The sequence below is a fragment of the Eschrichtius robustus genome, chromosome X (assembly GCF_028021215.1).
Source record: "Eschrichtius robustus isolate mEscRob2 chromosome X, mEscRob2.pri, whole genome shotgun sequence".
In the NCBI taxonomy this organism is placed as follows: domain Eukaryota; kingdom Metazoa; phylum Chordata; class Mammalia; order Artiodactyla; family Eschrichtiidae; genus Eschrichtius; species Eschrichtius robustus.
The window spans coordinates 22,768,771-22,840,859 of NC_090845.1; positions in this window are offsets into that span (position 1 = coordinate 22,768,771).

The following is a 72,089-nucleotide window of genomic DNA, read 5'->3' on the forward strand; positions in this document are numbered from 1 at the left end:
TTTTCATAACCCAAGGGGGAAATGCAGACTTCTTCACCACCTACCTAAGGGCACAGTCTTGGAAGTTAAGGAATAGTATGATAGATGATACTGCTTGATGTTATGTAGATTAGTGTTTCTCAAGCTCTAATGTACGTACAAATCAGGACCTTGTTAAAAATGCAGACTCTGAATCAGTAGTTCTGGGTGGAGAGCAGGCCTGGAGTTGGTCTTGAAATTCTGTATTTCTAATAAGTTTCTGGGTGATGCCGCTGTTGCCTGTCTGAGGTAGGCTACACTTTGAGCAGCAAGAATATAAGCATTTTTCCCCTACTGCAACTTTGGAGCTGTGTATTACTAGAGATATTATAATATATTATAACACAATTATTAATAAATAATAGTTTTAATTACTAATAATTATGCAATCAAGTGGTATAACATGAGCAAAGTGCCAGCACATAGAAGCTACAAATGACTCATTTCTAAATCCTTAATCAACCCAGATATTCTCCTCGCGTGACACACCAGCAAGGTCAATCCTGTATTCGTGGCAGCCACACACAGTCTGGGCTGTACACTGCACACCTGTAGTGGCTGCCATTTGCATAGACGAGGATGTGAGCGTTGACTTGTGGAGTTGTGAAATATGGTGGCCTTGAATGTTCTCAAAAAACAAAGAAAAGAGAAGCAGTATTATTTAGAAAAGTCATCACAATTTTCTCTACTGTTATTCCTTCCATATGTTTTGTTTTGAATTATCAATCCTGATTTGGGTCCTAGTCTTGTTAATTCATTGACTTCTGACATCTAGAATTGGGTAATACTATCTGAAACCCAGTTTCCCCCCTTCATTCCCAGTTCTTACCCTTTTATCAAAGTTCTTGGTCAAGGACAGTAGGTACTTAGATACTGTTTGTATAAGCAATAGTAAACATATAGAGGGCTTTTTTTCAACTCCTACTCTAGATCACACAGTGGCTGAGGATGAGGATGTCTGGAGCCTTGTTGATGGGGTTGGAGGCTGCAAGACCTTTGCTGTAGTCCTGTTAATTTCACATTTTCCTCGCAGAAGCTATCCACTATATACAGAAGGAGTACTCTCAAGTTTTAAAATTAAATAATGTGCTATGGAAACAACAGTAACAGATTTCTTGAAATAATTACATTTTGATTCAGAAACTTTGAGGTATATCAGGTGCTCTGGTCCCTGAAGGGCATGGCTGAGTAATGACAACATTGATTTCTCTGGAGCAGCTGCCTCATTAGTATAACTGAAATTATTTTAGCGGAAGGGTAACTGGTTTATAATTTACGGTCGCATCTCACACGCGTGTGTGTGACTTTCTTTCTTTTGTACAGAACCTCAGTTCACAAACCCCCATTTCTACCAATTTTCCCAATCAAAAGTAACTTAATTACTTCCAGATTTAAATGTGGTTAACTCAGAATTTAAACTCAGTTAATTTAATATTTTCCATTTTCCTGTTCTCACCTCTACCCAGGGATATTCTAAGGCCTTGGAGAATTTACATTCATAAATGTACATTCACCCATTTTTCTGGTTGTATCAGTTAGCTATTGCTGTGAAATAAGCCACCCCACAACTCGGTGGCTGATACAATAAACATGTATTACTGCTCATGAGCCATCAGCTAGATCTTGTTCATGGTCTTGGGGGATTCATTTAGGTATCTGCAGCCCTGCTGGGCTAGGGCTCACTCACACATCTGGGGTTCATCTGTCAGTCGTCAGGTCTAGGATGACTTTCGCTGGGTTAACTGCGCTCTCCTGGACGTGATCTCACATCCTCCAGCTGGGTAGCCTGGACTTATTCAGGCGGTAGTGGCAGGGTTTCTAAAGAATATGTAGAAGAGCGAATAGTCCCTTGAGGTTCAGGCTCAGAATCACACACTCGTGGCTGCCCTTCGTTCTATTAGCCAAAGTCAATCACAAAGCCAGACCAGTTTCAGGAGTTGGGGAGATAAATTCCACTTCTGGATGGGAGTTGCTACAAAATCACGTTGCAAAGACTGTAGATACAGGGAGAGGTGAAGTATTGTAACCATTCTTGCAATCAATTGACTGCACTGGCACTGGGGGAGAAGCCTCAGGTTTTTTCTGAAAACTCCCATCCTTGCCCACCTCTCTCTAATGTACTTTGGCCCCCCAAGGTTGTTGAACCTCAAGCCCTTTGCTTAGATCTACAACTGGGGGTCTAAATTTCCTATGATGCCCTTTGACCATGATGGCGGCACACTCTGTGTTCTCCTTATCCTGGCGTGAGATTCCTTTTGGGTGTCCACTCTTATTTCTTGACCAGTTTTAAGCTACTCGTGCACTACATTTAACTTCATTCACAATTATTGCCACACAACTTACTAAACATTTTACTGAGTTATCTCATTTTGGGGGGGGTCTGTCTCTACCACTTCGAGTGTAATCTCATTGAGAGAGGGATTTTTGCCCTTTTTAATTATTGCTATATCTCCAGCACCCAAGGCCAGTTCCTGGAACATGATAAGCCCCCAGAGAAGTTAGCTGAATGAGTAAACGATCACATGGGAGGATTCAGAGAGTTCTCCCCTTCATGTCCATCTGCCTACACATCTTCCTCATTTTTTTGATTCTCTACTACTTAACTCTCAGCCCTTTAAACAATTGCTTGATAAGTCTTTATAATAAAAAAACAAAATTTGTCTCTCAAGTTTGTGGCTCTTGAAATTGAGAACTAAGACTTTTGGAAATATTGTTTCTGCTATTTTTCTGTTTCATTTTTACTTCTTGTAAAAATGTAATTGATCTTGAAAGAAGATCAATTAACTTCTCGACTGTATTCATACTCCCCTTGTGGATGCTGAATGGTGGAGAGAAAAGTAATGGACTCGAGGAAACTTACCCAGAAAAAAACCCGTTCATTAACATCTCAAAATATTATCCTGCTTTGCAAGTTAAAACTTTGCCATTTCTAGCCGATTCCAATTGTGATGATTACTTAGAAGACTGAAAGTTTAGCTGAGCCAAGCAATTTCACTGAATTAATTTCATTTTTCAGAATTTAAGGCAAAAATATCATGTCTCAACTAATTTGTAATGGATGAAATGGCACTAAGTTGAGTGTCAGAAATCACACACTTGTGTTTTTGCTGTTCTTATACTACCTTTGTAAAATTTCATTAACACTAATGGAAGGAAACCCCAGTCTGAAATACTGGGTAAATGTCAATAACTATATTAAGACAACCTACAAGTGCACATGAAGGATAGATTAAATTTCCTATATACCCTGTTTCCAAAATCTAGTCCCACAATTACTGTCATCATCTCGGGTGCTCTGCCTTCTTTGGTTTGCCTTTCTGATCTGTTTTGAAGGATGTCAGATTAACTTTCCTCAACTTTTCAGATTAACTTTCCTCAACATTATATCAGGCCACTGGCTAAAAACTAGAAGTATATCAGTTATTACCCATTAGATATAATCCAGATTTCTTCAATCTGTGTTCAAGATTTGCTACAGAATGGTCCAAATACCTTTTCTTACTTTATATTCTGTTTTTGACCACCTCCATGTGACAAATTTACTACACGCTGTCATGAAACTCAGTCTATGATGTGGATGTGAAGTGGCCCAGAGGTAGATAATATTGTATTGAACTTAGTAGAAGATGTCACAGCAGCACACAGTGGACTCTAGAACGCACTCTATATCAAAGCCTGTCCTAACTGATCCAACAGAGGAGGTATGCATATTACGGCGGTCATAGAATAATCCAGACAAATGCATTTGGATGGGTTTTCTTCAGTGCCTCGGGCTCACAACTACTCACCCGTTCCCAGGATGCCACCAGTCATGTGATTCATGCCAGTTTGTTCACATGGGCCTGGTCAGCCAACCGATTCTTCTTGTTGTCAGAAGCATTCTTACTTATTCAAACAGGAAAGGAAACTGACATTTATTGAGAACTTTCTGTATGACAGTTTCAATCCCACAGATTTGACAGAATCTATGCCCATTGTGCTTCATGTTAGTGGTAGGTATTGGGTCCTTCTTTTCTTACTTATTTTTCCTCTTTTGCATGCCATCAGCACAGATAAGCTATTGACTGTAGATAAATGTTACTTAAGATTTAGATTGTGAAATACCAATTTACATTCTGAATTATGACAAGCTTCCAAATCTTAGAAGATTTATGTAAATTATTGTTCTTGGGAGTGTTTAGGTCTGTATGCATAGACCTGGTCAAGTAAACTTTGGCTTTTCATTTTTTGAGAGTGAGGAAGAAGGTTTTAGTTAGCTATGCCACTCTACAATTTTTTCTTTTTGCCAATCTTTATGCATGTTGTATTTATGGATGGATAGCAAACAGTTAATTTCTAGATTTTTTCCAGGAGATGAGTGTCTTGGTTGCTGTTTTTGTTTTTGGCAAGATGCAGTGGAAATGACAGAAAAATGTAAGAATGATAGGGGGAAATAATTCTAGTTGTTAGGCACATACAAACAATAGGAAGGACAATACTTACTGAAGTTGCTACAGTCAAAGATGATGTAGAGCAGTAAAAGCTAAGAGAAGCCAGTATTTGAGGGAATTATGGGCAAAGACATATCTCCTTGTATATTATTTGAAGCAAGGGGGACTTGCACAGAGAATATAATGTTGTTAGAGCTATAATATGTACTCTCTTTCGGAAAAAGACAACTGATTTGTATCATAGCTTCTGAAACTAAAATTTTACTTTAAAAGAATTTCACATTTTGGGAACTGGGCATCTATAAGACTATTTGCCACTTAGGAACAGAAATTGCCTCTTTCTACTAATTAATCATCAGCCATCTACCAAGTACTTCCTACACATAAGGGCCTTTGGTGGACGCTGGCGCCATCCAAGGACAGTGGAAAGCACGCCTCTTCTTGAGGGGTGTATAGTCATCTGGAGAGGATCACTTGAACAAATTTTCCCTTCTTTTCCAGAATACTATTATTTTTTACTTTTCTTTCTAGCTCTCTAGATACTTTTTGCCATTCTCCTCTTTTGGGGCCCTCTTCCTCCACCTTTCTCTTGTTGTTGGTATTTCTCAGGTTCGATGAAAATCTCCATTTGTGTGATCCTGCCCTTTACCTCTGCTTTATCTACTACCCATGTGCTGATGACACCAAAAGTCTTATCTCTAAATTGAACACAAGTGGCCTAAAATCCTGTGCCATATGACTAGGGTGACCATATAATTTATTGACAAAACTGGAACATTTGGGGGGATTGAAAATAGTGCTATTAATTTTTTTTTTCTGGGGCAATAACCATAAACAGAAACCACCCTGGGCAAATCTGTAGCTATGGTCACCCCACATGTACCCAGGAGCCCATTGGATAGCTCTACTTGGGTGTCTTTCAGGCACTAAAATATGATGGGCTGAGAGAACTCCACTTCCTGCCCTTCTGTTTCTGCTCCTCCTGCATTTTCCACCTCAACACAATCATCCCCCCAGTTGCCCAAGCCAGAAATAGGGTCAGTAGCCATGACTTTTCCTGATCCCTCACCTTCTCTTTTATGGGTCACCAGATTCCATCATGTGTTTTCCTTAATAATGACTTCTAAATCTGTCCCCTGGGTCCATGTCTCCATGCCTCCATGCCTGTTGCTATTGATTTAGTTGAGGCGCTCATTTTCTCACCTGGATTAGGAAATAACCAATTAGAAGGTTTGCTGCAGACCTTCTGACATGAATTCCTTGAATCCTTTCTTCAGATTGCTTGTAGATTGTCTGTGTATCTATATACATCACTCCTCAGTTTTAAATCTTCCAGACTTCCTCCAAATTTCTTTCAGGATGACCTCTAAATTCCTTAGTAGGACATTAAAACCCCTTATGACTTGGCTCTTGTGGGCCTTTCAGCCTCCTTTCTCATCGTTCCTCACTTAAACCACACCTTTGTGTTTGCTCCTCCCTCAGCACCCAGACTGGCCTTCTCTCCTCCATTCTCTCATTCAGGATCATTCTTCACATCTCTTACTGGCTGCTACTTCTCCAGGAAACTGTTCCTGAACCTTTGTTGAACATCTGAATTTATTTTTCCTTAAACAGTAATTCTGATTACAATTTTCCCTCACATATTCAATTATCCATTTATTATGGTTTTTTCAATTGTATAATGTATATACAGTGAAATACACAAGTCTTCATTGAACTATTGGATGAGTTTTGACAAATGTATGCACTCATTTATCCAACACCCCATCAAGATACAAACATTTATTATCACCCCTGAAAGTTCCCTTATGCCCCCTTCTAGTCCACCCCCATCAACCACTGTTCTGATTTTTATTGCCACTCATTAATTTTGCCTGTCTCTGATTTCTTATAAATTACTTATTTTCACCAAGCAATAAGCCAATATTCATGTTTATAAATGGTATTGCTTTATTAGATTTTTAGTGGACACAGTTGATTTAAATGTCTAATGTTGATAAAGAAAACTTTCTAAGTATTGATATTTCATAATGTGCTTGCTATAACCAACAGAAATTATGGTCATTGTATAGGCTGGTTTTACATTTTCATAGACTGCTTAAGGCCTATGTTTTGGGAATTCAATAGTATCTTCTTTTTCTCTTATAAAAATGAGGAAGAGATTGGGTGTCTGCCTCATTCAGCAAGATTCTGCTTAATAAGGCATACTCGTAATGTTAGAAAATATGCTAGCTATGAACCAGCATGCATGTAACTTGAGCAAGACTCCTAATGAGCTCTGTAGGGGCAATTGCGCATTAGAATTCCAAACAAGGAGAAGCTAATTGTCAGCCAAATTTACAGTCAAAGGAGAAGGATTAGTGATTATATTAACGTCAAGATGGGAAGTATATTGCATATTAGGATGAAAACCTAGTGTGTTCTCACACATCACTTCTCGATTGAGGCTACTTTTGTAACAGAGACTTCTACCCGGAAGTGGAGCGGGGGAAGACTTTGTCAAATTGCAAAGCAAATGGATTCAAATGAGGCCAAGAACTTTATCCAGTTCACCACAATTAATTGTTCCACAGCACTAAGAACAGAGTCTGACATAGACACTTAATAAATAGTTAATAAATAAATGAACAAATCATTTTGGTTATTCCTAATGCATGGGAGTAGCTATTGAATTTTTGAGTATGCTATCACATTTAATAATCTTCTGAGGAAAAGAAGTACTTTCATTTCTTAAAATAATATCTGTTCAGCTCTCCAGTGAAATATCGTGTGTAGACAATGGAATAGTTGAGATGTTTGGAGGGGCTAATGAGCCTTGCTGGTATCATTGAAGAAAAAGTCTTGATAGTTTTAAGTGATCTGCATTTGGAGCCAGACTCCTTCCACCTGACACTGAGGTTAAAACAGCCAGCAGTTTTTTCAACTTTTGGCCAAAGCACTGAATTTCCACCCAACTATATAGTTCAGTCCCCATTCAGCAGCCATCTCCACGCACACAGTGCCTTTCAATTGATAGCCTCTGAAGGGCTATACTTTTGGAAGAAAATAATAATTTTCATTTTCCTCAATGTAACCCATAAACCATACGAATACCCCATATTTTTATGAAACTGCTATAGAACTGAGAAAATAGGTATTGACTAAGGCAAAGGACCAATTCTAACACTTCCTCTTAAGAACAGGGTAGTAGTTTGTCAGACTATCTGGAGTTGTAGGTTAGCTGGTGAATGTTGCAGATTGCAAAGTCACTCTGCCTCTAAGGACTTTTTTGAAAGTAAATTCTACATTAATGGGTGTCATTGCACAGTTGTTTATCCCAAAGAGAATGTGTTGTCTATTTAGGTGAGTAGGTATTTTGTGTATGCTTCCTTGGGAAGTTTAAAGCCCATTAAACTAATAATTATACATGTTTATTAAATATGTTAAATGTGTCATTTTGGAGTCTGATATGGGATAGTGGATAGTGGAATTAAGAAAATAAGATTAATCAGTTGAGTGGACCACAGAAGAAAAGTAAGAGGTGTGGCTCGCTGATAAAGTCATTTGACTTCCTCAGATTTCAAGTCCCTTGTTTGTAAAACGAGAGGGTTATGTTATTCAGTCTTTGAAATCCCTATATCTCTAACTAGCTGAGATGTTGTAAGCATCCTTGCAATGAGAATAAGAAAGATGGAAGTTGGCTTTTTAGAAAGAATTATGGATCCACTTAAAAAACCAAAGAGACTAAACACTGGTGAATAGGACCAAAACAAACAAACAAACAAAATCTTGGAGGAAATTTGAAAGTCTATAAAATAGTTAAGGAGGTTAATTCCTTGGTTCCTGTTAAGTTGTACTGTAAGATGATCTGTTTGGGTCTGAGCAATGATGAAATTACCCTAACATTTCTTTGAAATGAGTATGGGGTAATTAAATATGGGACTGTTCTATTTCTCTAGCAGGAAAGTCATCAGAAGGGGAGAGACCATGGGGAAGAAGGTGGGAGAGTGAATAGAATCTGGGTGATTAAAACCAAACAAGTTCACATCAAGACTGAAAGGGCTTGTTTTTAGGGCAACACAAGTTCTTAAAGCACTTGAAATACAACACAAGTCAACTTAGTTACTTTATAAGTATCAATTTGTTTTGGCCAGGGAAATGAAGTGTTCTTATGGAGATCTTTTCTGCTCAGCAAGTAGAGTTGAAATGTAGGAAAACAGAGCAATGAAAGAAGCTCATGCTGTGTGTAGGACTGAAGCATTGCCATTACCGAGCACCATGGGCCCCACGGGCTGGGGTAGGTGACTCTTAAGCATTAGTTCATATTTTTCCAATTAAGCATAAGTTGTGTTTCTTTATGTGTTACAAACGAGTTAGTTATTTAGTCCCCATAAGGAGTATTTTATCAAAAGCAACGATTATAGCCAGAAACAAAGGAGTCTGTAACTAGATATTATAGGCCCTCCCCCCATTCTAACTGGATTCAATTCCATATATAGCTAATTGTGATGTAATGGTGATAGCTTTTGGAACGAAAATAGTTGTCAGTAGAAGAGGAAGCTGGCAAGATAATATTATGAATGAAATGATGAAATGAGCAGATTTATAATATAAGCATTTAATATTTAGCTTGAATTTTTTCTTAGCCTGTTATTTGTTCAGTTTGTATGAGTTCGTCTTTCTGGGTCTTAGTTTATACTTATAGCCCTGAGACTTACTTGGAAGAGATACATCAAATAGGTTAGATATCTTCAAATTTCAACTTCAGATGTAAGTTAAAGATTATTTATTATGTCACAATGTTGTTTTAATCCGAAATCTATGTTTTATGCCTACTAACATCTACATTATCTATTGCCCTCAAAAGGAAAAGGAGTCTCCCACATACATCATTCCAAGATAGATCGGGGTCTCCAGGTTATACAAGTGGTAGATCAGGTGATGATCCCTCTGTAAGCATATAAGGTGTGCTTCTCTGGTTGATTCATACAGGCTTTGCTCTTACACGGGCACCAAATCAGATCCAATAGCCCATTAAATGGGAGTACAGTCTGGTTGTGGTGTCCGTCATTCCCTTATTTGCAATAGAACATGACGGTTGTGAATTTAATTTTGGGTTTCGGTTCAAGACCCACCACTTCTACCAACTAGTTATGTTTCTCCTCTGAAAAAGCAGAGGTAAGAATAATGCAATCAGAGGATTATTGTGGATAAAACAAGGAGATAGAAGATAAAGGACTCAATAGACCAGCCGACATATACTAAAGTCTCAACGGATCTTGGCTATGATTATTGCCAAGGGTAATCTGACCAGCCAGACAGGGAATTAACCCTTCCCTTCATGTTCCCTACACTGTTTCATGTGCATGTGCTTCTCAAATTTGGGTCAAATTAGAAGTTCTTCCTTGTGACAATCCTACTTGAGGGCATCAAGAGAGGGATGTTTTGTCTGTTTATTTTTCAGAAGGCAAAATTAAATCCTGAGTGGCATGGTATAGTTAGTTTGGAGTTGTGGATGCTGTGTTCTCATTGGATCTGATCATGCAGTTTCTCTGTCCCATGTCATGTCACTGCTGCTTCTTTCACTGTGGCCAGTTATGGGATGGGGAGGATGTCCAGTGCCACAATATTTCAAAAATAATTGTGTAGCAGAGTAATATTTTTGAAATATCAGCCTATGCTTCTTTCTCTTGAATTTCCTCCTCTCCTTATACTCCCCAGTGTTTGGATGGTTGGGTTAACTCTGTGTTCACGGCAGATGGCAGAAGTCAGTTTTTGGTGTTTGGATTTCAAAAGCTTAAATTTTAGAGGGGACGAAAAAACCCAGGGCATAAACAAACATTTTGGAAAAATTGTGAGTCATGGAGTAGGTCTTTCCTCCTCTCAAGATTAGCTAGATGCCCAAAATGAGGCAGGGGGAATCAGAAGCGTGGCAAAGAAGCTTGGTTTGGGGGTTCCCAGATAAAGGGCCCTGCGACCTATTGATCCCCACTTTCCACTCGAATCTTGCCTAGGTTTGTGGAATTCAAGGACAGAGGACGCTTGTAGTTCACGCCTATCTCCTCCCCTTCCTGGAGGGAGCACAGGAAAGTGGGAGACATGATTGTGTGTTAAAGATAGTGGATTTGAGACCCTGTCACAGAATTTCCTGGTGCCCCATGCAGGGCATGAGCAGCAGAATATGTTCCATGCCCCTGACAGTGGCACGAACCTGGCACAGATAGCTGGTGCCTCTGAAGAGGCCTTGCAGTTGAGACAAGGGGTTCAAACAGTGACCTGTGTGGACAGACCACACACATACACCCAAATGATGGCAATTTGGACCTCACGGTAGAAACCAGCATGAGAGAATATTGCATGTCACCCAACACCTTGTCACTATGCAGGCCACCTACCTTTGGGAAATTTCCTGGCATTTCAATTTCTATCTAATGGTAGACTGGGAACTCAAACTGTAGTGTACGTTCAGATATAGAAAGACCTAAGTTTGTGGAATGAGATTATTATCTGCTCAGGTACAAACATAGTTTGGGGACCTGAACACCGAAGGGTATGCCAGGAATAAAGCTGAACATGCAGTCGGATTTAGATTTTATTCCAAGGTAGAACAGAAGCAATGACAAAGGAAATGGGAGAGAGCTGTCATTAGCATGAGCACATCCATTCCCAGTGTGTGTGCAAGAAAAGACACACAATTGGCTTAGGTCTGTCATGGTGGCTTCAGTTCATTTAAAAGGCAGATGAAGCTAGTTTCGTCCTGGCCTGTGTTACCGAGGAGAACAGGAGAGGTAATGAAGCTCTGCAGCAGAAGCCAAATGAGAGCCGGGCTCTGCGCTCGGTGGGCCGGCTTCTTAGAACGTGTGTGTGGCGATGGCCTTGACATTAATGAGACGACCGATGTGCTCTCAGCTTGCAGCCACAGCTAATTCTGAAGAGGGAGCCCTAATTTGGAACAGTATTTCTCCAACCTGAATGATCACAGAAATCCCCTGGGCACTTCTTAGAAATAGGAATTCCTAGGCCTGAGTCCAGATGTCTGAGGTAGAGGCTTTAGATTGACATTTTCAATATGCGTGTCAGGTGACCCTGAAGATAATGCAAATACAGGCCAAGCATAACTTGGACTTAGATACCAAATGTTTCCTAAGTATATCAGAATGAGTGACAGTTTGGGGTAGGGCCAAAGACAGTGGCTCTGGAGAAGATTGCCTGGGTTTGAATCTGTGCCTCCGTTCTCTCTCCTGTATGATGGGGACAGGAAATGCTAACTCTTGGGCTTGTTGTGTAAAACACTAGAAGAGCACCCGGCGCATGGTAAGCACTTATCACTGTTAGAGATCATTATGATGCTTTTTGAACACTCCACCAGGAATGAAACCATAAGGGCACGTTCATTGAAAAGTAGCAAGAGCTAACATGTCTATAGGTCCTTCATGGTTTTAAGAAGTGTGATCTTATTTAATATTCGTAAGTTTGAGACCTGGGCTGTGGAAATTCCCATTCCTCCGGGAATTTCAGCTTCAGGAGAGCTGGGTAACATATGTGAAGTGTCCAGCTGGAAATCCTTGAGTGCATCTCGGTGCTTGGGGTGATGACACAATGGCAATAAGTACTGAGCGGAGCTTTTCAAACTTTAATGTTCATAGGAATCCTTTGGGAGCTTGATAAAATATAGATTCTGATTCAGTAGGTCTGAGGAAGGCCTGAGAACTAGCATCTCCAATGACCTCAACGTGATGCTGACACGGTTGCCCTGCAGACCACAACTTGAGGAGCAAAGCATTCCTTCAAGCATCTTAACGTCCCTGATGTATATCTGGCATATGAGCTGCACTTAGGCTTATGAGGATTCCCCAAAGGGCAGTAGACCTTTGCTTCCTAGGAGCAAATATAAATGATTTCTTGAGACAAACAATGTAGCCTCAGTAAACTCTGTTATCCATGTGGTGGAAGAGAGACCAGCTTGTTCTAATTAAGCAAATTGAATGCTGTTGTATGCACCATGCATGATCTTCAGTGTTTGGAGCACTAAAGTTCAGTAATATATGTGTAGCACAAAAACCACACTGGATATAATTTACTATTACTGGTGAGGAGGTATTTTAGGGTCTTGTAGATATGTTGTGATCATTACCCTGGCAAAGAGTAGAAGACCTGGTTAATAAGAGACGTCCAATTGACAGAATGCTGCATAAACCGGCTTTCAGGATACTTTTGGTGACGATATCCAGATGAACTCGGAGAGATGACACACCAGAAATACATGGACCAATATCCCATTATCAGTCTTTGAACGATCCAGTTAGATTCGCAGTTTATCTATTCTGTGTCATAAAAGCCAAATGAACAAGTACAAGGTATTACTTCAATCTGTAGTTGAAAGGCTGTGTGGCGCAGAGCTTTACTGGGTATCTGCTTCAGTCTCAATCATATTAAAAGTAAATGCTCAACTACACACACTCTTAAAAAGTGTACTGGAGAAGAAATTTAACTGTGGGGATGTTTGTGTATGTTAAAGCCTTCAGATATGTAGGAAAATATATCTGAGTGTGAGAGAATTGAACTACAGTTCATTGGCCTTTAATAAAGTTATTTAGCTCTAATCCTTAGGTGGATAGAACAAAATCAGAAGTGCTTGATTCAGCTAGACGCCAAGTAAAATGAAAAGGACAAAAAAAGCCTAGAATTCAAGGAAAATAATGCTATACAAGCTTTATCAAATCCTCCCTACCAACACTGTAATTCTCAATAAAGCTCAGCATGACAGTTCAAAATAAAACAGGGATGTGACAAGACAATAATTCTCGGAGCATTAGAGTAAGGTTCAGTAAGTTTCACTTCTCAGCGTTTTCCCTGGGATTCTCCGAGGCACCTGAGAGAGCCAAGGAAGGGTAATGTAATTTATTCTTACCTGTCCAGGGACTGATTTCTTTTCTTCCTTTTGTGGCCTCTTAAGGCAGCCAGCATTGTGATTATTGAACTTCTCTTTTAACACCTTAACCATGAAGTGGGAAGGGAAGTATGAGTTACTGTAATAACAACAGTGCCGTGTAACAAGCAACCGAGAAATCTCCCCACCAGTATGCATTGATTTTGCTCATGAGTCTGGTGATTGGCTGCGAGTCAACTGGTCTAGCCTGGGCTCAGCGAGGGTAGCTGCATCCTCCTTCTGGGAGTCATATAGTGATGCTGAGGTGCAAGTGGACAGGAGAAGCACCCACGAGGTTTCTCAGTGCTCAAGCTGGGAAATGGCACACTGTCATGTCTGTCCTGTTCTCTCGGTCAAAGCAAGTAACGTGGCTGAAGTCAAGGTCAAGGGGTGGGGAAATAGACTCTTTAAAGAGGATGATCTGCAAAGTTAGAGTGCCCAGGTACATGGATGGTGAAGACTTGGGTTGTTACTGTAATATACCTTGGAAGAGAGAAGGACCTGAAACTTAGATCTGTTTTAAGTAAAAAATGACCTGTGTGGGGAGGAAGAGAAGACCAAGATGATAGAGTTGCCCAACAAATTACAGGCTGCTCAGTTCAGTGTGAGTTTCAGCTAAACAATAATTGTTCCTGTCTAAATGTGCCTCATGTGCTATTTGGTGATTGGCTGGAGGTAAACTGGTGTCTATGGGATCCATGCCATGTTTCGGACATACCTATACTACATAATTCTCCATTGTTTATCTGAAATTCAAGGTGAACTCAATGCCACGTTACTCTGCTGATCTATATCTGGCAATCTTAAGGCTGAAGTTGCCGAGAGTGAGAACTGTGCCTCCAAGAAGCCGAGGAGGGGTGACTCTTAGAAAAGCTTTGCAAAACTCTCTTCTTTCCTGCCTCCCAAGATATTCTACCACATTCCTACCTTTCTTCTTACCTGTTTCCCTCCAGGGGCAGAGTTTTTGGCAGAGAGATATTCGGCCGGTGCCAGGACGGTAACCGGCTTGCAGCCTTTCTGATAGATTGGGCAGCCGAGTGGTTGGTCCACACCCATGCAGTATCCGCTGTTCAATGTTTTGATTTTCACTCCTGGTTATTGGCAGCCATGAAGGCATCAGAGTGTGAGTTCATGATGTAGGCCCACTGAGAACGCTGATAATTTGGTGCTTGACAAAGCATTCAACTTTTTTTTTTTTTTTTTTTTTTTTTTTTGCCTTGCCCCCTGGCATGCAGGATCTTAGTGCAGGATCTTAGACCAGGGATCGAACCCGTGCCACCTACTGTGGAAGCGTGGAGTCTTAACCACTGGACCGCCAGGGAAGTCCCAAGGCATTCATCTTTTAATACGTCCTAAAATATTTATTTAAAGGTGAGACTAAGCATTGTAGGAGGAAAGAGCAAATTGGATGACCCCCTCAGCAAATGCAAAGCTGGATGGTTACAGGAACTACGCTTCTAGAAAGCAATTTAAAATGTATCTGTTCTTATCTGACTGTTACTTTTCTATTGCTAAATAATAAATTGCCACAGACTTAGTGGTTTGAAATAGCCCTCATTTATTGCCTTACAATGGTCTGGGTCCAGCATGGCATGGCTGGGTTCTCAGCTTAGGGTATCATGGGCTGAAATCTGGGTATCACGGGCTGAAATCTGGGTATCCACCAGGCTGTGTTATTTGGAGACTGAGGGAAAATCTACTTCCGAGTGCGTTCCTGTTACTGGCAGAGGATTCAATTCCACTCAGTTGTAGAACTGAGGTCCCCATCCTCGTGCTGGCTGTCAGCAGAGGCCACTCTGCTCTCGAGGCCACCTTCATTCCTTGACACGTGACCCCCTTCATCTTCAAGCCAGCAACAGCACCTCAGATCTCTGACTTCCTCCTCTGCACCCAGCCAAAGAAAACTCTCTGCTTTTAAAGGGCTCGTGTGATTAAGTCAGATCCACTTCGATGCTCTCTGTATCTTCTTTTTTGGCCGCCCCGCGCGCAGCTTGCAGGATCTTAGTTCCCCAACCAGGGATTGAACCTAGGCCCTCAGCAGTGAAAGCGTGGAATCTTAACCACTGGATCACCGGGGAATACCTTGCTCTCTGTATCTTAAGATCAACTCATTACAAAATTCCTTTCCAGCAGTGCCTAGATTAGTGTTTGCTGGAGTAACTGGGTGAAGGTGAGCGTACGTCAGCGGCCGGGAATCTTGGACTAGCATCTCAGAATTCTCGCCTACCCACAGTGACCATGTCCTATAAGGGGGCTTCACAACCTTTGTCCCACCCCAGAGATTCCTCTCCCATCTCCAAATCCAAGTATTCCATTTAGCTATGTGTAACACTGTCTCAGAAATGATTGCTTCTTTCTTCATAACGTTAATTTCCCAGGGATGGTTTCAGCGCCCCTGACTAACATATCCCAGATGGAACTCTGCCCTACCGTTTAGTGACTCTCTGTATGGTCTGCTGCGGTAATATTCTTTTGTCAGCTACTTCATTCCATTTTATATTATATGTACCTGGTAGGCAGGAAGAATATTAAAAAAACTTTTGTCCATCTCTCCCACTTTCCCATAGCAAAGTGGTTTGAATCTACTGGGATCTTATGATTCACTTTCCTTCAGTAAATTCGTGGCACATATTTTTTCCTCTAGTTCTGTCTCATTTTTGTATGTATCTTATACATTAAAAAATTCCACAATGGCATGAGCTACCCACGTAATCTTGCTGCTGGAAAAGAGGTTTGCTGCCCTTATGCAGTTGTTCACTGATGTCAGAAATTGACTCCATGTTAATTTCTTCTTTGACGATTAACAACTAAGATCTATTTGCAGACTTTTCATTTTGCTGCTTGCACGTAGATGATCTGTTTTTCCTCAGGACTCTGACTTTTACAAACACCAAAATTACGTCCTGTTCCATTTATTCCAGAAGATGGCGCTGCTGCTGCTTCTCCAGCAAAAGAGCATAGTAAAATAGAATGCAGAAAGCCTCGGTGGATATTTTAGCATTTCAAAATAATACACCAAGCATCCATATTGACAAAAATATATTTAAAAGATGACATTTGAGAATACCTACTACATTACTTTTCCTCCTTATGTTGAGTTTAGTTTTATAGAAGAAATCACAGCTCACTCATTAAAAGAATTGGGTTGAGGCAAAAGGGGTAGAGACCCTCTGTGGTGCTCTGTTGTCACAGTCAGGACTCACTTGGTGACTGACTTGAACAGTTATTGTTTTTAAGAGGACAGCAGCGGTGTCTGATACTAGACACACAGATGCCCCACAGAGGCTGTCTTAAGTGATTCTACTTTTTTTTTTTTTTTAAATTGTAGTTAATTTACAGTGTTGTGTTAGTTTCAGGTATACAACAAAGTGATTCAGTTACATACATACATACATATATATATATATATATATATATATATATTCTTTTTCAGATTCTTTTCCCTTATAGGTGATTCTGCTTTGAATGATGATGTCACCAATGGTTTCACTTAATGAATAAACTGTACACACTGTCATTCATAGAAATTTGAGCTCTTGCCTTAAATTATTTACCTTTTAAAGAGTTCTTTTTAAAAACTACATTAATACTGTGAAGTAGTCAATAAATGTCAGAGATTGAACATTCTTTTATTCCTGGAAACCTCATGTTGAAATGTAAAATTTGGTATTCAGCTGTTTAGGTGCTGGATGTTTTACCAGTGGATCAAATCCTATTAACTAGTACTGTAATATTCTTCCCCTCTTCTCCTTTCATTTGAGGCCATAAAGAAGTAGAATGGAGGGAAATAGGGACTAAATGTTTACTAGTGACATGAAATCAAGACAAAAAGTGATTTCTACCTAAAATAAGAGGCTTGGAAACAAATGAGTGACACTGAATGCTTCAGGAAGGTAGGCTTTTAAAATATCTTGATTCCATGAATTACTCAATATACTGGATATTTTTATGGATATTGATGTTCACATCATGGCACATCTTTTTTTTTTTTTCTAAAAATGTGATACATTTTAATCTACATCCAATGAATTTGATGGTATCTCACTAGACATCCTGGTCTCATTAGTGCCTAGTCATTCACTTGTTCTTTAAACAAATACTTATTTAGTGTCTAGTTCATGGCCAGTACTGCTCTAGGTTCTACATAGTCAAGAATCCCTGCTTTGATGGAACTTACAAGATAGTGGAGGGAGGCATGTTGTAGTCCTAACCTCCAGTATCTGTGAATGTGACCTTATTTGGAAATAGGTTCTTAGTAGATGTAATCAAGTTAAAATAAGGTAGTACTGGATTAAGGTGGTCCCCAGGCCAATGACTAACGTCCTTATAAGAAGAGGGAAATTTGGACACAGATACCAACACAGAGGGGAGACTAAATTTCTATTGTTATAAGCTGCCCAGGTTGTGGTAATTTGTTATGGCAGCCCTGGGAAGCTAATACAACAGGTAATAAAAATTCAAGTAGCAAATTATATAATATATTAAGAGGTAGTTTTGAAAAAATAATGCTAGGAAGGGGGATAGAGAGTATCAGCCAAGTTGCAATTTTAAATAGAGTAATCAGAGAAGACCTTGCTGAGAAGGTGATATTTGAGCCAAGAGTTAAAGGAAGTGATGGAGACAGTCAGGCAAATATCTGAAGAGATTGATTGATTAAGGCAGAGGAAAGAGCAAGTGCAAAGGCCCTGAGACAGGAGAGTTTCTGGGTTGTATTGGTTTCCTAGGGCTGCTGTAACAAATTACCACAAACAGGGTGGGATAAAGCAAGAGAAACTTACTCTCTCACAGTTCTGGAGGCCAGAAGTCTGAAATCAAGATGTTAGCAAGGCCACATGCTCTCTGAAGGCTCCATAAGAGAATCCTTCCTGGCCTCTTCCAGCTTCTGGTGGTTCAAGGTATTTCCTGCTTGTGGTTACATCAGTCTAATCTTTGCCTTTGTCTTCACATGACCTTCTCCTCTATGTCTCTGGCTTGGCCTTCCCCTCTGTATATCTGTGTCTCCTCCTCTTCTGTTATTTATAAGGACATATCATTGGATTTAGGGTCCACCTGTATTATCCAGAATGATCTCACCTCAAGATCCTTACCTTCATTATATCCGCAAAGGACCTTTTTTTTTTTTCCCCACTAAGGTTGTATTTACAGATCACAGGGGACACATCTTTTCTTTTTTTAAAATTAAGTAATTAATTAATTTATTTATTTTTGGCTGTGTTGGGTCTTCACTGCTGCACGTGGGCTTTCTCTAGTCGTGGCGAGTGGGGGCTACTCGTTGCGGTGTGCGGGCTTCTCATTGCCGTGGCTTCTCTTGTTGTGGAGCACGGGCTCTAGGCACGTGGGCTTCAGTAGTTGTAGCACGCGGGCTCAGTAGTTGAGGCTCACGGGTTTAGTTGCTCTGCGGCATGTGGGATCTTCCTGGACCAGGGATCGAACCCGTGTCCCCTGCATTGGCAGGCGGATTCTTAGCCACTGTGCCACCAGGGAAGTCCGGGACACATCTTTTTGAGGCCAACCATTCAACCTACTTACACGTGTGTTTGGGCAACAGGAAGGAGGCCAACAGGGCTGGAGCCGAGGGATGGAGAGGAAGAGAAGTAGGAGATGCTGTTGGAAAAGAACCCGGGTAGAAAGTGGAAGGATCACGTAGGGCCTCAGAGATCGCTATATAGACTCTGGTGGTCACTCTGAGTTAGAAGGAATACATAGGTTATTCATTAGTAGTTGATTGCCTGACAAGTTTGAGTTTTAAAAAATTGGGAAAATACAGCTAGAGTGTTTAGTTGTGTGCCTTTGTAATTTATTCATCAAGACTGAAAAACTGTAATGCTTTTCGTTTGTAGCTCAAGAAAAACTGAGAAGGTAAACAATTTTCCTAAGGCACATACTAGACTAGATTACCACCATTCACCAGTGCATCTTTGAACCTGTCGTATCTCAGTTGGAAGAGGGAAAATAAGCTCGCCCAGAAGGTGCAGATCAGCTCCCACTGCCTGTTTTCTGCCTTTGAAGGTAGAAGTCTCTTAGTTCAGAACGCCAGGTCAGTGCTTTCATGCAGCCTGTATTTATTGTGTATAATTTCCATTTCTGCCTGGAGGAGAAGCACTCAGAATCCACCCCCATGTGACAGGGTAAGAGAGTGTCATGGACATATATACACTACCAAATGTAAAATAGATAACTAGTGGGAAGCAGCCGCATAGCACAGGGAGATCAGCTCGGTGCTTTGTGACCACCTAGAGGGGTGGGATGGGGAGGGTGGGAGGGAGGGAGATGCAAGAGGGAAGAGAAATGGGAACATATTGTATATGTATAACTGATTCACTTTGTTATAAAGCAGAAGCTAACACACCATTGTAAGGCAATTATACTTCAATAAAGATGTTTAAAAAAAAAAAAAGAATCCACCCCCAGTGCAAAGAATGTCCTTACAGCACTGGCCGGTTTTTCTGTCCACGTTGACTCTGCATTTACTACCTGCGATCTTCTGTGCAAGCTGGAACTTTCAACATGGTGTTATTGGGCATTTCAGGCCTGTTGCACGGTAATGCTAAGACGTAATAATAATAGGGCAAAATATAGTATTGAGGGCAGCTACTGTTATTTTCTTTTTTTTTTAAATCAAGTCCCTGCCACTACCAGTGGCTCCTGAGATCTATTCTCAACCCAGCAGCCAGAATGATTTTTTTTTTTTTTAACATATGTCAGTTTATGTTACTCCTCTGCTCAAAAACCCCCTATAGCTCTGCGTCTCACTCAGCATCAGAATCATAGTCCTTACAACGAACTTCGAGATCCTAAGGGATCTGCCCCTGTTACTCCTTAAAGTTCCTCTCCTGCTGCTCTTCCCCCCACTCACTGCTGCTGTCACATGGCCCCCCTTCCTGTTCCTGGATCTTGCCAAGCCTGCTTCAGCCTCAGGCCCTTTGCACAGCTGCAAGGAATATGTATGCTTCATTCCCTCTCTTTATTCGGGACTCTGCATAAATGTCACCTTACAGAGAGGCCTGCCTGCTTCGGCCAACCCGCTTAAAGCTGCCACACTCTGCTGCCACCAGCTGCTCCTTCCTTGCATTTCGTTTCCCCAAAGCATTTATCAGTGTCGGCTTTACTAATATATTCTTTATTCCTTTCTTAAGCTCTGTGACATAACGGAAGCTGCTTCATGCTCAGCACTGGAACAGTGCCTGGCACATATTGGGTGTTTAAGAAATATTTGTTTAATTAATGACTATAATGTGCCTGACACACTGTGATATGCTACTAATACATTATCTCACTTTATCCTCACAAAGAAAATATCACGTTATTACCCACATTTTACACATTAGAAAACTGAAGCTTAGAGAAGCTAAGTAAATTTCACAAAATTACAAAAAGTAAGTGGCGGAGATGGAACTGAAATCTGGGCAATCTGTCTTGCGAGTCTGGGCTGTTATATGCCTCCATTTTATAGATAGTATCATAGCACAGAAAGTTTGGGTCATGTTTTCAAGGTCACAATACTAGACTGCAGTAGAGCCCCGGTTCAGGTCCAGTTTTGATCAATCACAAAGTCCTTATTTTTAATCACGATAGTAACTGTGGCGAACCAAATCCATGGCTGATCTTTTAAAAAAAATAGAGTAAAACCCCCCACGTAACATACAATATACCATCTTAACCATTTTGAAGGGTACAGTTCAGTAGTGTTAAGTATATTCACATTGTGTACCAGATCTCTGGAAGTTTCTCATCTTGCAAAACCGAAACTCTATCCCCATGAGGCACCAACTCCTCATTTCCCCCTCCCCCAGCCCCTGGTAACCACCCTTCTACTTTTTGTTTCTGTGAGTTTGACTACTTTAGGTACCTCATAGGAGTGGAATCACACAGTTTTTGTCTTTTTGAGACTGACTTATTTCTTTATTTCACTTAGCATGATGCCTTCAAAGTTCATCCATGTTGTAGCATGAGATGGGATTTCCTTCTTTCTTAAGGTTGAATAACATTCCCTTGATGTATGTACCACATTTTTTTTATTCATCCTGTGATGGACATTGGGTTGCTTCCATCTCTTGGCTATTGTGAACAATGCTGCATTGGACACAGGCGTGTAAAGATCTCTTTGAGATCCTGCTTTGAATTCTTTTGAACATAAACCCAGACATTGCTGATCATTTCGAAAGTCCTGTAACTGTTCCAAAAAATATTAGTGGGATTTCATAACTCCTTTTTTGGCCCTAGTTTTATAATTTATTTTATGTAAATTTTTTCATCTCTTTGATGCTATGACTATATTCTTTCAGTATTAGCAGCCAAGTAATCTAACATCCAGCTATTCTAAAACGTCAGACAAGTCTAATTGTTCATCATTTATTTTCAAGGAAAAAGGACTCACCCACGATTTATTTTACATTTTATTGATTTGTCTGCTCAGCTCCTTAGTGATAAATCCAATGGGAAATTCTGGTGATAACTGCCATTTGTTCTTACCCCAAACTCTAGATTTGCTATTCCTGTGCTGTTAGAATAGCCTCAGAAGTCTGAACTTTCATGGAATTCCCTAGTATTTTCCCCTCTCTTTCCTGCCCTTGGAAATTTATTTAAAATTAAAAAAATTTTTGATTTGATACATTTATATGCCGTAATATGATTGCCATTGTAATGATAGTTAAAACCTCTATCATGTCACATAATTATCATTTCTTTTTTGTGGTGAGAATAATTAGGATCTAGTCTCTTAGCAAGTTTGATGATTATAATACAGTATTGTTGTCTGAATTCACCATACTGTGCATCAGATCTCCAGGACTTGTTTGTCTACTAGTTGTAAGTTTGTACCCTTAAACAACATCCATCCTATCCCCCCTACCCCAACCCCTGGTAACCACCATTGTACTCTCTCTGTTTATGACTTCAGCTTGTTTAGACCCACATGTAAGTGAGATCATATAGTATTTGTCTTTCTCTGTGTGACTTATCTCACTGTCCTCAAGGTCCGTCCATGTTGTTGTAAATGGCAGGATTTTCTTCCTTTTCATGGCTGAATAATGTTCCATTGTAGATATTAACCACATCTTCTTAATTCACTTATCTGTTGACAGGCATTAAGGTTGATTCCATATCTTGGCTATTGTGAATAATGTTGCATTAAACAAGGGAGTGCATATATATTTTTGATATCCTGTTTTCATTTCCTTTGGATATATACCCAGAAGTGGGATTGCTGGATCATATTGTAGTTCTATTTTTAATTTTTTGAGGAATCTGCATACTGTTTTCCATAATATCTGTACCAGTTTACATTCCCAGTGACAGTGCGCAAGGGTTCTCTTTTTCCACTCACTTGCCATCCCTAACTCTACTTGTTACCGTTTGTCTTTTCGATAATAGCCATCCTATCAGGTTTGTGGTGACAACTCATTGTGGTTTTGACTTGCATTTCCCTGATGGTTAGTGATGTTGAGCATCTTTTCATGTACCTGTGGGCCATTTGAGAAATGTCTATTCAAGTCCTTTGTCCATTTTTTTATTGAGTTACTAGTTTTTTCACTATTGAGTTGTATGAGTTCCTTATATAGTTTGGATATTAACCCCTTATCAGATACATAGTTTGCAAGTATTTTCGCCCATTCTGTAGGTTGCCTTTATACTCTGTTATTTGTTTCCTTTGCTGTGTAGAAGTTTCTAACACCTCAAATAAAGTGTAAATAGTAGAGGGAATGTGGGCATCTTTGCCTTATTCCTTATAGCATTCATGCTCATAGTATTTCTTTATTAAATAAAATGCTGGCTTTGGGCCCTTCATGTATGTAATCATATTTAGAAAAATAATCACTGAGCTTTTCTTTTCATCGTAAATGGATGCTGAATATTGTATTGTTGAGTACCTTTTTAGCATCTATGAAGTTCATCACATGATCTTTCTCCTGAGCCCTATTTATACAGTGAGCTGTTTTAATAAGTTACACGTTTTGAAAAAACCTTACTTGTCTATGATACACTATTTTTTAGTGTCTTAATTCTGTTTGCTAATATTTTATTTTGAAATTTTGCTTTGATAAGCCATAAGTGACACTGGTCTATATGTTTCATTATTGTCCACTTTCTCTTAAGTTTTGGTATCAATGTTATATTCCCTTCATAAAAATACTTCGTTAAGTGTCCCTTCTTTTTCTATGCTTTGAAACGTTAAGTGGCATTGTGTCTCTTTGTTCTTTGCCGAGTTGGCTGTGTTCCCTTGTATCTGGGCTTGGTCTTTTTGGTGGGGGGAGTTATTTGATAACTTTCTCTATTTCTTCTACATTTGTTGGTCTATTTAAACTTTCTCTGTTAGGATTAATTTTAGTAAATTATATTTTTTAAAAATTAAACATTTAACCTACATTTTTCAGATATATTTGCAAAGAATATGGGATTTTTCGATCAGTTAGAATCCTGGCAAGAAACAGATGGTATAGTTAACCTGGGCATTTTGAGGAAAGTTAAATTAAAGGGCAGTGTACAAATGTGTGGGCAAAGTTTAAGGAAATCAAAGAGGAATAGTACAGAACTCTGGGCTTGTAACAATGGGGAGCTCTCACCAATCCAGGGATGGGGTAAAGAGAAGGCATGATTACTGGAACCCAGAGTGGGTGGTTTTATAGTGAGGGCCACCTGGCAGGAGCTGTAGCTTTTGGAGAGGAATGCAGCCAGTCCAAAGTAGCCTAGTTGGAGGGTTCTTAGAGGGAATAAATATCCCAATTGCATTTCCTTACCATTCTCTGATTTTCCATTTAGCCAAACCCAGATGGGAACCAGGGGACAAGAAAGCTTGCAACGTTTATGAGTCAGCCCTCCCTCTGCACAGGGCAGGGAAAAGAAAGTAGGGAGGGATAAATGGGAGAATCCAGCACAATTTTTAAAATTTAATCTTTTAGTGGTTATTTTACCCATGCCATTTCTTATTTTGTGTATTTTATGCTTTATTTTCTTGATTAGTTTAACTAGTGGTTAATCTGTAGCTTTTTTTTAAAAAGCTTATTTCTTCCACTATCTTTCTGTTTTCAACCTAATTGAATTTTGCTTTTATCTTTATTATTTTCTTTCTACTTTCTTTCCATTTCCTTTTTTTTCCTTTTTTCTCACCTTTCCAGTTGGGTGATTGATTAATTTATATTAATCCTTTCACTTGTATTTTTAAAAAAATTATTTTATTTATTTATTTTTGGCTGCATTGGGTCTTTGTTGCTGCACGCGGGCTTTCTCTAGTTGTGGTGAGCGGGGGCTACTCGTTGTTGCGGAGCGCGGGCTTCTCATTGCGGTGGCTTCTCTTGTGGCAGAGCACAGGCTCTAGGTGCACAGGCTTCAGTAGTTGTGGCACACGGGCTCAGAAGTTGTGGCTCGTGGGCTCTAGAGCGCGGGCTCAGTAGTTGTGGTGCATGGGCTCAGTTGCTCCGCGGCATGTGGGATCTTCCCGGACCAGGGCTCGAACCCATGTCCCCTGCATTGGCAGGCGGATTCTTAACCATTGCGCCACCAGGGAAGCCCTCACTTGTATTTTTATCAGTATATAATAAGGCTAAGAAGTTTTCTGTGCGCTAAGTGTATCCCAAGACTACCACTTCTGTTGTTGTGTCTATTTCATGCCTCTTCCTTTGGACTTCCTGTGTTCAAAATTTGGTAACTGCAGATATTCAAAATTGTAAATAAGACTTTCAAGGAACACTAAAAATCAGCGATCCTTTGCTGCATATCAACAAATACCCATTTACAGGATGAATACAAAGAAAACAGCAGACCTGCAGTTATGAGAATTGGTGCTTCTGGGTTGCAATACAATTATCAGTGACAGCATTATAGATGGAGTGAAAAGTGGTTAATGCGCAAATAATCTTGGTGAATGTAACAACAGAGTGTTCTGGAAGCTGTATTTGATGCCTGAAACCTGGCTCCAGGGAAGAGAAGATACTAATACCAAAGTGTCGCAGTAGAAATTGCTTCCCAAAATGTGATAATAAAAAGAAATGCTATATTTCTTAATTAATATGTTGTTTTACGTTAGGGGATTTTACATATACTTATGCATTATCATATTAATAAATTAAATATTCAAATGGGGCATTTGAATATATCAATTCCATTCCCCAGACATTTTTAATATATTCAAGTTGGAAGAATTACTTTTTTTTTTTTTTTGGGGTATGTGTATGGGGTGGGGAGGTGGGTATCTTCAAGTTGGGAAAAGAAGATAATCACCTTAATTTGGGATTTCCTTAAGAGCATGCATTTAAATATGAGTTCTGTCTCTTACAAACTCTTTTCTTGGGAAAAGTTATTTAGCTTCCAAAACCATGGTTACCTCACTAATAAGTTGGGAATGTTGATTGAGTCTGACCTAGACAGATGTTGTTAGAATTAGCAGTTTTACATGTAAGTACTTATCACAGTGTTTGACACATAGATATTAATTCATATATTAATCAGAGGTTAGTTAGGATATGATTATTACTGTGTGTTTGTTTCTCCTTTTACCCTTTTCCCTACTGGGGTTCCATGAATCATGTCTTACTCTACCCTAATGTCCCAACGCAGTGTTGAGGACAGAGTAGTTACTCTAGGAATATGTTTTGGAAGGATCATTTTTTTAGCCCATGAAGGCATAGTGTAAGGCAGGAGTTTAGGGAGGGGGAAGGGAGGAAGCAAGTACAATAGTGGTAGTGCAAAAATTAAATTGGAAATAGAAACTAAGCAATTTGAGGGCAACCCATTAGACTACGCCTAGTTAGGGAGCTTATGGAGGCAGCGTGATATAATAGAAGGAACAAATGCTTTGGAATTAGAGCTGCATTTGTATTCGGTTTTCTTCACTTCCGAGCTGTGTATCTTTGGGGAAGTTATTTGACAACTCTGAGCTTCAATTGTCACATCTATTCTAAGATGTAAAAATAAAATAAAAGGATATGAAAATGGCTGGAGATTACAATTGAATAATATTTTTCTGAGGAGGAATTGAGATATTGTGTGCATGTCTGTGTCTGTGTACTTTGCAGCAGAGAGTAAGCATCCAATAAGTGTTCCTTTAAAGAACGTCCTTTTGAACGTGAATAAAATTTAGATCCCAGTTTTAGTGAAACTAAGTTGACAAAGAAGTGCTTCTATGACAATGAGCTAAGATAAGGCCTATAGTCATTTTTCATGAAGTTCATTGTGTGATTTTTCTTCTATTTTCTATCCTTTTCCTGTGATCTACAAGGTGACATACAATTTTGATAAGGAAGAGTTTAATTTTTCATAATTCGAGTGCTCTAAAGAAGAGAGAATATAAAATATAGTGGACTTTTTATGACTTGCTTTGGAAAGAGAAGAAAGCTAATATTTTTGCTGTTAAATCTAATAAAGGGAAAATTGTGATCCTTAAGACCAAAACATGATGCTGCTATGCCACAGTCAGTGATATATGCACTTAGAGTACCTTGGAACTAGCTGTGTGCATTTGCTCAGCTCTCCTTGTGACCAAACATATTTTTCTGATTCATTTCATTTAAAACATTTGGTTTATAATTTTGACCTATATTTGGTATATAAATAGTGTCAATATAGGCTTGCTAAATAAATGTTTTCCCCAAACTCTGATACTACTCTTTGGGAAAAAATAGCTTTATTACTCTTTTAATGTGGTAGAAGCTCCCCCATCAAAGGATGATAATAAACCATGATGTTAATAGTCTGAGCAATTCTTTGTCATCTGTGCAGCCATTATGCTGAGAAATAGCTGACAGAATGAACCACTTTCTTGTAATGGCATCAATGTTTTGTTATAAAGCAAGCAAACCCTCCACAACTAAGCCCAACTAAGGGGTATGTGTCGGGAAAAAAAAAAAAAAGGATGTTTCAGGAGCAGAATCTCAGGTGCTTTAGATATTCTTTTTTCCTCCTCTAGATGTTTTTTTTTACATTGATGAACGAGCCATTGTGCTGATTATTATCTGGAAGTTATTTACTGACAGTTAAATACACTTCCTAATATTGATTATCTTGAAGGGGTACAGTGAGTTCATAAAACTGTTTTCGACTTTATTAAGCTTTAGAAGTTTAAGAGATGGTGAAGCAAATTTCAGACTTAGTCAAGAAAAGAACATAGAGAAGGCTAAGATGTCTGATGTATAAAGGTTCCCAGAAACTTATATAACTATTAAGGAATCAATATATGCATCTTCATAGTTTGAAGTACCGATGGAGGAAAAGAATAAAAGAGTGAACAAGGGCAAAGTGCAAAATTAAGTGATAACTCATGCTGAATTTCAGTGTGTAATATCAAGAAAACAAATACAATATATTTGTGAAGTTCATGGGAATATAATTTAGGGTTGTAATATTAAAAGTTAATAAGAAAAACTTAGTAATGTTACTCATTTGTGAACAACTCAGGGAAATGAGGGCTAGAAAATATGTTTCTAGTCATAGCTCTATATAGTGTTATTAAAAATTTTTGTTTCTCAACTCAAGTCCAATGGGAAATATGTATTGGAAAGCCTAGTTAAAATAAGGCATTTATATATATATACATAAATTATATATACATAAATGTATGTGTATATATATAGGAGTGAGATCAAACTATGACGTTTAAACTTAAGTATGGAAATTTCGTATAATTAGATATCGGGTGGCCTCTGAGATCATGGTAGTCAAATCTCTAGCACCACTCCAGGATTGTAGTAGTTTGTTCTATTTTTTTCAAAGTTTCACTTAAGTTTTCTCTCCATGGTTTTGGCACTGCTAGATTTCATCAATAAACGCTGTCACTAAAAATTATTGTCAAGCTGACTTTTTGCACCAATGGTATAATTTGAAATCTAGTCATTTCCTTTTTTCTAACCTTACAAATGGGCTTTTTAATATCACCTATTTACCCACAGCTATCTATTTGAAGCTAACTCGAAGGATTAGATATAGGATTCATTTTGGTTTACCTCCTTTTTAACAAGTAATTTGGAACATCAGAATGGAAACTCCTAAGATATGGCACATACTTCATAGCCTCAGACAGTGATGTATGGATAAAAGGGGTTGGCACGTACAACTTGGTGACTTAAGAGAGCTCACCCAAACCCCAAGACAGTTGAATTTTAAATCAGGTCTGACTCATCTAAAGCACTTGGAAGAAGATACTCAATTATTAGCTCTTCTGAAAATTTGTTCAGAATCTTACAATGGATGCACCCCAAGGGGGACTGAGAGGTAGGCTAAGATAGCAGGACAGGGAGCGTGAGGTGGCGATTCCTGGAAACACTTGGCCCATAACTTCAGTGGGAATATCTGAGTTCTCTTCATACCTTGTCTAGGCACGACCCTCTTCAAAAGGCTTTGGTGCAGTGATCACGGTAAGAAATAATTTGGCGTGATCACAAGAGGAGTGCATGAAAGTGGCTCGTCCTGTGATCTGGATAAGCACCATTACATCCTGTGAAACCAGAGGGCCAAGGACTGTGTGGAGCGTCCAGCACTCCCTTTCATGATAGATTTTCTACACAGTGGAGCCCAGGACAACTTAAATCACAGATGAAAGCTACCATTGAAGATTAGTATCTGAAGAACTTCGGTATAAATCAGCCCAATGCCTTCTTGTCAGAAATGACGAAAGCCAGGCTCGGGGTAATTAAATTAAAGGGTCACACAGCCATATAGTGGAAAATTCAAGCTCTAATTCTTATCCCCTGACTCCTCTTCTTGGATCCTTCTTGTATACATCATTCTCTCGATTCTCTGGGACGAATATTAATCAGTTCTAAGCCCCAGTTCATCCACAGCTTCTTCAATGCTGTTATTACTACTACTAACTCTACTACTAATTCTAGCTAACATTGATAAAGCGCTCACTGTATGTCAGGCCCTGTTCTCAATTGCTTACATACGTTAGCTAATGTCAACCTCACAAAAATTCCAAGATAGATGTCATCATAATCCCCATTTTATAGGTGAAGACATTGAAATTTAAAGAGATCAAGCGTGTCAAGGTCATAGTGCTAGTGATTATTTTAATAAAATAAATCCCTTAAGCATTCAGATATTACACTCCGATTAAATTCTTGAGAAATGGAATTGTATGATAGAATTTGTGAGCTTCATCTGTCTTGACCTCTCCCCTGCTCCCATCCCCCTCTCTCCCTCTCTCCCTCTCTCCCTCTCTCCCTCTCTCCCTCTCTCCCTCTCTCCCTCTCTCCCTCTCTCCCTCTCTCCCTCTCCCTCTCTCCCTCCCTCTCTCCCTCCCTCTCTCTCTCACACACACACACACACACACACACACACACACACACACACAGAGAGAGTCAATGATGTATGTTTAGAATGTGACTGAGTATTTTTAATTAAGACTCTTCTCATAGGACCTGTGCCGGAAATTTGTCTGGCGAGCAAGACTGTGTGATTTGCTCAGCGGTTCCGAGAATACGCTTTTCAACCCTGCATTATTGTTTCTCCTTTCACCTCTCTCTCTTCCTCCTTTTCAGTCTCCTCTTCCCTCCCTCTGTTACACTCTGCCTTTTCCATTTTTCTCCTTCTCTTTTGCCATTTCTTCTCCTTTCTTCCAAGTGTTTTCATCAGAGTTCCTGTGACCCTCCTTCCTAAATATTCCCTTTATAATCATCTGAGTCATTTGTTCCTTTTCCGCAAGAGTTAATTACTTAATTTCCTTTCTTTCCCCCCCCCCCCCTTCTTACTGGAGACATAACAACTAAAATGCTGAATCAGTCTCTCAAATAACTTGCTGCTTTTTTTCTTTTGGATGTTGACATTAATTACAGTAGTCAGGGCCCTGTCTTTACTTGTAACAAATGCAACCCAAACCCTTTAATCCTTATCTGCTCAAAACCATGCTTCTGAAGGTCAGTGAATTTGTTCAGGATGCTGAGAAGCAGATGTGTTTTTTTGCCTTTCCTCTGCTGTTTTTTGGCTTACTCTGTTTTCAGCATTTTAGAGTGCTGTAGCTTTCAGACATAACTGTGCTTAAGGAAACCAAAACATGCACCATGAAAAGGATAGAAATGAAAAACTCTTAAAATAATGTTTCCAAAGGAATGATGATAAGAAAAAATCATTCAGAGGAAGATAACTCTTATTATATTAATAATGACTTATAAATATTTTGATAGATTTGAAGTTTGGCTGGGGGAAATATTAACTCAAGACTGTTCTAGTAAGGATATGAAACAGAGAAAATGAGAGTGATTTTGAATTAATTATCATGTGATAGAATTTCTCTAAGAAAAATAATGCATAAATGTTTGTAAAGAGGTAACAGAAGTGGGAAGTTAATCAGCTCGTGTCATCTTTTACATTTGCTTTCCTAAAACTGACGTATTAAGAAATATCTAAAAGAGGAGATGAGATTCCTCTTCAAATGAATACTATCAATCACGTTAAAAGATTCAAAAATTGGATGAAAATTACTCAAAGGATTATGATAAAGAGAGCAGAGGAAGGGATAATTTGTCTTGAAATGATGCCGACAGGGAGAGAGAATGTGGCAATTAGTGGAAGCGGAAATGGGCTGACCTTTTGGAATAGGGGTGACTAAGGTTGGACACCCAGAGCTATTTTGGGGGAAATCAGTCAACAGATGTTTCTAGCATCATTTGGCAAATGTAAAGTTCAAATTGTTACTTAGAGCTGAGGTGGGCAGCATGATAACAGAGAACAGAAGCATTAGAAGTAGCTATTGGCCGCCCTCATCTGGAATAAATTTGCATAGACTTCTGCAAGTATTTGAGAATTAACAGCCATTATACTAGTGTTTACAAACAGAGATACTCAAGAGAACTAGCAACTGCTGGGGCCGCTGGTTGTGAGAGGAGAAGGAAAGGAAGGTTCAATGTTTCCTGTTGGTCCAGAAGAGTTTTAGGACAGTGAATCTGTTAATAGCATAATATTTAAAACTCTGCTTTGAAAGTTTATCCATAGCTCAGGGACATCTTGTTAGTCAAATTAGAATTTTAAAAGCTTCTTTTGAGAGATGTAGACTTTTATTAAAGAAAACATCAAGTAACATAATGTACAAAAATTAATTTATGTGTTTATTTTTACTGGGATTTGTTTTAGGGGGATGGAAGAGTCATAAAACATCTTTGCTAATTGTTCAGAATGTCTGCATTCATAAGCTGAAAATAATGAGATTTTATACCAGTAAATGTCTCATGCTGTTTTACCATAAGTATCAGTCATTGAATCTGAAACTTTTTCTAGATATGGAGGTGGCAGTTATAGTATTAATTTTACCCAGGAAGAAAGTCATTGGCTGAAAATCACCCCTTAAATCAGTGGAACAGTTGGGGTTATTGTAGCCCAGAGCTCTGTGTCAGCTCTCATATTCCCTTCCCGTGCTGTTTCTCAGGAATGTGTTGTATCTGTCCAGTTTTAGAGGCCTTTGCCAAATTCAAAGGTTCACGGAGGCATGACACAACTGCACTGAATCATTTATTATTGTTTAAAATCAGGTGTTTTCACCGTTTCCATAGAGGGGTCATAATAAGGAAAATGTGAAATTATGAAAACTTGAGATAAGTTGATTGAACTAAATCATAAACCTAGTAGATGATGCTTTCTAAGGCTTGGGAGTCATGCTTCAGAGAAGACAAGAGTATGTTGATATGCGAAATTAATATGTGATTACAATGAGACTGGAAATCAGTGGAGCAAGTATGGATTGATGGATTGGCTGGTGGATGGCATTAAAACTAGCTTATTTTAAACTTACTTTATGTAAAACATTATAAATATATATAGTCAAGATGGATTAATCACTAAATATGAGAGGTGAAACTATAAAATTAATAGACGAAAAATAGAAGAGTATTTTGGGAACTTAGGGGTGGAAAGAGCTTCTTAAATAAAATTCCTAAAGTTTGTGCCATTCTGAAGAAAAATCTGATAACATTTAGTGAAATTAAGTGTTTATATACCGTATGTCCTTGCATCTCTATCCAGGATATGTAGCTCAGAGAATTCTCATGCAAGTCCATAAAGAAAATATTTAAACAGAAATTTGTCACAGGATTGTTTTTGGTAACAGGAAGTTGGAGATAACTGCTTATCCTGATAATCATTTTGCAATAGATATGTGTATCCGATCATCGCATTGTACACCTTAAACTTACATAATGTTATATGTCAACTGTATTTCTATCAAGCTGGAAAAAAAAGTTGGAGGCAACTAGATGCAGACCTCAGAGGGAAGTGATAAGTACAATGTGGTCGATGCATTCTATGCAATGGTACATGTAGCAGTTAGACCCAACTAGACCCATGGCTACAAAATGATCAATAGCTCTTAAAAACGATAGTGCTGAGTTAAAACAAAAAGAGAAAACAAATGAACATGCATGCATATAATACAATACACAAAAAAGAATGAATATCTTACATATTAGGAAATGAGTCAATGGCAGGCGATGGAAATAGCATACTGGGGATAAAAGAGGATCAATACACAGAACAAGCGATTGGTCTTCCAGGGATGAATGATGATCATGTTCAATGAATTACAGAGTATGATTAATTCAAACTCTTGCACACAAAAAGCAAACAACCTAATAATTAATGACTTATAAATGCAGATGAAGTAGGTATTATTTGGATAGGGAGAGGTTTGTTTATTCTAATGACCTCAAGTAAAGCAGATGGCACGATGGCGAGGGGCATCCTGGTAGGATGGAGAAAATTTGAAAGATGCAGCATAAAAAAACTGGGGTTCAGTCTTGAGTTCTGGCAGCACAGTGTCAGCTGTGCAAATTATTTAAACTGAGTCTCATGTTCCTGATTTGTATGTAACAATGATACTAATGTACCACACACACATGACAGTGGTGCTTTATGCATTTTTGAGGGTCAGAAAAATATTATTATAAATATTTACAGTTCATAAATGGGTTTTTTAAATGATGGCTTCAATTATTTTGTGTATGCTGCTAGTTCCCACATCTGTCCAGCAATGACTTTCATTTCTATTCAGAATCATATATTTAACTTCTGGCTTGATATCTCTACTTGGATATTCAACACACATCTAAAACTCAGAACGCCCCAAACTGAATCATTATTCTCAGTTCTTTGTGCCTGTTCTTAATTTTCCCGTCTGTGAATCGTATTACTAGCCACATATTTCCTAAGACACACTCCTCAGAATTGAACCACTGTCTTTCCTCTCTCATTTATCCCCTCTTCCAAACAATAACGATGTATGTTAATTACAACTTCTTAATTGTTCTTCTTCATTCTCAAAACAACTATCATGATTTTGTTACCATTAGCAATTGCTTAAATTACCTCAAGAAACTCCTAACATTTAAAAAAGTTTTTTATTGCAGTATAGTTGATTTACAATATCGTGTAAGTTTCAGGTGTATGGCACAGCGATTCAGTTATATATATTGAATATATATATATATATATATATGTACTCAGTTATATACATATGTGTGTGTGTGTGTGTGTGTGTGTGTGTGTGTATATATATATATTCTTTTTCAGATTCTTTTCCCTTATAGGTTATTACAAAATAGTGAGAGTAGTTTCCTGTGCTATACAGTAGGTCCTTGTTGGTTATCTGTTTTATACATAGTAGTGTAAGAAACTCCTAACATTGACCTTCTTTCCCATAACCTTTCCAATCCTTTTTGGAACAGTTTAGAATGATCTTTCTAAATCCAAATAATACTTCATTTCCCTGCTCAAAAGCCTTCCATGACTCCCCATTCCCCAATCCATAATGTCTAGCCTAAACAGCTTATTATGATCTGACCTTTGCTTATCACCCTTCAACCTTTACATGAGTGTCTTTCAAACCGTAAATCATGACACCGTGGTGTCTCATGACCTTTATGTTTTGGGTGTTGACCGACACTTTTAAATGAAAAGCAATAGGAATAGAAAACAGAGTGCATTGCTTATAGTCTGGCTAAGTATTATGTCGTGACCTTTTGATTCACACATCCATACATAGACATACCCATGCATACACATACATACTGTAGATGGAAATTTTATTTTTTATCCTGATGCCCAGAATCCTCCATCTTACCGTTGTTTCTGTGTGCTGACAACCCAAGTAGACTGCTTGTATCTCCCAAAACATATGTGGTTTTTCTTTCCTTTGGGGATTTCTATCCCCGCTTCCAGAAATGCTCTGCTCCACGTGACCTACACAACTCTTTCTTGATTTAGCTTCAGAGTCACCTTTTCAGGGAAGTTATTTTTGATCCTCACATAGTCCCCAAAGCAAGACATAATGTCATTTCTATGTAATCCTCTAATATTCCATGCTTATACCTATTTGCCCTCCATTACACTATATTATAATTTCCTGTTTAGGGATTCTTTTCTCATGACACTGATAGCTCCCTGAGAACAGGGGATGTGTGTTACTATCATCATTTTGATTTCATCTTCCACAAAACTGATGGATCAGATTTAATCTCCAAAATCCCTCCCAGCTCTTAATTTCTAGATAAATCTAATTCTTGGACTTGACATTTTAGGCGATATTTATGATAAATTGCATAGGTATTGACTGATCTAATTTGGTCCTCATTGTGGCTGAGCTATTACTTATGATTTGGCAGTTTAGACAGGTTTGTGTCAGTTACTGATTTAATCTCATACAGTTGTGACATGGGACATTTCCCCCAATCATCCCCAGTTTTTACCAAAATATAAGATGGAAGAAAAAATGTTAAGCTTCTAGGATTGGATGGGAGCACCTACACTCTTTCTGTAGGTTGGCAAACATGCTGATAAAATATGAAAAACTTACTCAGACATGTGTCCCCAAATATCTAGTTGTCTTGTATAATGAAGATAGCAAATCTCATTGCCATTTATTTCTGTTTTAATCCAGATGCTCTGTTTTATATGCACACACTTAACAGTGCCCTTGCACCAGAGATACTTTAAATGATAAATGATATGTTTCTCAACATCCAATCATCCGAATACCTAATAAACTTTCCTTCCCTTAGTATTTTCAATAAAATAAAGTTACTGTGTTTCCCTAAGGGAATTTTGCAACTACAGAATTAATGACAGTGCCAGAACCACCAATCTTGTTAAGGCCAAGAGCAAAAGGGGAGAAAAAAGCTTTAGAAAACTAACTACTTACCTAATGAAAACAAATCAATGGTTACAGAAAGGACATTGTTATAAATGCCCTAGCTCTGCTGATTAAACATCCCATTTTTCTTTTTGGAAGGAAAAAAAAAATTCCAAGAGAATCCTTCGGGCCAGACAGTTTCTTCTCTGGATTTTGCTAATACATGTATGTTTTTGTTAATAAACTTATACTGCCAGACACTGTTTGAAATCCATTGACTTTCATCACTAGTTTTAAAATGCCTTTGTAGTTCAGTTATCACTTTAAGTCCTAGGTTTATTCAAAGAACTGTTGGAGCTTTGAATGAAAGCGTGTCCCGTCTTGTTGTCTCGCCCTCTGCAGCTGCCATACTCTTATAGACAGAGTAGTCCTCTATCTAAGCGCCGTTTCCTCTTTCCTATCTACAAGTAGTCCTCTCTGCTGACCATACCCTTTCCTCCTGCCTTCTGCAAGAGCGGTTTCTTATCTCCTTAAGTCAAGACCATTCTCTCCTTCTCTTGAGGAAGCCAGGAGAGAACCTAAAAATATTTGTTTCATTTTGCCTCAACCTCCATCCATTCATTCATTTAGTGAATATTTATTTAGCACCGACTATGTGAAAGACTGTGTTCTAGGCACTAGAGATCAGGGAACAGGCAAAAATGCCTGCCCTTGTCAATCTTACATGCAGTGGACTCCTGGGTCTGGCTTTGCATAATCTAAATGATCTGTTAGTAGACTTTCTTAAATGTAAGTGCCTTGTACTTGTGAGATAAATCCAGAAGATATTTCACTCAGGAAGACCGGATTTAATGAAATCTCGAAAAGCTGTATCAGTTAAGGTTGAGTTATGTAATATTAAGATACAGGGAGGTATAGTAATAATTCCTCTTTGTATTCCTATGACTATGATGTTAAATGTTTTAATATATTACTAACACACAATTTGGTTCAGTTAAACACACATACACACACACACACAGATAAGTGGCACATATTTGCAGTTATATGATCTGGATTCCAGTTTCACAATCCCTGTTCATAATTGGACACTTTCCTGAAAGCTGACTCTTTATTATGCTTTTGAAAACTGGAGTTCTCTTTCCCTCTTAAAAGAGTGGTAAAATTCCTAGATTTACAAAATAATTGGGGTGCCATGCCTGTTCACTTGAGGCATCCTTCATGCTACATTTCTGAGAGCTTAGCAGGCCATTTCAGCTTCCTTTCAAAGCATCCCAATGATGGGAATTTCATTTCTTTATATGCAACTTCATTCTCATATTAGTCTTAATAGTTTTTTCTCTACTAATTTGAAGTCTGCTTTCGAAAATATTCACATATTGGTTCTAATTCTTCCTATGAAGTACCCCATGTGCCAGCTTCCCATGGTTTTCCCTTGGCTCTTCTTACTTGGGGGGTCATTCCATATCCCTCATCTTTCCTTTCCTGGCATGGTTTCTAGATCTCCCTCGTTTTGGTCACCTTCCAGAATGATGTGAATAGACTTTCTATAGTTCAACATTCCTGGTAAACTGTAGAATGCAGAGCTGGACATATCATCCTGGATGTGGTCTGTCTAATATAACTCTTACCACCAAATTCTCGACAGTCTACATGCATGTATGTCCTCTATGTGTGCTGTATGTTCATAACTTCTTTCCCCAACAAGCCCCACAGCACAGTGAGCTTGTGGTGAGTTACACATACAACATGTAGAAACCTTAGGGTCACCATGAAAAGCCAACAATAAGGTTAAATCCACAAGGTCTATAGTGATTTTGTTAGTTATTACCACAGGGATTCGCTGAGCCAGTTACCTTGTTGTTCAGCATTCACCAACCATCACAAGTGCTGACAAGGAAATTTGCACCTCTGGGTCCAGTAAAATGTGAATTATGAAAAAAAAAGGGTTTCAGTTGTACTTAAGGGGTAATATATTTTTTTAAAATGTATTCTCTAAGGACACTCTTCAAACGAAGAGACCAGCTCTACTCTTGAATATATTAAATGTTTCTGACCATGTTACTATTATGTTCCAAAGATAAAGCCAGGTTTTGAAGACTAAAACAGGAGAATCCACAGAGAACAATAAACAGTTGAGGAGTTAATTATAAAAAGAAATGGTTCTCCTTAAAGAAGATGTGTGGAGTGTCTTAGTCACTTCAGGCTGATATAAAAAGTTCCATAGACTGGGTGGCTTATAAACAACAGAATTTATTTCTCACAGTTCTGGAGGCTGGGAAGTGCAAGATCAAGGCATCAGCAGATTCGGTGTCTGGTGAAGGCTCCCTTCCTGGTTCATAGATGACCTTCTTCTTGCTGCATCCTCAGATGGTGGAGAGAGTGAGAGAACTCTCTGGATCTCTTTTATAAGGGCACTAATCCCATTCATGAAGACTCCATCTCATGACCTAATCATCTCCGCAATATTCCACCCCTTAATACCATTACATTGGGGGTTAGGTTTTTTTAAAAAAATTATTTATTCATTTATTTATTTATTTATTTTTATGGCTGTGTTGGGTCTTCGTTTCTGTGTGAGGGCTTTCTCTGGTTGTGGCAGGTGGGGACCACTCTTCGTCGCGGTGCGCGGGCCTCTCACTATCGCGGCCTCTCTTGTTGCGGAGCACAGGCTCCAGACGCGCAGGCTCAGTAATTGTGGCTCACGGGCCTAGTTGCTCCGCGGCATGTGGGATCTTCCCAGACCAGGGCTCGAACCCGTGTCCCCTGCATTGGCAGGCAGATTCTCAACCACTGCGCCACCAGGGAAGCCCTGGGGGTTATGTTTTAACATACAAATTTGGGGGGAGGGCACAGACATTCAGTCCTTAACACATAGTGTAGTAAACGCCACTAAAGTGTGTTTCTAATGATCCTCAAAATGACAAGGCCAAGAAGAAAAATGAAGCTTAAAAAGTATAAACCGTCATCATTAAAAAGCATCCGTGCTATTGTTTGCAGACAACAGGGTGTAAAAGCTATGTAACTTTGGGGAATAATTAGCTGGTCATTTTTGCATACACTATATTAACCTGCAATCAAACAAACCAACACACTGAATTATATCAGAACTGATATAACCAGGTGTGGGTAAATGGCAAATGTCAGCTTTTAACCTTTTTATCCTTGCATTATACAATTCAAAATATCAAACATGTTCTATGAAGACAGATCTAAACAGATCTGTCCTGTGGGCGTGAAATTTTTGTAACGTCATGGCTAGTCCTGAACTAGATCTCTTTGGGTATCTATTAGATGGCGTTTATATGGAGGAGAGATTTTTTTTTTCTAAAGGAGAAGAGAGGCTTTTCTTTTTGACACCCAAGAGTAGCAGTTGGCATGGAAGTGGAGGGTGAAGACAATGGCAAATACAGGATGGTGACATTTCTCTCATTTGCTCTGAGAGATTTGATTTTTTTTTTTTTTGAGATCTGACTTTGTTATCAAATGAAATATGTACATTAACAATTTAAGCAATATAGGAAATAATAATCTATAAATTTGAATCAACTAAAATTGTCACCAGAATTCATCAGTGTTAATATTTTGGGAATCATTACAGACATCTCTTATATAAGGTTAGCCCTCCATGTCCATGGCTTCCACATCTGCAGATTCAACCAACTGCAGATGGAAAATTTTTTTAAATTCCAGAAAGTTCCAAAAAAACAATACTTGAATTTGCCACACACCGGCAACTATTTACGTAGCATTTACATTGTATTGGGTATTATAAGTAATCTAGAGAGATTTACATTATATGGGAGGATGTGTGTATATTTGCATACATATGCAAATGCTGCAACATTTTATACGAGGGACTTGAGCATCCACAGGTTTTGGTATCTGGAGGGGTCCTGGAACTCATCCCCTGTGGATACTGAGGGACAACTGTATACATACAGATAGAAAAATGGATAGAGAAATAATTTTATAAAAACTGGATCATATTATATATGCTAATTTAAATAAAACTATTAAATTTGATGTGATTCATTTAATTGAAGACAAGGAAAATGAAGTGAAACTGAAGTTATTATTTGTATACTTCAAGACAAGATGCACCAGTTCCTAAAATATCCATTTAAGACTTAGACAAAAGGTTATGTAAAGCAAATAATTAGCTTCCATTATGCCCTTTTTACAAGCTAAGTTTCATTTTTAGGTGGTATTAATTTTACTCTCTTTTATTAAAGATAATGTAGTTAACATTCTTAAAATTTATTCCACCCTTTGATATATATATATATATATATATATATATTTAAAATTATTTATGTATTTATTTTTGGCTGCGTTGGGTCTTCGTTGCTGTGCGCAGGCTTTCTCTAGTTGCATTGAGCAGGGGCTACTCTTTGTTGCAGTGCACAGGCTTCTCTTGCCGTGGCTTCTCTTGTTGCGGAGCATGGGCTCTAGGCGCGCGGGCTTTGGTAGTTGTGGCACATGGGCTCAGTAGTTGTGGCTCGTGGGCTCTAGAGCGCAGGTTCAGTAGTTGTGGCGCACAGGCTTAGTTGCTCCACGGCATGTGGGATCTTCCCGGACCAGGGCTCAAACCCGTGTCCCTTGCATTGGCAGGCGGATTCTTAACCACTGCGCCACCAAGGAAGTCCCCGACCTTTTGATTTTTGTAGTGCATTTATGTTTTACTTTACAAAGATTTACAGTAGAATCTCTAAGTTATACACTGATTTTACAAGCTAACCTTTAATCTTTACAATCACAAGCAAATTTATTAATATTTATTATGTTTACAGATGCTGGATATTTAAACAAATTGAGGTAAATTCTGTAGGCAAGAAGAAACTCTTTAGAATTCTCAATCCCTTTTCCATTCACCCCTGGATTTTATTGTTTTGAATTCCCAGAGAGCTGCATAGTGAATCAATGCACAATATTAAGACAGTGGAATCAACACTGAAGGAGAACAGAAATAGTTTTGAATTCTCTCCCAATTGCTCATTCACAGTAAGTATTTGATAACTAGCTTAAAGGCAGAATTGTTTGAATACCCAGTTATCTGCATATAGATTTCCTTTTGTTCCTTCCATGTGTCTAGGGAGTAGTTTTCAAGTAAGTGTTAGTATTTAGAATATTTAACATATTAGGTTGTAGGCACAAAACCGTGTATGTTGAACTCTATTAGGGTTTTTAAGGGTAACTTTAACCTTAATATGACTTATCTTTCACATGTATTAACCTCCAAGTTGAGAAGTCACAGTGGTTTATAATATTTAATGTGTATATATACATATGTGTATGTATATATATGTGTGTGTTTACATATATGAATATATACTTGTATTTGTGTGTGTGTGTGTGTGAAAGAGAGAGAGAAGGTGACAGAGAGAGTGTGTTTAGTAATTGCTCTGATCATTTAAGCTTCTATATTTAGTTTCAATGTTTCCCATCAGTCCTTTTTATCTCTTGGTTTCCTGAACTTTTTTGTAGAGTAGTTTTTCAAAAAATGTCTTGAGGAATTGACTTTTTAATGTTTAAAAATGTCTTTCTGTTGCTGATCTTCTTAAATAACAATGTGTCTAGATATCCTAGGCTTGATCCTCAGAACTAGTAGATGGTGTTCCATTGCCCTCTGGCATTAACTACTTCTGTGGAGAATCTGAGGCAAGTCTGTATTTCCCCCTTGATAGGTGACTTGATTTTTCTGCTGGATGCCTGAAGAATTCTTTATTTACATTAGAAAGCTTATTGAACCTTTGCATTAGAACCGCTTCAAATTTTTGGTGGTGTGACCTTTTGATTTTAAGATTCTATTCTTCATTCTTTTATATAAAATTTTCAATAGTTATCATTGAATTCGGTTTCATGTTTGAATTATTGTATTCTTTATTTGTGGAATGTCAGTTATACATATGATTTTCTTTTCAGACAAGGAATCTGTGGCAATTACCCTCGGTAACTTTGAATATCAAATACTGAAATTGTCTTTTTCTTGTATTAACATGGGAATGGCAGCTTGGTTAAGATGAAAAATTTTAAATCTCTTCTCCTAACTCTTTCTATATTGTTTTTTATTTTGCTACATGGAAATAATCAAAGATATACCGTAGTAGAGATAATAGTATAATGGACCTGATGTATCTATTTCTCAATTTAAAAAGTTATCATACATAATTGCTGCTGTGGGCCGTGGTAGAGTCAGAAGGACTGGAATTACCCTTCTGCATAAATAATTAGAAAACTGGAAAAATATATGTGGCAATAGTCTTTGGACACTGGACGACAGTAAATTCAGGACTGTGATCTCTGTGAAAAGGGAATAAACTGACATAAGCCTAAGCCCTGGCCTGTTGCCTGGAGGCCTTTGCTGTCCCGCCTTCTAGTGACAAGGATCCCAGAGCAGGGAAGTTTCCATGATTTGAAGAGACAGAAAGGCCGAGGTGGCTGGAGCTTGTAGGGCAGAGTATGAGTGAGGAGAAGAAGCTTCATGAAGAAAATGCTTCAGAAACCTGCACAGGAGTCCCCTGGAGTCTCTTCCGGAGAACTAAGCTGTGTGGGGGGAGAAATTCCATGAAGCTGAGCAAAAATCAGCCAGAAAGCTGTAAAGCTGAACAGCTCCCAGAGGTCACACAGGGCTGACAGCAGCAGACCGCTGTTCCAGTCGCAGCTGTTTGTGTATTCCTGGCATCACCCGCTAGATGTGGTAGTGAGCAAGCCTTCAGATGCTTACAGCTCCCAGCCTTGGAGCCATTCCGGCTTGATCTGGGGTGGCCGCAGTGCACGGCAGCTTTGTGCGGCAGCTTGATGCAGGATCTCAGTTCCCTGACCAGGAATCAAAGCCAGACCGTGGCAGTGAGAGCACCGAGTCCTAACCACTAGACCACCAGGGACTAGTGCCTAGAAGCAGGGCCCTGGCTTTTGTCTTCTTTGGAAAAAGAATTTCAGCAAAGAGACAGACATTTGTAAAGCAGATAGAGCATTTATTAGGAGCAGAGTATGTGCAGAAAGACACACAGGCGGGCTCAGAGGGAGTTGTGTGCCTTTGGGGTGGTTTAAATCATTTATATGGGGACATTTTTCTGGGTTCCCTCTGGCCAATCATCTTGCTTGTCTGGCTCCATGTCCATATCTTGTCTGACTCAGGGCCCTCCCAGATGCGCGTGTGCATCTGTTAGCCAGGATGGATTCCAGCGCGAGGGTCTCTGGGAGGTTGGCAGGCTATATTATGGGCTAGCGCCCTCTCCTTTCTCTGACCCCTGAGGAACTTTCTGTGCATATGTAGTTTGGGAGGTCTCCTTGACCTCAAGAATGAGAAATATGTAGCCTCCTTATCTTTTTACCCATGCAGGGCTCAGCTCCTCTCTGGTCCTGCCATTATCTTTATCTTGACGTGTCTATCCTCAGGAGACAAATTCCAACGGCTCAGCCTGGAGCCCATTTATCTCCTGCTGCAGGCTGATGCTGTGTGGAGCAGAGACAGGCTCTCTCAAGTGAGCCCTGCCCAGCTTGAAAATTCATGAGCAGAATAAATGTTTTCAACCAAAAAAATTTGCTGCCATTTCTTACTCAGCACTAGATATCCAGAACACATCATATATGCTTTCAATTTGCAATTGCTACATGCTTTTCTCAGTTACCGTGTTCTTTCCGAACACCAAGGTAAAAGTGGTTCTCGGGAGAGGGATTCCTCTCTCTCCTGTAACTATCACTTACCTCCCATACTTGCCCTTCTAGGTCAGGGCAACCTCCTAATTCCAGGAAGTGCTTCTCTATCAGAATGATGTTAAGTGCCTGGTAAGGAGATGGGTCTCTGTCAAAGCACTGCCAGAATGTTTTCTGTTTGGTGAGTCTCTCCCGCTAGCATAAGCTCTGAATGAAATTGTCCGCAGAGCGAAAAAGTGCTGTAACAGAATCCTCCCCTTTCCCCCTGCAGCTCTTCCAAGCTCAGAGGTACTGATGGTGTTTTCTGGATCTTCCTTTACTTACTTCCTACCATACAGCCCTCGTTTTCTTAGCCAGAGCGGCATTGTCCCTAAGTGACTTTTCTTCAGTCTGAAATTCATGTCATACATTTGAAACTATTTCCTAGTTCAGCTCCTGAGGAAGAATGTTCCTTACTCTGTTTCCCTTTGGGCATAAAGGTCACTTTGTTTCACCTTATTCTTATGCTGGCTCATTAGCTAGGATGTCCTCTATTTCCCAAGTAATCTATTATGACCATATATTGTTCCTTCAATGGGGATAAACACACCCACACACGCACACACACAGTATGGGAAAAGTTTTATATACTTCAAAAACCTACTACAAAGAGAACTTAAGAGCCAAAGATAAACTGGGAAGTTATTACCTGCAGATATGATAGAATTAGGGCAGGCCCTAACCTAAGTACTATCAACATTTTCAGTGGGATAAACTGTGGTTGTAGGGCCTATTCTGTACATTGTAGGATGCTTTAGTAGCATCCCTGGTCTCTCCCAACCAGATGCCAGGAGTAGAACCCCCAGGTGTCACAAATAAAGATGTCAATGCCAATAGCCCATGTGGTGTGCAAAATCCACCCCCCAGTTTGGAACCAATGATTCAGGGCTAGTCTCCTTTATTAGCTAGGCTGTGCTCTGATATATTTCTTAGGTTATGTAAGGTCTCAATGTAAAATGTTCATTTTTACTCACATCACAGTCCTTTGCAGGTCAGCTGCCTTTTCTCTGTAGCTTTTCCCCTAAGAAGGCTATCTGGGACGGCTTCCATATTGATTATTTAGGCCTCTGCATTGCAACTTCAGGTTTGCTTATTGCAGTTTTGCCACCTTAAGAGTTCTTCCCTTCTTGCTATATGGATGAGAGAGAGAGAAGAATTCACAACACTTTTAACGGCCTCAGATGAGAAATGATGCATGACTTCTGCTCATGTTACAGTTGATGACCTAGCAGTCATATCACCCCAATCTAAGTGAAATGAAGAAAATAAAACTTCCTGTGTGCAGAGGAAAGTAGTGGTGTGGTAAACCAATCTCACTGTTATTGCAAAGCATATTTTATCTGAAAATGGTCCCTTGAAAATAATTTTAAAATCTTCAGTTTTCAGTGTCCAATGTGAAAAATTACAAAACCTATAGAGCAGTAATTCACCAAAGAAATACAAATGAATAATAAACATATTAAATTGTTCAACCTGCTAATAATCAAAGGAAAAATTTTAAATTATTTTCTCCTATAATATTGACAAATGTTAAAATATAGTAATAGCGCTGACATACTGATGGGGATAAAATAAGATAGCACTCATATATTGCTAGTGAGATGGTGAATTAGTAAAAGCTTTGTGGAAAAACACTGTCACTATGTATCAAAGACCTTATAATGCTCATACTTTTTTAGAATTGAGATATAATTAACACGTAACATTATATTTGTTTCAGGTATACAACACAGTGATTTGATATTTGTATATATAGTGAAATGATCACCACGTTAAGTCTAGTTTACATCCATCTGCACACATAGTTAACAATTGTTTTTCTTGTGATGAGGACTTTGAAGATTTACTCTCTTAACAACTTTCAAATATCCACCACGATATTATGAATTATAGTTGCCATGCTGTATATTACATTCCCAGGACTTATTTTATAAGTGGAAATTTGTACCTTTTTAAAAAATTAATTAATTTTTATTTTTGGCTGCATTGGGTCTTCATTGCTGCACGCGGGCTTTCTCTAGTTGCGGCGAGCAGGGGCTACTCTTCGTTGTGGCGTGCGGGCTTCTCATTGCGGTGGCTTCTCTTGTTGCAGAGCATGAGCTCTCTAGGCGCGGGGGCTTCAGTAGTTGTGGCACACGGGCTCAGTAGTTGTGGCTCACGGGCTCTAGAGCGCAGGCTCAGTAGTTGTGGCGCACAGGCTTAGTTGCTCCACGGCATGTGAGATCTTCCTGAACCAGGGATCAAACCCTGTCCCCTGCATTGGCAGGCGGATTCTTAACCACCATACCACCAGGGAAGTCCCAAATTTGTACCTTTTAATGCTCATACTTTTTGATTCAGTAATACCACTTACAGAAACCTATACTATGATAAGGAGGAAATCAGGTATCTAAGATATATGAGAAATGATTTTTATTAGAGCAATTTTATAGGACTAAATACGAGGAGCAAACAAATATATGCAAGAGTCAGGGAATGAGTCAATACAAACTTTCAGACTCCCTTCCTTACCCCTCTCAAATTCTGATCAACTGAAAATAGTTATAGGGAATCAAAAAGGGTTCACCTTTTCAGCTTTATGGTTAAGAAAAGCTGGAATGGAGAACAGGCCAGGGCCTCTGGCCTCAATTTCCTAACCTAGATCTTGGGACCTTCTTGATTGTAAATTATTGAATCAGTAGGTCAGAGAGGATGGAACAAAGATGTTGACACCTGATGGGCCTGCCAGGAGCTTGAGGGTAGGTGGTTTAAGAGATGAGAGGGGAGGGGGGGGGGTGGGGGGAGAGAGAGAGAGAGAGAGAGAGAGAGAGAGAGAGAGAGACCTGCCTTGCTTTTAGGCACCGCTGGTAACGTGGCCCATTGGGCGTCAGGCTCCAAGCAGGCTCCATTCAGATAATCCATTCCTCTTCCTAAAAGTGATTAGTGGGTAAGTGGATAAAAGGTCAGAAGTTCTATGGTGATACTGCTTCCTCCCCCTCACCCCCCAACCCCGGGATGACGAGGCAGAAGTTTTCTCAGAATCCAACAGAATTTAAGGGACATACATGTGGTGGTTGGAATAGGTAGACCATACACTTAATTCCTAAATGCACAAATTAGCTGCAGATGAGTATCATGCCAGGTTAAAAGTGGCGCCAGGTTAAAAGTGGCATCAGGTTAAGGCTTCAAAGAAGGAGCAAGGGCTGGGGAAATGGTTAGATCGAATATAAGGGTCTCTTTAGTTGTGGGTCAGCTAGATAAGCAAAATTAAACAAAAAAAGACGATTCATATGTGTCTGGAGGCTGGGGAGGGTGGCAAATGCATGCAGAAATGAGTTACAGGGTCAAGGCAGTCAGCACTTAGCAAATCTATAGTGGAAACTAGAGCTCTTAACATTTATTGAGCAGCTCCTAGTCTAGGATTTTGGCAAATATTTTTGATCATTTATGCGGATAGAAGCACAGATGCAAGTTACTAGGAGAAGGGAAGACCCTGTGTGTCACACATGCCCATGAACCTTACTGAGATCACTCCTGACTAAGCCTGGTGTAGGTGTCTACAGGTTGCTGATAGTTGAGGACAGTTGGCTACATAGTGAGTGAGGCCAAGGAACTGATTTTTTTTTCTTGGCAGAGACAGGTCACTGACACCTGCTTTTTAATATTTCTGCTCCTCCCTCACTGCTGATTTGACAACTGTAACACTGTTTTCAGCAGGATATTAACTTTGCTTCAAATTGAAGCTTTCATTCTGTGTGTTTGGGAAATCAGATAACTCAACCTGTTCAAACTCTATGCTGAGCAAGCTAATGCATTTCAGAGAGTTCCTACTTGAGTATCTATACGTTGTGAGAGCTATTTTTGTGTCTTAGTGACTTTTATTTTTGATCATGGTAAGGTTTAGATATGGCCTAGAGCAGTGGTTCTCAAAGTGTGCTCCCAAACTGGGCTCATCAGCACTGCCTGGGAATGCATATTCCTAGGCCCCATTCCAGATCTGATGAACCAGGAACTCTAGGGTGGGACACAGCCCTCTGTTTTAACAAGCCCTCTAGGGACCTCTGACACACGTTCAAGTCTGGGAGCCGCTGGACTAGAGCCTTGTGTCTCAAAGCATGGGTGGTGAAACACTAGAAATTACAGTTATGTCTATTAGTAATCTGGAATCTTGGGCTATGCTTCAGAATTACTCGATCAGACTCTACACTTCAAGATCCCCAGGGGTTTCATGTACACATCACAGTTTGACAAGCACTGAGACTCCCCACCCCTGTGATCCAATTACTAGGTTTTCTTAGGTTTCAATTGATTGGGGCTGTAACCCATGCCTTGGTTATGTTTTCTTAATGGTTTGTTGAAGCATAATATACACGCATCTTATAGTCATGGTATTTTTGAAAAGTCCCTCAGGTGATTGCAATGTGTAGCCAGGGTTGAGTACCCAGAGTGAGCGGGGAAAGCATAAACATCTTGTATTCTTAATAGCCTTCTTCCTTTATCCACCGAATTCACATTTTAATTTCTCTGTTCTTTTTAAGAGTCTATCTGCAATTGATGGTAAAGTAATTATGCTTGTCTTTTCTTGACAAGGTGGACACTAAGCACATACACAATTAGGATGCTCTAAATGTGTTAACTTTTCATAATGTTCTTTGAGGAGTCCTTTCTCGAGGCTGCCAAGGATTTGAAAAATTTTGCCCACTCAACTTCATGAATATTTAGTTGAAGAGCCTGGATTAAATTGGGCTGATCACCAAACAGGTGCAAAGGGACCTGCTTAATAAACGGTGTATTTGCATGGCATCAACATAGTTATATTCTTTGTAGACAAATGAATGCGATTTCGTTTGTATGCATGAAGCACAATTTCTCTGTTGGCCCAGATGTTGATTAGCAACACTAGAAGTGAGGGGGTCGATCTGAAAATCTGGATGGAAAGCTAAAGTATTTGTTCACAATCAAAAATATTTGTGGCTCAACTGGCTCAAAGGGTAAAAAAATATTATGCTGTTTAGCCTCTTTTCCACAAATACTAAGCACCAGAAAAACAGTCCAGATTATGCAGCCTAGGCAGAGTGAACAAAGAACGGCACTAATCCAATTTATGTGGTTAAAACTGTGCCACTGATACCTTCGCTCATAACGGCTGTTGGGCTAAAAGTGAACAGGAATGTCAAACTATAAAATGGATATCCGCCTTTGAGCGTGCCCACCTTCAGTATTAAAAGGGAAACAAAGGAAACTGAACAAGCAGCAGTTATAGCTTTGAGTAGCATTCTTTTTACAGTAGTAAGAAACAAGCTGCTTTTAAACAGTGGGAACAATTGTTACTGAGATCCAGGTTCTGAGACCTCATATTAAATGTGAACATAAGCATCCATAAACAAGACATATTGACAGAATATAATTTAAACTATGGTTCCCTGTTCGTAGTCCCAGTGATTTGAAATTCATCACTAACTGAAACAGTCAGTGTTTCTGTCTCATAATTTATGCAGGTTCTAAAAGCCTGACATTGCTAAGAATCATGAGCCTCATAGTTCTTTAGTACTTTAAGAGAGCAGTAGTAATGAGATGGAAAAAGGAGGGTTGAAAGCTTGCTGGGGCTGCGGACAGACTGTGGAAGTGAGAAGCACCAAAAAGTCTGGATGTGCATGTTAAGCTTTATGCATTAAAATCTCGGGTTTATTTTCATGCTATAAGAACGTGAAAAGGGCATGGAAGAAATAAAAGCACCAAAGTAAAAACTAAGCAATATTTTGATTTTAATGAAATCAACATTTATGAATGAGAAGATAATTAGTTTTAATATGGTAATTAAAGATGAACCAAGTATTGGAACATTGCTGGTGGAAATGTAAAATGGTGCAGCCCCTTTGGAAAATTTGACAGTTCCTGAAAATGTTAAATATAGTCACCATATGGCTCAGCAATTCCCCTACTAGGTATATACTCAAGAGAAATGAAAATATATGACCACACAAAAATACGTTCATGCATGCTCATAGCAGCATTATTCATAATAGCCAAAAAAGAAAACAGCCAAAATGTTCATCAGCTGATGAATGGATAAACAAAATGTGTTATATCCATAATAGAGAATATTATTAGGCCCTACAAAGGAATGAAGTACTGATAAATGCTACATGGACAAACCTTGAAAACATTTTGCTAGGTAAAAGAAGCCAGTCACAAAAGACCACATGTTATGAATTATTTTATATTAAATATCCAGAGTAGGCAAATCTACAGAGACAGAAAGTAGATTAGTGGTTCCTTAGGGCTGAGGTGGGGGTGACTGCTAGTGTGGGCAGGGCTTCATTTTGGGGGTGATGAAAATGTTCTTAAATTCAATAGTGGACATGTTTGTATAACTCTGTGAATATAGGAAAAGCCACTGAACTGTATACTTTAAAAGGGTGAAGTTTATAATTGAATTATAATGTCAATAAAGCTATTAAACAAAAAAGGTGAATTAAGTAGTGTTACCAAATACTGATTACTTCAAAGAAGCTGTGACATGGGGAACAGCAGAAGTGGTATATAGAATTTATCGTCTAAAACAAAGGCAATAATGAAGATGAATGGGCACTATGTAATTCTGTCAGCTGGCAGAAATATAAACTTTTTCAGCCAAAGTTTAAACAATGTAGAAAAAAAAAATTCGTATCATGTCTATAAAGTTCAGGTTTAGACTGAAGTGAGAAAAAAACCTCAACCAACCAAATTTAACGACTCAATGAAATCGACAAAATAACTGTTCTTTGAGGCTATTAATTAGTAATATCTCTCTACATTGTCTAATTTTCTGAGACAATTCTTGTTTTATTATTATTATTATTGGTATACCTAAGAAATGTTTCAGGTAAGACAGAATGTGTGAGGTATTAGTCCACAGGAAAGTGTGGAGTACATGGGTTACTTTATGCATTACCACAGTCAAGATTAATTAATGAATTAGTTAATCATTAAAAAAAACCATTATCTTACCCAGGGAATCCTGATGATATTTTTTCCAAGAATTTTGGACCTAAGGGTTTTTTTTAAAAAATTAATTAATTAATTAATTAATAAGTTTTGGCTGCGTTGGGTCTTCGTTGCTGCACGCGGGCTTTCTCTGGTTGCGGCGAGCGGGGGCTGCTCTTTGTTGCGGTGCGCAGGCTTCTCATTGCGGTGGCTTCTCTTGTTGCGGAGCATGGGCTCTAGGTGCGTGGGCTTCAGTAGTTGTGGCTCGCGGGTTCTAGAGCGCAGGTTCAGTAGTTGTGGCGCACAGGCTTAGTTGCTCCGCGGCATGTGGGATCTTCCAGGGCTCGAACCCGTGTCCCCTGCATTGGCAGGCGGATTCTTAACCACTGCGCCACCAGGGAAGCCCCGGACCTAAGGGGTTTTGAGTTTTAGATTTGGGATTTCTTATAATGTCCTTCCTGTCACAATACTTGTGGAGCTGAAACTTGGGTCCGTGAAAAAAGAAGTATTGCCTTTCTCTCCTCCCTTCCTCCGTATAGCCTAGCTCTCAGATAGACTAGTTCATATAACAGTGATTAGTCTAGGGTGGGATCACATCGTATGGGGATAGAATTATAAACAATCATATACAAATGAAGTAAAGGTTAACGAGAGGCAGGAACACACATGTTTAGCTAATTTCACTCGGGTGGGTAAGTCTCCAGAGACATTTGGAAGGGGTTAATATGACAAATAAATTGATGAGGAATATAATTTGGATCATAGATTAAAGGATTTATGGGAACTGGTGTACATAGGACAGATACTACAGATCTGCTAATTCTCCAACTTACTTTGGTCATTTGTTTTAAGTAACAAATAATGTAGATTTTCTACATTTTCTCACAGGTTCTAATACTCATTATCATCTCCGATTGAAGGAAACCTAGGAACTCAGAGCTGGGCAATCAATTAGCTTTCCTTCAGATGTAGTTTTCTCAATGCTCAGTATTTGTCTTATGGAGACTAAAACAATCTGGAAATGCGACAATGGAATTGGGAGCTATCGGGGAACTGAAATGTGTTATAATTATTTGTGCTTTTGTATTTTATGAGCTAAATCTTGTGGGACACAATATACTCATTATAAAAGTATTTCGGATGGCTAATATGTCAACTTTCTAATTAGGAAAATAGGCATTTACAAATTGTAGTAGTTAGCATATTTATTTGATAATTCTCAGTATTAATTTGGATGTTTTTCAGATATCTTTTGTCTGGGTTGGGAGGACTTGGAGTGATAAATATGTAGCTAAGGTTTTCTGTAAAAATCAGAGTTCACTAGAATTCTTGTGCCCCGAATGAACATTGACGAAGGGAAAGGAAATTAGAAAGTAGATTAAAATAGTAGATCTCAAATATGGGGTTTCAAGCATGTATTTTTGGTTCTTGGCAATGAAAACTGGAAGATTTTATGCAAAAACCTTGAAACTCAGTTATTTATTGTTATTTTCCACTGAGTGCATGGGTTTAATTTGTTGGTCTAAGTGCTGTATGCCTTTAATATTTTCGTGTTCCTCTGGGACTAGTTTGGATTTCTTTGTCTTTTTAGAGAGGCTGGGCTCAGGTGAAGCTGGCACAGTAGTTTATCTAGACCTCTACAGTTTCGAGCCAACTTCGGAATAGTTTGGCCACTGATCCAAATGAACAAAAAGAAATACTCATGAAAGGAGATTTAAAGTCTTACATGGGATGGGGGGAAATCACGATAATTTTAATCACATACACAATATATAGCATGGCATCTTTAAGAGTGGATAACTCTAAAAGACATCACTCAACAGAGAAAAAAATAGTGACATAAGAAGCTCTCATAGTAGAGTCTAAAGATAAGCAAAGGTAGAACTAAGTTGGAAAAATCAACATGAACTCCTGACCTTCTGACAAGGGAACTCTTCGTTTTTCAGTAAAGTGACCTAAGTAACCTCTGGCGCCATCCTGGCTACTTAGGTCATTAAATGCAACATTCTCCTGTGCACTCTGGTTTCTCCTATTTTTGAACCCAGCATTATATTCCACTAAAAGGAAGAATTTCTCACTTGGGGCAGAAAAAATAAAGATGAGCTTAGAATATCTTATTATCATGAGAAAGCTAGGATTCATCTAGAGAAGACAAAGTGGTCAGCGTAGAAAGAGGGCTGCAATTTGCCAAGCAGTGAAAATTTGACATTAAAAAGGGATAGAATGATTAAAGTCAATTAGAACGAGTTTAGAAGAAGTTCTGGTTTCATGTTGATACTGTAAAGAATAAGAGAATTCACATCTTGTTAAATGTAATTGTAATGCATAAACTATAGCTTATGATCTAATAGTGTCTATAAAATATGTTATACATCAATTACCATAAATTAGATAATTCCTGCACTGGACTACTAATAGATCATTAGGCTGTAAAAAACAGACTTTTAAAAATAGAGGAATAGAAACTTTAATATGAGAATGCTGAGTGGGAAGTAGAATGGGAAGTAATAAGGGAGATTTAAAAGGGCAAGCTATTGTATAAGAGAAGGGAATAACATAAATGATATCTTATAAAAATAAAAGGAATGACTTTATACATTTAAAATAAATTTTAGAGATTAAGCTGACCTTTGGGAGGAGGGAGAGAAGAAAAAAACAAGCAAAACTGTGGAATAGTTTGCATTCTTTTGGCCACAGGAATGAAGGCAGTGAAAAACACAGTAAAGGTCAAACTAAATGGAGTTATTAACCATACATAGTGGGTGAACTGTGTATGTTCCAGTTTTGTTACAGTGGCAGTGGGTCCCAATCCTCATGCTAATGGAAACATGATTAAAGGAAAAACATCACATTTAAATTGTGTTTGTTGAGAAGTGAGGATAGATGTTGTCTCTCTCTCTCTTTTTTTTTTTTTTTTTTTTTTTTGATCTAGATGTAAGGTCTAGGACCAAGTTTGGCAAGGATTTGTATGGGAGACAGAGAAGTGATGTCATTTGGGAAATCTGAGTTATGTACAAAAAGATGAATATAAGCCAGCACACTTAATGAGGTTTCTAGGTGCTGCAGACCTGCTTCTCCTATTCTCTCTGCTCAAATCAGTGGGGTTTTCAAATAATGTAGTTGATCTATGTTGTCTTAGACACTGCACTTGTTGGTTTCATTGCTTGGGAGAATCCCTTAGGAACTCAGCCTGGAGAAAGACTGGGTCACTTGGCTTGAGTTGAGAGTAGTACAAGCAAGCAGGAGGGTTTGGTCCTGTTACTCAAGATAGGGTCGAGTGGAATAGGGGAAGAATGATTACAATGTCTTTTAGTAAATCCTTGCTATCAAATATCAAAAGGCTAAACCAGAATGTAGGTTCCTTGAACACTGGCAGGTAAAAGTTTCATTTCGTTATGTTACACATGGGATCACGAGGCCTGATGTGGTGAAGTGATTCACCCAAGATCACCCAGATGCTTCAGGGCAGAGCATGCCCTTTGGCTCTTCAGTTCAGTGTTCTGTCTTCTGTAACATTAACAAAGAACAAGTAACTTCATGTGTGATCTGAAGATGACATTTTAAATGTTAACAGTTTCCCATATGTAAATGATATACACACAAAGATAACCAAAGATTTAGAAAAGAAAGAGAGTAAGTCAGGAGAAAAATATTAATATGACTTATGCCAGAAATGCATAGACAGACTAATTTGTCTGAATTTTACCAAAGTTGGTTCCATTCACCATGTTAATGATGTGTAGAAATACCCAAATGCATCAAAATTTAAGCCTGGCAAATGAGAGAGGCCAGCTTGATTTAATGGCAAATCTGATTTCTAAAATATAATTAAAATTAATGGAGCTTTATTACTTTCAGAAAAACATAGTAACTAGTCATCATATGAAGTGTTTTTATCTTTTGTTGTGCCAAATTACTCACATCAGAGTAGTTACTAATTAGTATTTTATTCCATATGGGGACTACAAACATTTTTTAAAATACTTTGTTCTTTTTGGTATGTTAAACACCTCTCTTGCTTTTTTAACGAATTGCTGTGAAAATTGCGTTTACTAATAATAGCAAAGGTAAACACCTCAGAACCGTATATTTTAACTTTTATGAATTATATTTTAATAAGATTTTATTGAACTATAATGTGCAAAAAGAAAGTAGGTGTCCAGGGACCTACCTGGCGGTCCAGTGGTTAAGACTCCGCGCTTCCACTGCAGGGGGGCTTGGGTTCCATCCCTGGTCGGGGAAACTAAGATCTTGTATGCTGCATGGCGCAGCTGGGGTGGGGGGGGGGTGGGAAAGAAAAGAAAGCAGGTGACTAGCCCAGTGTGTTATCACAAGTTGGGCACACACATGTAAACACTACCCAAGTCAAGAAATAATAATTTACTAGCACCTCTGAAACCCACCTTTGGCCCCTTATTTACTAGTTGCTCCATACCCACCAATAATTTAGCGCTGTCCTTACACCATAGATTAGTTTTGCCTATTTTTGAGCTTTATCTTATAAAGCGGATGATATGGTAGATATATATTTTTTTCTGTTTGGCCTTGTTTGCTCAACTTTGTTTGTGACAGTCATCCATGATGTTGCATGTGTAAGTAGTTCATTCATTTTCTTTGCTATACAGTTTTCCGATTACACCATGACTGACTGTCAATTTTACTGTCGAAGGACATTTGGATCGTCTCCTATCTTTGGCTATTATGAATACTGCTGTTTCACATGCTCTTGAGCATGTCTTTTGGGGCACTTACGTACCTATTTCTGTTGGATATATCAATAAGAGTGTGATTGCTAGATCAAAGTGTGTGAGTATGGTCAGCTTTAGTAGATATCGAAAATTGTTGTACAATTTATACTCCCACCTGTAGCATATTAGAGTCCAGTTAGCACATACATGTGTCTTAGAGTTGTCAGATTTTGTAATATTAACGCTTCTAGTGGGTGTGTAATAGTATGCCACTGTAGTCTGAATTTGCACTTCAGTGATTGCGAATGAAGTTGAGAAACATTTTTATGTTTATTTACTACTCTGGGATCATTTTGAAAGGGCCCCTTCATGTCTCTTTCCCATTTTAACATCAGCTTCTAGATCGTATCTTTTTTATATGTAGGAATTCTTTTTATATTATAAAGATTCCTTATATATTACATATTATGGTATGAGTTCTTTGTCAGTTATGTGTACTGCACATATTTTCCCCTAGTCTCTCTTAACTTTTTGCTTTCCTAATGTCTTTTCATTTAGAGAATGTCTTAATATTAATTTAGTCCAATTTATTAATCTATTACTGTATTGTTAGTGCTTTATGTATCCACGTAAGACATCTTTGCCAGATACTGAAGATGCATTCTAAAATTTATTTTATCTCTTACATTTAGATTTACAATCTGTTTAATTAATGACACAGTGTCATTTATTATTATAAGATGATCCCTTCCCCACTACTCTTCAGTTTTACCTTTTTGATTACGCAGGTGTCCATACATGTGTGTCTGTTACGTACTTTCTATTAAGTTCTATTGTTTTATAGGCTATCCTTGGGAGAATAACATACTCTCTTAATTACTGAAACTTCATAACAAGTCTTGATAGCAAGTGAAGTAATTCCTTCAACTTGTTTGACTCCTCGAGGATTTTCTTGCTTTTTCTTGACCCTTTACATTTCGATGTGAAGTATAGAATAAGTTTATTAATTTCCACAAATAAATTTCCATAGATGCTAGGTTTATAATAGAAATTCTGTTGAATACAGATCATTTTGAAGGAGAATTGATATCTTTCAACATTAGTGTTCCAATTGATGAGCATGGTGTATTCCTTCAGTTATTTAGATCTTTATCTTCTCTTAGTAATATAGTATTTTTTGTGTAGAGGTCTTATGTACATTTTGATTTATTTCTATTTTGTTGTGCTATTAAAAGCAGTATTGGTTCAAAACAGTTTTTAAAACTGTTCATTCAAGTAAAACATACATACATAAAACTGAACATATATGTACAGCTTGGGGAACTTTCACAAACTGGGCACACCTGTGTAGCCAGCACCCATGCCAAGAAAGAGAACTTTACCACAAGACCTCACTGTTCTCCCTTTCAGCACCTACAGCCCTAAGTGTATCCCCTATCCTGATTTTTACCAGCAGAAATTAGTTTTGCTGTAAAACTAGAATCATATAATATGTCCTCTTCTTGGTAGTTACTCTTTTGCTCAATATAGTATGAATAACTCATGCATATAAGTACATGTAATTGTAGATCATTTGTGCTGATAGTTGTATAGTGCTCCATTATGAAATATACTGCAATTTAATTATCCATTTTACTGTTGATGGGCATTTGGTAGTTTTCAGGTTGGGGGTTTGTGCTGGTATTATCCTTTTTATTTTAGCCAACCTGGCTGATCCGGAGTAGTATTTCATTGTAGGTTTAATTTCCATTTCTTCAGTAATGATATTCAGGATTTTCATGTGCTTATTTGCTATATACCTTTGTAAATATCTTTGTATATTGTTTGTCTTTTCTCAATTTTTTTCACTGATTTGTAGGACAGTAGAATGCTTTGTATATTCTCCATACAAATTCTGTTTGATATGTGCTTTGTGAATATTTTCTTCCAGGGTGTGCCTTCTATATTTTCTTGTGATGTTTTCTGATGAAGAGAAGTCTTTTAAAAATGATGTCAAATTTATAAATTTCTTCTATTATAGTTAATGGTTTTGTTGTCCTATCTGAGAAAGCACTGGCTCCCTCAAGTTTATGAAAATATTTTTAAATAGTTCCTTCTAGAAGTTGTATATTAACCTATATATCTAGGTCTGTGATCAATAGTGAATTAGTTGTTGTGTATTGTATTAGGTAGAACAAAGCTTCATGATATTTTTTCAGTATATATATTCAGTTATTCTAGGGTTGTTCGTCAAAATGATATCTTTTTCCTATTGAACCGTTTTGATGCCTTTTTCAAAATCATTACACTATATAGAACATCGTCAAAATCTACAAAATAGCCAACAGCTAATAAATCAGCAGTGTTTCAGAATGATAAGTCAATATGTAAAGATAATTTTATTTCTCTAGACTGAACAGTTGAAAAATGCAATTTATAGAAATATATGAAATAGCACCAAGAAATATAAAATACTTAGGATCACTTTTAACCCAAGATGTGAAATGCTTCTATATAAATATTAATATTAATACCTCTATAAAATAGGATATTTTTGTATAGTGATAATAATACATTACTTTAAAAATTAGGGAATAACTAAATTAATGTAAATATGTCCTATGTTCATGGATTAGAAAACTCACTGTTAACATATAAAATGTCTTCAAATTTATCTACAGATTCAATACAATCCCAATCAAAATCCCAAGAAATTGAGGAAATGCAAACAGTATTGGCTTTAAAATTGACAAGGTTTACAGAAATTGACAAGATTACTCTAAATCTCATGTGGAAATGCAAACAGTATTGGCTTTAAAATTTTATTTTATACTTATTTGTGGTGGTTTATAGAAATTCAAATGACTTTTGAATATTAATCTTATATTTAGGACCTTACTAAATTATAGTTATACTAGTGTATACTTGATACTGATTTTATATATATATATACACACACACACACACATATACGCATATATATATATATATATATATATATATATATATACACGCACACGCACACTCTTTTGGAGTTTCTAAATAATCACTATTTTGAATAGCAAGTATTTTATTCATTTCTTTCCAATTCTTGGAATTTTTTTTCTTTTTCTTTCCTTTTTAGCACTGACTAAAATCTTCAGTATAATATGGACTAGATGAGGTGCTAACAGGCATTCTTATTTTATCCCTGTATCAGAGGAAGATCTTCCATCATTGTATCACTAAATATAATGACTGTTCCCAAAATAACTTTTATCTAATTAGGTATGTGTCCCTCTATTTCTGGGTCGTAAGTTTTTTTTTCTTCCCTGCATGTGTTGAGAAACTGTGTAATTATTCTTTTAATATAGTAGCTTATATTGATTGACTTTCAAAGTTAAACCAACTTGGCATTCTTCTAATAAATTCATTGTGTTCTTAATAGCTTATCCTTTTGCTGGATTTGATTGATTGATTGATTTTTTATAAATTTATTTATTTATTTATTTATTTTTGGCTGCGTTGGGTCTTCGTTGCTGCGTGTGGGCTTTCTCTAGTTGGGGCAAGCGGGGGCTAGTCTTCGTTGTGGTGCATGGGCTTCTCATTGCAGTGGCTTCTCGTTGCAGAGCATGGGCTCTAGGCGTGTGGGCTCAGTAGTTGTGGCATGTGGGCTCAGTAGTTGTGGCTCGCGGGCTCTAGAGCACAGGCTCAGTAGTTGTGGTACACAGGCTTAGTGACTCTGTGGCATGTGGGACCTTCCCGGACCAGGGCTCGAACCCACGTCCCCGGCATTGGCAGGCAGATTCTTAACCACTGCACCACCAGGAAAGTCCCTGGATTTGATTTATTAATGCATTGTTTAGAATTTTTTATGTCTGTATTTATGAGAAGAATCGGCCTTTAATTTTCCTTTCTTGTAAAACCTCTGTTATGTTTAGGTATCTGGATTATGATGGTCATGAAATTAGTTAAAGAATTTCCCCTTTTCCCCCTGTTCTTTGAAATACTTTGAAATGCATGTTATTTATCCTTAAATGTATGCTACAATTACTGGTTGAAGTTATCTGAGCCAGAAATTTTCCTAATGGTGGGAAATATTCAGATTTTCTATTTTTTGTGGCAGTTTCGGTAAGTTTTGTTTTACAAGGAAATTGTGTCCATGCCATATAGTTTTAAAATGTACTGACATAGAGTCAGCTCTACCCACCAGCAGAGCCTCCCATCAAGCCTCTTAGATAGCCTCAACCACCAGAGGGCAGACAGCAGAAGGAAGAAAAACTACAGTCCTGCAGCCTGTGGAACAAAAACCACATTCACAGAAAGATAGACAAGATGAAAAGGCAGAGGGCTATATACCAGATGAAGGAACAAGAAAAAAAACCCAGAAAAACAACTAAATGAAGTGGAGATAGGCAACCTTCCAGAAAAAGAATTCAGAATAATGATAGTGAAGATGATCCAGGACCTCGGAATAAGAATGGAGGCAAAGATCGAGAAGATGCAAGAAATGATTAACAAAGACCTAGAAGAATTCAAGAACAAACAAACAGAGATGACCAATACAATAACTGAAATGAAAACTACACTAGAAGGAATCAATAGCAGAATAACTGAGGCAGAAGAACGGATAAGTGACCTGGAAGACAGAATGGTGGAATTCACGGCTGCGGAACAGACTAAAGAAAAAAGAATGAAAAGAAATGAAGACAGCCTAAGAGACCTCTGGGACAACATTAAACGCAACAACATTCGCATTATAGGGGTCCCAGAAGGAGAAGAGAGAGAGATCTCGGACCAGAGAAAATATTTGAAGAGATTATAGTCGAAAACTTCCCTAACATGGGAAAGGAAATAGCCACCCAAGTCCAGGAAGCGCAGAGAGTCCCATACAGGATAAACCCAAGGAGAAACACGCCGAGACACATAGTAATCAAATTGGCAAAAATTAAAGACAAAGAAAAATTATTGAAAGCAGCAAGGGAAAAACGACAAATAACATACAAGGGAACTCCCATAAGGTTAACAGCTGATTTCTCAGCAGAAACTCTACAAGCCAGAAGGGAGTGGCATGATATACTTCAAGTGATGAAAGGGAAGAACCTACAACCATGATTACTCTACCCGGCAAGGATCTCATTTAGATTTGATGGAGAAATCAAAAGCTTTACAGACAAGCAAAAGCTAAGAGAATTCAGCACCACCAAACCAGCTCTACAACAAATGCTAAAGGAACTTCTCTAAGTGGGAAACACGAGAGAAGAAAAGGACCTACAAAAACAAACCCAAAACAATTAAGAAAATGGTCATAGGAACACACATATCGATAATTACCTTAAACGTGAATGGATTAAATGTTCCCACCAAAAGACACAGGCTTGCTGAATGGACACAAAAACAAGACCCATATATATGCTGTCTACAAGAGACCCACTTTAGACCTAGGGACACATACAGACTGAAAGTGAGGGGATGGAAAAAGATATTCCATGCAAATGGAAATCAAAAGAAAGCTGGAGTAGCTATACTCATATCAGATAAAATAGACTTTAAAATAAAGAATGTTACAAGAGACAAGGAAGGACACTACATAATGATCCAGGGATCAATCCAAGAAGAAGATATAACAATTATAAATATATATGCACCCAACATAGGAGCACCTCAATACATAAGGCAACTGCTAACAGCTATAAAAGAGGAAATCGACAGTAACACAATAATAGAGGGGGACTTTAACACCTCACTTACACCAATGGACACATCATCCAAAATGAAAATAAATAAGGAAACAGAAGCTTTAAATGACACAATAGACCAGATAGATTTAATTGATATTTATAGGACATTCCATCCAAAAACAGCAGATTACTACACTTTCTTCTCAAGTGCGCACGGGACATTCTCCAGGATAGATCACATCTTGGGTCACAAATCAAGCCTCAGTAAATTTAAGAAAATTGAAATCATATCAAGCATCTTTTCCGACCACAACGCTATGAGGTTAGAAATGAATTACAGGGAAAAAAACGTTAAAAACACAAACACATGGAGGCTAAACAATACGTTACTAAATAACCAAGAGGTCACTGAAGAAATCAAAGAGGAAATCAAAAAATACCTAGAGACAAATGACAATGAAAACACGACGACCCAAAACCTATGGGATGTAGCAAAAGCAGTTCTAAGAGGGAACTTTATAGCTATACAAGCCTACCTCAAGAAACAAGAAAAACCTCAAGTAAACAATCTAACCTTACACCTAAAGCAACTAGAGAAAGAAGAACAAACAAAACCCAAAGTTAGCAGAAGGAAAGAAATCATAAAGATCAGAGCAGAAATAAATGAAATAGAAACAAAGAAAACAGTAGCAAAGATCAATAAAACTAAAAGTTGGTTCTTTGAGAAGATAAACAAAATTGATAAGCCATTAGCCAGACTCATCAAGAAAAAGAGGGAGAGGACTCAAATCAATAAAGTCAGAAATGAAAAAGGGGAAGTTACAACAGACACCGCAGAAATACAAAGCACCCTAAGAGACTACTACAAGCAACTCTATGCCAATAAAACGAGAAATCTAAAAGAGAAATTATGGAAACACTCCCATTTACCATTGCAACAAAAAGAATAAAATACCTAGGAATAAACCTACCTAGGGAGACAAAAGACCTGTATGCAGAAAACTATAAGACACTGATGAAAGCAATTAAAGATGATACCAACAGGTGGAGAGATATACCATGTTCTTGGATTGGAAGAATCAATATTGTGAAAATGACTATACTACCCAAAGCAATCTACAGATTCAATGCAATCCCTATCAAATTACCAATGGCATTTTTTACAGAACCAGAACAAATCATCTTAAAATTTGTATGGAGACACAAAAGACCCCGAATAGCCAAAGCAGTCTTGAGGGGAAAAAACGGAGCTGGAGGAATCAGACTCCCTGACTTCAGACTGTACTACAAAGCTACAGTCATCAAGACAATATGGTACTGGCACAAAAACAGAAACATAGATCAATGGAACAAGATAGAAAGCCCAGAGATAAACCCACGCACCTATGGTCAACTAATCTATGACAAAGGAGGCAAAGATATACAATGGAGAAAAGACAGTCTCTTCAATAAGTGGTGCTGGGAAAACTGGACAGACACATGGAAAACAATGAAATTAGAACACTCCCTAACACCATACACAAAAATAAAGTCAAAATGGATTAGAGACCTAAATGTAAGACCGGACACTATAAAACTCTTAGAGGGAAAGCATAGGAAGAACACTCTTTGACATAAATCACAGCAAGTTCTTTTTTGATCCACCTCCTAGAGTAATGGAAATAAGAACAGAAATAAACAAATGGGACCTAATGAAACTTCAAAGCTTTTGCACAGCAAAGGAAACCATAAACAAGACGAAAAGACAACCCTCAGAGTGGGAGAAAGTATTTGCAAATGAAGCAACTGAGAAAGGATTAATCTCCAAAATTTACAGGCAGCTCATGCAGCTCAATATCAAAAAAACAACCAACCAATCCAATAATGGGCAGAAGACCTAAATAGACATTTCTCCAAAGAAGATATACAGAGTGCCAACAAACACATGAAAGAATGCTCAACATCATTAATCATTAGAGAAATGCAAATCAAAACTACAATGAGGTATCACCTCACACCGGTCAGAATGGCCATCATCAAAAAATCTAGAAACAATAAATGCTGGAGAGGGTGTGGAGGAAAGGGAACACTCTTGCACTGTTGGTGGGAATGTAAATTGATACAGCCACTATGGAGAACAGTATGGAGGTTCCTGAAAAAACTACAAATAGAACTACCATACGACCCAGCAATCCCGCTACTGGGCGTATACCCTGAGAAAACCATAGGTCAAAAAGAGTCATGTACCAAAATGTTCATAGCAGCTCTATTTACAATAGCCAGGACATGGAAGCAACCTAAATGTCCATCGACAGATGAATGGATAAAGAAAATGTGGCACATATATACAATGGAATATTACTCAGCCATAAAAAGAAATGAAATGGAGGTATTTGTAATGAGGTGGATGGAGTTAGAGTCTGTCATACAGAGTGAAGTAAGTCAGAAAGAGAAAAACAAATACAGTATGCTAACACATATATACGGAATCTAAGGAAAAAAAAAAAAAAGGCCATGAAGAACCTAGTGGCAAGACGGGAATAAAGACACAGACCTACTAGAGAATGGACTTGAGGATATGGGGCGGGGGTGGGGTGAGATGTGACAGGGTAAGAGAGTGTCATGGACATATATACACTACCAAATGTAAAATAGATAACTAGTGGGAAGCAGCCGCATAGCACAGGGAGATTAGCTCGGTGCTTTGTGACCACCTAGAGGGGTGGGATGGGGAGGGTCGGAGGGAGGGAGATGCAAGAGGGAAGAGAAATGGGAACATATTGTATATGTATAACTGATTCACTTTGTTATAAAGCAGAAGCTAACACACTATTGTAAGGCAATTATACTTCAATAAAGATGTTTAAAAAAAAAAAAAAAAAAAAACTACAATGAGGTATCACCTCACACCAGTTAGAATGGGCATCATCAGAAAATCTACAAACAACAAATGCTGAGAGGTTGTGGAGAAAAGGGAACCCTCTTGCACTGTTGGTGGGAATGTAAATTGATACAGCCACTATGGAGAACAGCATGGAGGTTCCTTAAAAAACTAAAAATAGATTTACCATATGATCCAGCAATCCCACTACTGGGCGTATACCCAGAGAAAACCATAATTCAAAAAGACACATGCACCCCAGTGTTCATTGCAGCACTATTTACAATAGCCAGGACATGGAAGCAACCTAAATGCCCATCGACAGACGAATGGATAAGGAAGTTGTGGTACATATATACAATGGAATATTACTCAGCCATAAAAAGGAACGAAATTGGGTCATTTGCTGAGACGTGGATGGATCTAGAGACTGTCATACAGAGTGAAGTAAGTCAGAAAGAGAAAAACAAATATCGTATATTAACGCATGTATGTGAAACCTAGAAAAATGGTACAAATGAACTGGGTTGCAGGGCAGAAGTTGAGACACAGGTGTAGAGAACAAACATATGGACACCAAGGGGGGAAAACTGCGGTGGGGTGGGGATGGTGGTGTGCTGAATTGGGCAATTGGGATTGACATGTATACAGTGATGTGTATAAAATTGATGACTGATTAAAAAAAATGTACTGACATAAACATTTTGATAATAACCTCTTATTTTTTGAATGTCTTCTTTCCTTCTTGCATCTTTGAGCCTTCCATTGGCATCATTTTTATTGTGCTGATAAACGCACCCTTGGTACTTCTTTCTTTAGGAGAGAGGACCTGGTTATGATGAACTGTGTTTTCTTTGTCTGAAAATGTTTTTGTCTTTTATTTTTGAGGAATATTTTACTGGAAATAGAAATACAAATTGGCAGTCATCTCTTTCAGTCCTTTGATCACATTATCCCATTGTTCTCTGGTTTCCCTCATTTTGTTGGGAAGTCAGCTTTCAGTTTTATTTTTCCTCCTTTGAAAATAATATATTCCCTCTGGACACTTTTTAGATTTTCTTTTTTGTCTTGGTTTCCATCAGTTTTATTATAATATTTCTAGATATGGTTTTATTTGAATTTGTCTTGCTAGCAATTCATATTACTTCTTTAATCTGTGGCTTGATGACTTTCATCAAATTAGGAAAATTATCAGGAATTCTCTCTTCAAATATTGCTTCAATCCCCTTTACCTCTCTGTGAGGCCCCAAATTCTAGGCTGACCTCCTTTCTAGATCTTAGTTCTATAAATGCTCACTGCCTTGGTAGCTTTCTAATGCCTTTAAATAGATATGGATTTTTTGTTAAGTATTTTATTCATATTTTCTGGTTGTCCTTAGTGGAAGAGTTGGTCTGAATCAACCTATTTTGTCATTGTTAGAACTCAAGATCTATGGAATACAACTTAAGTAGAATCCAAATTAATGGGGTTAGTCAAGTAAAATCCTAAAAAGAACACAGTAATATGTTAGTTTTTTCATCTGTTAAAAATTCTAAATAAAACTTTTGTTCTTGTAATGTTTTTATATGATATACTAATTTCTGTATATTATACTATATATCACATATTTTACTAAAAATGTGTTGTTTTATAGAAATTTTTTTTAAATGTATTTATTTATTTATGGCTGTGTTGGGTCTTTGTTGCTGCTCATGGGCTTTCTCTAGTTGCAGAGAGTGGGGGCTACTCTTCATTGCAGTGTGCGGGCTTCTCACTGCAGTGGCTTCTCTTGTTGCGCAGCATGGGCTCTAGGCAGGCCTTAGTAGTTGTGGCATGCAGGATCAGTAGTTGTGGCTCGCGGGCTTAGTTGCTCCGCGGCATGTGGGATCTTCCCAGACCAGGGATTGAACCCGTGTCCCCTGCATTGGCAGGCGGACTCCTAACCACTGCGCCACCAGGGAAGTCCCAGATGTGTTGTTTCAATATAACCTTTATTGTTTCTGTTACAGGAGTATACTTGTGCTTCTCTAATTTCTCCCTAGGGTTTTCTCAGATAAATGTTGCAGTCCAACCATGGCAACTTACAGGGAAAAATCCTTCCTTATTTCTCTCCCTAATAAAGTTATTTGGCTTTGTTTCTAAGCTAACCAAAGAGTATCATCAAAGTACGTAGACTATGAAACCACAGTTTATCACTGTGTGTCAAAATGTGATATCATATGGAAGTGATTTTTTTCCAAAAATCTCTTGAGTACTATTGAAGCGATAACTAAAATTGACACGAATTCTTATCATGTTTTTATTTCAAATGTGTTTTGCAGGGACTTCCCTGGTGGCACAGTGGTTAAGAATCCGCCTGCCAGTGCAGGGGACACGGGTTCAAGCCCTGGTCTGGGAAGATCCCACATGCCACGGAGCAACTAAGCCCGTGTGCCACAACTACTGAGCCTGTGCTCTAGAGCCCGCGAGCCACAACTACTGAAGCCCATGTGCCACGACTACTGAAGCCCATGCGCCTAGAGCCCGTGCTCCACAACAAGAGAAGCCACAGCAGTGAGAAGCCCACGTACCGCAATGAAGAGTAGCCCCCGCTCGCCGCGACTAGAGAAAGCCTGTGCGCAGCAACGAAGACCCAACGCAGCCAAAAATAAATAAATAAATAAATTTATTTAAAAAAAAAACGTGTTTTGCAGTCCTCCTCCTTAGACTCATATGCACCTGCCACTTATATGCTCAAGCATATATGGACTTGTATAACAATTAAATTAAACCATTAAGGATTGGTTTGCTTAGAGGTTAGACAGATGGAGTCAGAATTTGTACAGGGAGGGTAGGGAATTGAGAGCCAAAATTTAATAGCTGCTCATTTCTTTCTCAGGTCCAGACTCTGAACTTATGATTGAGTCACAGGAAGAGAGTGCTGAACTCAGAAGTGGTGGGCATCAGAGGCTATGGTCTTCCCTGCAGTGTTGAAGAAAACAAAGGGCATTTCAACATATCTCATTAATAAGCGATTGGAACAGGAGAGGAAGATCATGGCAGGTTCCACTCTAATAGGTAAGTTTATTCTACGTGCACATATGGGTGATTCCTTAGTGAATTGTGTCTTCAAAATGTAATATATTTGCTTCTTTATTTAAAACATACTGATGGTAGACAGTAATCAGAATATCAGATGAGAAATCAGGACTCAAACTGTCATTCTCTCTTTATTGTTGACATTCTTTTTTTTTTTTCACACACACACACTGTATTTTATTTTTACAAGAGATAAATAGACTGACACCAAGCATTGTACATGGATGACCACAACAAAAGCAACAATGATTGCAATTACCAAACATGAAACACACTCATACTATGTCATAATATTGACATTCAGTCCAGTAATCCTCCACTGTAACAGCTCCTTTACTTTGCAGTGAAAATTGATTTGTATATTCTTTGCCTCTGAGTCCTTGTGGGATTTTTTTTTTTTTTTTAATTCAGACAGAAAGTCACAAAAATTATACTCATCCTCATCAGTTCACTCAGTCCCATGTAATTAAATTTTTTTTTCCATCTTGATCTTTTGTTAGCACTTTTATGAGTTCATCAGTTTTTCATTAGAGTTCTGAAAATGCTTATTCATTCAGTTCAGCAGTACAGTCAGTTACCAGAAACCTGTACTTGTCAGAGTCTTTTCCATGAATTTTTTGAAGATGAAACCCTTTTATAGGAACATATTTGCAAAATCATCAGAGTACACCCAGAACTGTCTGTAAATGACAAAAGACTTAAAAATGACCACGGTTAAAGATTTGATGAAAGTTCATAATAATGCAGTTGACAAGAAAATTAGTTATTTCTGAGATATACATTTTAAAGTAATAACTAGGATTATTACATATAACATTATACCAGAACATATAAGATTTTTAGAAATTTCATGTAATGTCTGAAACATTTATATTAACATATTTCCATACATATTTCCATACAAATATAAGATTTTTAGAAATTTCATGTAATGTCTGAAACATTTATATTAACATATTTCCATACATATTTCCATACAAATACAAATATAAGATTTTTAGAAATTTCATGTAATGTCTGAAACATTTATATTAACATATTTCCATACAAATAACCCAATAAAAGTTTAGTATTAGTTGTTTTGTTTGTTTTTTTATACTGCAGGTTCTTATTAGGCATCAATTTTATACACATCAGTGTATACATGTCAATCCCAATCGCCCAATTCAGCACACCACCATCCCCACCTCACCGCAGTTTTCCCCCCTTGGTGTCCATATGTCCATTCTCTACATCTGTGTCTCAACTTCTGCCCTGCAAACTGGCTCATCTGTACCATTTTTCTAGGTTCCACATACATGCATTAATATACGATATTTGTTTTTCTCTTTCTGACTTACTTCACTCTGTATGACTGTCTCTAGATCCATCCACGTCTCAACAAATGACTCAGTTTCATTCCTTTTTATGGCTGAGTAATATTCCATTGTATATATGTACCACTACTTCTTTATCCATTCGTCTGCTGATGGGCATTTAGGTTGCTTCCATGACCTGGCTATTGTAAATAGTGCTGCAATGAACATTTGGGTGCATGTGTCTTTTTGAATTACGGTTTTCTCTGGGTATATGCCCAGTAGTGGGATTGCTGGGTCATATGGTAATTCTATTTTTAGTTTTTTAAGGAACCTCCATGCTGTTCTCCATAGTGGCTGTATCAATTTACATTCCCACCAACAGTGCAAGAGGGTTCCCTTTTCTCCACACCCTCTCCAGCATTTGTTGTTTGTAGATTTTCTGATGATGCCCATTCTAACAGGAGTGAGGTGATACCTCATTGTAGTTTTGATTTGCATTTCTCTAATAATTAGTGATGTTGAGCATCTTTTCATGTGCTTCGTGGCCGTCTGTATATCTTCTTTGGAGAAATGTCTATTTAGGTCTTCTGCCCATTTTTGGATTGGGGTGTTTGTTTCTTTGATATTGAGCTGAATGAGCTGTTTATATATTTTGGAGATTAATCCTTTGTCCGTTGATTCATTTGCAAATATTTTCTCCCACTCTGAGGGTTGTCTTTTCGTCTTGTTTATGGTTTCCTTTGCTGTGCAAAAGCTTTGAAGTTTCATTAGGTCCCACTTGTTTATTTTTGTTTTTATTTCCATTACTCTAGGAGGTGGATCAAAAAAGATCTTGCTGTGATTTATGTCAAAGAGTGTTCTTCCTATGTTTTCCTCTAAGAGTTTTATGGTGCCCAGTCTTATATTTAGGTCTCTAATCCATTTTGAGTTTATTTTTGTGTATGGTGTTAGGGAGTATTCTAATTTCATTCTTTTACATGTAGCTGTCCAGTTTTCCCAGCACCACTTATTGAAGAGACTGTCTTTTCTCCATTGTATATCTTTGCCTCCTTTGTCATAGACTAGTTGACCGTAGGTGCATGGGTTAATCTCTGGGCTTTCTATCTTGTTCCATTGATCTATGTTTCTGTTTTTGTGCCAGTACCATATTGTCTTGATTACTGTAGCTTTGTAGTAGAGTCTGAAGTCAGGGAGTCTGATTCCTCCAGCTCCATTTTTTTGCCTCAAGACTGCTTTGGCTATTCGGGGTCTTTTGTGTCTCCATACAAATTTTAAGATTATTTGTTCTAGTTCTGTAAAAAATGCCATTGGTAATTTGATAGGGATTGCATTGAATCTGTAGATTGCTTTGGGTAGTATACTCATTTTCACAATGTTGATTCTTCCAATCCAAGAACATGGTATATCTCTCCATCTGTTGGTATCATCTTTAATTTCTTTCATCAGTGTCTTATAGTTTTCTGCATACAGGTCTTTTGTCTCCCTAGGTAGGTTTATTCCTAAGTATTTTATTCTTTTTGCTGCAATGGTAAATGGGAGTGTTTCCATAATTTCTCTTTCAGATTTTTCATCATTAGTGTATAGGAATGCAAGAGATTTCTGTGCATTAATTTTGTATCCTGCAACTTTACCAGATTCATTAATTAGCTCTAGCAGTTTTCTGGTGGCAGTTTTAGGATTCTCTATGTATAGTATCATGTCATCCGCAAACAGTGACAGTTTTACTTCTTCTTTTCCAATTTGTATTCCTTTTATTTCTTTTTCTTCTCTGATTGCCGTGGCTAGGACTTCCAGAACTATGTTGAATAATAGTGGTGAGAGTGGACATCCTTGTCTCGTTCCTGATCTTAGAGGAAATGCTTTCAGTTTTTCACCATTGAGAATGATGTTTGCTGTGGGTTTGTCATATATGGCCTTTATTATGTTGAGGTAGGTTCCCTCTATGCCCACTTTCTGGAGAGTTTTTATCAGAAATGGGTGTTGAATTTTGTCAAAAGCTTTTTCTGCATCTATTGAGATGATCATATGGTTTTTATTCTTCAATTTGTTAATAGGGTGTATCACATTGATTGATTTGCGTATATTGAAGAATCCTTGCATCCCTGGGATAAATCCCACTTGATCGTGGTGTATGATCCTTTTAATGTGTTGTTGGATTCTGTTTGCTAGTATTTTGTTGAGGATTTTTGCATCTATATTCATCAGTGATATTGGTCTGTAATTTTCTTTTTTTGTAGTGTCTTTGTCTGGTTTTGGTATCAGGGTGATGGTGGCCTCATAGAATGAGTTTGGGAGTGTTCCTTCCTCTGCAATTCTTTGGAAGAGTTTGAGAAGGATGGGTGTTAGCTCTTCTCTAAATGTTTGATAGAATTCACCTGTGAAGCCATCTGGTCCTGGACTTTTGTTTGTTGGAAGATTTTTAATCACAGTTTCAATTTCATTACTTGTGAATGGTCTGTTCATATTTTCTGTTTCTTCCTGGTTCAGTCTTGGAAGGTTATACCTTTCTAAGAATTTGTCCATTTCTTCCAGGTTGTCCATTTTATTGGCATAGAGTTGCTTGTAGTAGTCTCTTAGGATGCTTTGTATTTCTGCGGTGTCTGTTGTAACTTCTCCTTTTTCATTTCTGATTTTATTGATTTGAGTCCTCTCCCTCTTTTTCTTGATGAGTCTGGCTAATGGCTTATCAATTTTGTTTATCTTCTCAAAGAACCAACTTTTAGTTTTCTTGATCTTTGCTATTGTTTTCTTTGTTTCTATTTCATTTATTTCTGCTCTGATCTTTATGATTTCTTTCCTTCTGCTAACTTTGGGTTTTGTTTGTTCTTCTTTCTCTAGTTCCTTTAGGTGTAAGGTTAGATTGTTTACTTGAGATTTTTCTTGTTTCTTGAGGTAGGCTTGTATAGCTATAAACTTCCCTCTTAGAACCGCTTTTGCTGCATCCCATAGGTTTTGGGTCGTCGTGTTTTCATTGTCATTTGTCTCTAGGTATTTTTTTATTTCCGCTTTGATTTCTTCAGTGATCTCTTGGTTATTTAGTAACGTATTGTTTAGCCTCCATGTGTTTGTCTTTTTTACGTTTTTTTCCCTGTAATTCATTTCTAATCTCATAGCGTTGTGGTCAGAAAAGATGCTTGATATGATTTCAATTTTCTTAAATTTACTGAGGCTTGATTTGTGACCCAAGATGTGATCTATCCTGGAGAATGTTCCGTGCGCACTTGAGAAGAACGTGTAATCTGCTGTTTTTGGATGGACTGTCCTATAAATATCAATTAAATCTATCTGGTCTATTGTGTCATTTAAAGCTTCTGTTTCCTTATTTATTTTCATTTTGGATGATCTGTCCATTGGTGTAAGTGAAGTGTTAAAGTCCCCCTCTATTATTGTGTTACTGTCGATTTCCTCTTTTATAGCTGTTAGCAGTTGCCTTATGTATTGAGGTGCTCCTATGTTGGGTGCATATATATTTATAATTGTTATATCTTCTTCTTGGATTGATCCCTGGATCATTATGTAGTGTCCTTCCTTGTCTCTTGTAACATTCTTTATTTTAAAGTCTATTTTATCTGATATGAGTATAGCTACTCCAGCTTTCTTTTGATTTCCATTTGCATGGAATATCTTTTTCCAGCCCCTCACTTTCAGTCTGTATGTGTCCCTAGGTCTAAAGTGGGTCTCTTGTAGACAGCATATATATGGGTCTTGTTTTTGTATCCATTCCGCCAGTCTATGTCTTTTGGTTGGGGCATTTAATCCATTCACGTTTAAGGTAATTATCGATATGTATGTTCCTATGACCATTTTCTTAATTGTTTTGGGTTTGTTTTTGTAGGTCCTTTTCTTCTCTCGTGTTTCCCACTTAGAGAAGTTCCTTTAGCATTTGTTGTAGAGCTGGTTTGGTGGTGCTGAATTCTCTTAGCTTTTGCTTGTCTGTAAAGCTTTTGATTTCTCCATCAAATCTAAATGAGATCCTTGCCGGGTAGAGTATCTTGGTTGTAGGTTCTTCCGTTTCCTCACTTTAAGTATATCATGCCACTCCCTTCTGGCTTGTAGAGTTTCTGCTGAGAAATCAGCTGTTAACCTTATGGGAGTTCCCTTGTATGTTATTTGTCGTTTTTCCCTTGCTGCTTTCAATATTTTTTCTTTGTCTTTAATTTTTGCCAATTTGATTACTATGTGTCTCGGCGTGTTTCTCCTTGGGTTTATCCTGTATGGGGCTCTCTGCGCTTCCTGGACTTGGGTGGCTATTTCCTTTCCCATGTTAGGGAAGTTTTCGACTATAATCTCTTCAAATATTTTCTCTGGTCCTTTCTCTCTCTCTTCTCCTTCTGGGACCCCTATAATGCGAATGTTGTTGCGTTTAATGTTGTCCCAGAGGTCTCTTAGGCTGTCTTCATTTCTTTTCATTGTTTTTTCTTTAGTGTGTTCCGCAGCCGTGAATTCCACCATTCTGCCTTCCAGGTCACTTATCCGTTCTTCTGCCTCAGTTATTCTGCTATTGA